This window comes from Osmerus eperlanus, chromosome 8 (assembly GCF_963692335.1).
Source record: "Osmerus eperlanus chromosome 8, fOsmEpe2.1, whole genome shotgun sequence".
NCBI lineage: Eukaryota > Metazoa > Chordata > Actinopteri > Osmeriformes > Osmeridae > Osmerus > Osmerus eperlanus.
The window spans coordinates 9,774,394-9,827,235 of NC_085025.1; the positions used below are offsets into that span (position 1 = coordinate 9,774,394).

Sequence of the window (52,842 nt, forward strand, 5' to 3'; positions counted from 1 at the left end):
TGCCCACAGTCAGACATACACACACACACACACACACCTGCCTTAGATGCAGGACGTGAGGAAGGGGGATTGGTGTGTGTGTGTGAGTGCGTGTGCGGCGAGGAGGTGTGTATGTCGGCTCGCTGTCTGCTCTTTCCCTCAGTAACCCTGTGATGAAATATTGATGGAAGCAGTGGAGAGAGGTGATGTGGTTCTGTCAGTCCGTCTGTGTTTGTGTGTGTGTGTATGTGTGTAGCTTTTTGTGTCAATAGGGGCTTATCTGCCCCATCCCCTGTGGTGAATATCTACTAATTAATTCGCTTGGCTAACTTATTAATGAGTTAAAGCGGTTAATTAACATGCAAATGTAGGCCCAGCGCTGGGAGCTGCGGTCTGGGCAGGTAGACAGGTGTGTGGGCTTGGGCTCGTTAACAAATTGGAAGCACTCCTGACATTTGGCCAGCTCGGTTGAAGCGCGCACACGACACACACACACTCTCTCTCTCACACACGTACACTCATTAAGAGCTTAAGTCCTTCCAAAAAAAGACACTTAATTAATCTTAGAAGAAAAACTCCTGTCAGCGTCTCGCTCGCCTTCTAAATGGAGAAGTCTGTTCCCTCACCGCCCAGTCATGCTTGTCACACAGAGCACGAGCCAGGCTCCTCAGCGCTGCTCACAGTCAGAGAGAGTGGAGGGTTAGAGGTTAACAGTTGTCCCTCAAGCTTAAATACATGTACTAGCCCTGAACATCAATTAATTGAGTAATATATATTGAAGACAAATATTTCCTCTTTTATTTATATGGATCAAATTCCTATTGTCTGTGAGGTTACTAGTCAGATAACTGCTTGACATTTTTATAAATATTCTTTCCCTTTCTTTATCTTGTTCTTTCGTTCTCTCTCTCTCGTTCTTCCTTTGTCTCTCCCTGGCCCTAATGAGAGCAGTCATGTTGTGGTTGTTTCCTGGAGGGGAGGGGAGAGTCGTTATTCCAGGGGCCAGCCCGGCAGCTCCGTGGGCATGGCAGGCACCAGGAGGCAGAGGGTCAGCCTCGCTGGCAGCCCCTCGGAGATGAAACTGACCCCTGACCTCACGAGGGAGGGAGGGAGGGAGAGCAGGAGAGAGAGACGGCAACCGTCTCTCTCTCCGCGACAGCCGTCTATTTCCACGACAGCCACGTTCTGTCAAGCCTGGGATTGGAGCACAGAGCACCAGAGAAGCCTGTGACTTTTCCTGCTGTATTCCGTCTGTTGTTTCTGTTTGGCAGTCTGACGGGGCGTCTGATCTGGGCTGTCTGTGATCAAAGGCAGCTTCAGACTAACGTCACACACACACACACACACACACACACACACTGTCACGTACACCCACACACATGCACGCAAGTACACTCAGAGAGAAAAAAACACACACCTGTCATTCCCTGTCTGGGTTGATTCAGTTAAGAGGTCTGTGTGTGCATGCACGCATGTGCGTGTGTTCTTAGAGCGAGTCTGTTTCCGACTTACACGGTGAGAGAAAACGCTGCTTTGATCTTGGAAATGAAGCACTCATGATCCAGTCTTCTCCCACCCGTACATAATACAGTGTGAGAGATATCTGCCAGGTTCCCTATCCCACTGTCTGCCAGGGGAGGGGGGGGATAGAGAGAGAGAGAGAGAGAGAGAGAGAGAGAGAGAGAGAGAGAGAGGGAGAGAGGGAGAGAGGGAGAGAGGGAGAGAGGGAGAGAGAGAGAGAGAGAGAGAGAGAGAGAGAGAGAGAGAGAGAGAGAGAGAGAGAGAGAGAGAGAGAGAGAGAGAGAGAGAGAGAGAGAGAGAGAGAGAGAGAGAGAGAGAGAGAGAGAGAGAGAGAGAGGGAGAGAGGGAGAGAGGGGAGAGAGAGAAAGATGTGTATATATATATCATCCCTTGCCCATACAGCCACTTGGCCTTGCCAAACCCACTGGGCCACTCTCACACACACACACACACAGTCATGCCTAATACGGGGTATTAATGAGTCCAATTCAAATGCTGACATTTCGGCAGTATAGGGCAGGAGAGGGGGGGGTGGCTGGTGATGGAGGGATGGAACAGAGGGGTAGAGGGAGGGGGGAAGATAGGGATGGATTTTGTGACTTCATTTGGGCTGATCTGTCACAGCGGTGAGGGCATCTAAATGTCAGCACTGTCTGAACGCTGCATTAGCTCAGGACAGAGATGCCATGGATCTTGTCCCTGCTAGGATAATGGAGTTAGCTCCTCCTCTTGTTTATGACCTGTCTTGTCGTGGATTTTAAGGACAGGCTACTTGGGGCAATTTTGGTCGATTTTGTGTGTGTGTGTGTGTCTGTGTGGAGGAGCAGGCATTCATGTTGTGTCTGTGTGTGGTTTTCCATTGTAATGCATCCTCCCCACAGAAGCGGTCTGTGCCCACAGAAGCGGTCTGTGATATTACAATCCCCATAATGATTATCACTCTGCTAAACCCCATGACAGCCTCAGTATTAGTGTTAAAGCCCACACCAGCCGCTGTGCAGGAAACACACACTTACACACACACAGAGAAATGTATTGGGGTTAGTGTGGTCATTACAGCAAGGTCCTCAGCATCTCTGCTCTCCAGAGGCTGGTCTGGAGATGATCCCACAAGCTTGCAGCATTATGGTCTTCATTAGGAAAACAGATGTTGGTGTCAGGGTGTGTGTGGTGTGTGTGTGTGTGTGTGTGCATGCGTGTGTGTCTTTGCTGTAATCACTCGATGATTATGTAGCATACCATCATAAACAGTACCTGCTGATGCAGCAAGGTGGTGATGTCCAGGCAGTGTGAAGGATGTCTCCCTGCCTCCCCTCCACCCTTCTAGCCTCCCTCCCTCTCTCCTTCCTAAGCTGTCTCCCTCCCTCTCTCCGTCCTAGCCTGTCTCCCTCCCTCTCTCCATCCTAGCCTGTCTCCCTCCCTCTCTCCTTCCTAGTCTGTCTCCCTCCCTCTCTCCATCCTAGCCTCCTCCTAGCCTGTCTCCTCCCTCTCTCCTTCCTAGCCTCCTTCCTAGCCTGTCTCCCTCCCTCTCTCCTTCCTAGCCTCCTTCCTAGCCTGTCTCCCTCCCTCTCTCCTTCCTAGCCTCCTTCCTAGCCTGTCTCCCTCCCTCTCTCCTTCCTAGCCTGTCTCCCTCCCTCTCTCCTTCCTAGCTCTTCCTAGCCTGTCTCCCTCCCTCTCTCCTTCCTAGCCTGTCTCCTCCCTCTCTCCTTCCTAGCCTGTCTCCCTCCCTCTCTCCTTCCTAGCCTGTCTCCCTCCCTCTCTCCTTCCTAGCCTGTCTCCCTCCCTCTCTCCTTCCTAGCCTGTCTCCCTCCCTCTCTCCTTCCTAGCCTGTCCTCCCTCCCTCTCTCCTTCTAGCCTGTCTCCCTCCCTCTCTCCTTCCTAGCCTCCTTCCTAGCCTGTCCTCCCTCCCTCCCTCCCTTCTACCCTCCCTCCTCATCCCTCCCGTTTCCGTGAACGCGTGGGCTTCCATGGTGTTATGAGGACGGATGTTTCAGGGTCGGCAGTGGCTCTGTGTGTCGACAGTACGGAGAGTACGGTGTCCCCTCCCCTTGGTGGCGTTCTCTCTGGCGTTACGGCGGATCTGCTGGATGTGTGTGAGGGGCCTGCCTATGAATCCTGGGTAATCTCAGCAGTGTGGATTAGCATACTTCAAACGACTGCCTCAATATTTAATTACACCCCAGGTAGAGGGCTGCTCGCCCACAAATCAATGTGTTATACATCGCACGACGTTGGAGGGTGCGTTATGTAGCCGTGCGTACACACACACACACACACACACATGCACAAACACACACGGAGACAGAGCCACAAATGAACTTGCTACAGCACATGAAGAGGGAGGAGGGTGCCCGCAAAGTCCTGTGTTCAACTCAGCATGTTGGACTTTTTCATACACATGCTCTCCACAAACACGTTTATTTACACACTTATGGAGTCTCAACATGTCTACTCGCTGATTGGCACTCATTCATTCTCCCTTATTCAAGGAGAACATATTTACAATCCCCTTTTACTCAAAGATGGGAGTGTGTGTGTACATGTGCATATATAGTGTGTGTGCGTGTGTGCTGGATATTGTTCCAATCCCCCTTCCGTCCCCCTGTGTCATTGGTGTCTCTCTGCTTCTGTAATTTCTAGTTAACTGGTGCATAGCTAATGAGGGTCAACACTCTCCATGTCTTCACTGAGAAGAGAGAGAGAGAAGAGAGAGAGAGAGAGAGAGAGAGAGAGAGAGAGAGAGAGAGAGAGAGAGAGAGAGAGAGAGAGAGAGAGAGAGAGAGAGAGAGGGAGGGAGGGAGACAAGATGATGCTGGTCAACACTCTCCATGTCTTCACTGAGAATAAGAGAGAGAGAGGGAGGGAGACAAGAGGATGCTGGAGAGACTATTAGAGAGAGAGAGAGAGAGAGAGAGAGAGAGAGAGAGAGAGAGAGAGAGAGAATGTCCCGAGAGAGTGAAAGAACATAAAAGGGAAGAGTAGTAGAGCAGAGAGAATTACCAAATAGGGCATGTGATGTATATTTTGCTCATTGACTTGTGTTTCTAAGCCCAATGCAAAAAAAATTCTGCTGATCATTAAACATGGTTGGTTTTGTAGGGCTAGGAAAATAAAGACAATCAATATTGATAGAGGGTGTGTGTTATTATCATGGGGAACCATGCATCCCTGTCTCTCACTCACTCACACACACAATGTGAAGAGTGATGTGGTCTGATTTTGCAGATGGTTTTCCTGGCAGCGGTAGAGAGACAGACAGCATCCCTGTAGACTCATGAGTTTTCACTGTGGTAACACTCATTCCAAGCTACATCAGACACCACACACACGCACACCACTATCTTTACTCCCTACTCTGTTTTCGCAACCTGCCTCGGAACTATTTTAAAGTTGATCGCAATATTTTACCAGCACTTGCTATCGACCCAAGCAGTACTCCTTGAAGTGAGTGAACTGAAAGCTTTTTAAAGGGTAAGGAGACAGAGTGGGGGGTAGGCGGGGGGGGGGGGGGGCCAGAGATACAGAATTTTAGAGAGAAAGAATATTGCAGATAGCCTCAAAGAAAGAGGTAGCAAATATACAGAGGACTTGGAGAAGAGAGAGAGAGAGAGAGAGAGAGACAGAGAGGCAGGTGACAGCAAGAGGTCAATGAAGCCGGCAGAGAGAGAAGGAGGAGGAAGTGAGCGAGGGAGAGAGGGGAGATGGAGAGGAAGAAAGGAATTCATTGTGAGTGAACGGATGTCTCCAAGACTAAGAATACACAATGTTTGATGTCCACCCAAGTCTTTGTGGACGAGAGTTGCATTGAAACAGTCGATAAAAGCTTTCGTTGGTTCAAGGTGAGAGTTTTTCATTATACGAATGTTTATGTGTGTGTGCTTGTGTGTATGTACGTGTGTGTGCTTGTGTGTATGTACGTGTGTGTGTGTGTATGTGTGTGTGTGTGGGGGGGGGGTGCATTTATGTAGGTGAGTAGCGCGCTGTGGAAGTTAGCCCACGTGTCTGCTCACCTCTCCTCTCGCCTCCCTCTCCCCGCCCCCTCATGTCTCACCTCCTGAATATTCATCACACTCTTCTGCATGCATAAATAATGAGCAGCATTGGGAGAGGTTCCAGTCTCGACACAAATGGGCTAAGTATTAAAATAGTACCCATGGTTATGAGTGTCTCGTTAATATTCATACCACCAGCCGATGTTGTAGGCCTGTGTCGAGCAGGTGCGTGTTTTCAGCTTGTTTCAGGCTGTTTGAAGATACAAGCTCGCCCCCTCCCAAAAGGACCCTCGATGTATCGTTCTCCTCACCATTTCTCTTTCTCTCTTCCTCTACTCCCTCCCCTCTTCCTCTCTCTCGTCCTCTCTTCCTGTCTCTCTCATTCTCATGTCCTCTGTCACCCCCCCCCCCACCCCCACGTGATATAATTGACATATCCAGGTCCAAGTTGCCTGCTGGAAATGAATTTGGAAATGAGTTTGTGTGTGTACGACTTTTTATGTGTACTACAAGTGTGTCCTACGTGTGTGTGTGTGTGCGGGGTGGGGGGGGGGGGTGCTTGTAGGGCTTATTCAGGAGCTGACAACTCCTCTGACCTCACAGAGTCCTCGGCCTGCCCCTTTTGCTAGTCACATCACTCTCTCCTTCCTCTTAAACTTTCTCTCTCTTTTCATCCATCCCTCGCTCGTGCTCTCCCCCTCTGTGAGCTGCGCGACCTCTGCAACTTCATTCTGCCGGTCGCCGAGGACGACGCGCTGAGCCAGTCAATGAATATTAATGAGCTAATTCGGAGCGCGCTCAGAAAGGCCAGACACGATAGATCCCTGGATCCCAGGGCTCAGATCTCTCTTTCTCTCTCTCTCTCTCTCTCTCTCTCTCTCTCTCTCTCTCTCTCTCTCTCTCTCTCTCTCTCTCTCCCTCTCTCGTTCCCTCACTCTCAGACAGCATGTGAAGCTAGGACATGGGCTTTAGCTGGGATTTGTGTGTGTTCAGAGTCACGCTGTTACAGCACATTGGTGACTGGCGACCTGAAGGAATGCCATGGCACAGCACGCCACTGCGGTTTCCAGTGCCTGAACCGCCCTTTTAAATCCCTGAGTCCAGTTATTGACATGTCTGTCTGACCATAGGGGGTGCAGTCGTGTTCCTGTGCACTCATACAGTATGAGGATGGCTGCACCTTAAGGGTCCCTATTCTCACATTTACATTTGACATGGATTCATTTAGCAGGCACTTTTATCCAAAGCGACTTACAAGAAGGAGCTTTACAAAAAGTGCTTCGGTCAGTGATCATCAACAACGAGATAGCTCCAAAAACATTGCGGGGAGCCAAAACATGAAGCATACATTGTGAAAAGCAAATAAGTGCCAATGGGTAGAACCCAGAAGAGCATGTAGTTAAACAAATTACAATTAAACAATTAAACTTGATCCTCGAAAGTGCTATAGTGTACCTGGAGGGAAGCAAGCAACAATAATATAACTCACAGCGAGTACAAGTAGTTAAATCAGTTACAACTAACCAACAAGTGCAACAAGTCCCTCAATAAGTGTCTTTGTGTTCCTGGAGGAAATAAACTAACTCTTAAGTACCGTTGTACTCCCGGAACAAGTGCGTCTTTAGCTTTTTCTTAAAGGTGGAGAGATAGACAGTATCCCTGCACACGCTTAATATTTCATCCGCTTGTCTTGAAATCAGAGGGATAAACCAAGCCCTTAATTATAGAGTTTTAGCTCCTGGTTTTCCTCCACCCTTCACCCCAGCCCCTTCCTTTGCACCCATTACCCCTGCTTCCTTCATCTCTCCCTCCATCCCCCATCCCCCTAATCCAGCCATGTGCGATCAAGAGGTACCCTCCTACATGATTCATTACCTGCTTATCTCTTATTTAATCCCTCCTTCATCACACGCAAACAGATCCACGACCGACCACAGGATGTCGCATCAACCTGACATCAAACGGAATCGATTGTGTGCGTCTATGTGCTTGTGCGTGCGTGCGTGTGTGTGTGTGTGTATGTAATCTCCACCTGTCTCCCCCTAAGCTGTCTAAATGGTGAGAGCAGACGCTAGCCAGTGCTTCTGAGGAGGAGTGGAGCGATTGCACTCCCCTCCATTTAGCCCCCTGCCTACTTCCATTGCTTCCTGAAAGTTACTGCTTCATCTGGCTGTCTCCCACAGCCTTTTACCTCCCCACACACACACACAAACACACACACACACTTCTGGCTAAGTGATGGTTCAATGTAGACAGGAACACATAAGTGTGTCCTAACCCGAAGGTGTATGGTTTGTCGTGACTCGTGTGCCAGGTTTTCCAGAAACCCCCTATAAAGTGCCGGCTTCTCTGCTCTGCCAATCGATTTACCCCAAAGCACCCAAGACTCACTCTCTCTCTCTCTCTCTCTCTCTCTCTCCACATCTCTATCCATCGCCAGACATCTGGGATAGACTGCATTGCAGTGTTAATCAGTGTCGGAGAAACCTCGTCTGACCGTGCATGCAGGTCAGGCCAAACGGGATTAGCTGCTCACTCCATTGAAGTGTGTGTGTTTGTCCTTGATGCAGCGGCAAAAGTTCTGCTTTGTCCTCCTCCTGTGCATGCTGCTGCTTTCCAGCAGCCAATAGCAGAACAGGACTTGACTCGTTATGTTTTCTGTTCTGAAAGAACCCACCGCACACACATGCACGCACACTCTTAGACGTAACGACCTTTAGTTTCTCTCGAAAGAACATCTAGAGAGAGCCCATAGAAGTGTCTTGAGAGCGTCCGTGTGTACAGTAGAGCCTTACAGAGCGGGGTCACCGGGCTGTTGGTTCTGTTACTGTTCCCCCCTACACTCTCTTATCCTCGCTAAAAGCCTAGCCGAGTCCTCTTAACTATTATGTGTAGCATGTGGCTAAAACTGTTCGGGAAAAACAACATTACTGGAAAGTAGCCACTTAGAAGCAACATGTTTACGTGTACGAGTGTGTGTGTGACAGAGGTGGTAGCGTTGCGGGGTTTGTGAGTAGAGCTCCAGTCTGCCTGCACTCTAATGGCCAGTGATGGTCTCATATGAAGACTGTGACAGGTGTGAGGCCGTGGGCTAAGTGTAGCGCCATTAAAGCCCTGTTGTTCCAGCCAGTCTGCCAGGCTTCCACATGGGCCTGTCGGGGAAAAACAGTGACTGGAGGCCACGATGGAGGGATTGGAGGAAAGGATAAAAGGGTAGTGATGGGGGGAGGGGAGGGGGGGTTAGATGGAGAGAGAAGAAATTGGACAGAAAAAGAAGAGGAGAGAGAGAGAGAGAGAGAGAGAGAGAGAGAGAGAGAGAGAGAGAGAGAGAGAGAGAGAGAGAGAGAGAGAGAGAGAGAGAGAGAGAGAGAGAAAGAGAGAGAAAGAGAGAGAAAGAGAGAGAGAGAGATTAACTCTAATCGGTCTTGTTTAATTTGTCAGAACCTTCCCCGGTATATGTTATGGCATTTCCTTTCTCCGTGACAGCGCCCCTCCCCCTTTTCGCCTCCTCCTCCCTCTCCATCTTGTACAACACGGCTTGTAAGTGTTGATTGGAATCACGGTCATAATTAATTACCATCCCTCTTCGTTAAGGAGAGACACTGGGAACTGCTATATGTTGAACCCAAACTGTGGGTGAAAATAATTGTCTTTTTATCATAAATTCCATCTGTCAACCACGTTTCAAAATTAACACTTCTCATGTCTTTGTTTCTCACCCCAAAAAAAATCGCGACTGCTTTCCATCTCCGCACCTGTGTTTTCACACAGTGGCCTGTCCTGTTCTGGGGTTGTGTGTGACTGTGGGGCGCTGTGAGGGCAAGGGACATGCTATGTGCCGATGTGTTGCCCGTGTACAGCAAAGTCAACTCTGTGTGTTTTTGTGTTCTGGGTTTGAGGGGTTCCGCTTGACTCAATGTGAGTGAGGGTATTAACTGTGTATGTGTGTGTGGTAGAGAAAGAAAATGTGTGCACGAGAGAGAGTGTGTGTGTGTGTGTGTGTGTGTGTGAGAGAGAGACTGAGTGTGTGATACTACCCTGTACTACCCTGCCTCAGCCACGGTTTGGCAGTTTTTAGTTTTCCCTTCAGAAATCAGCCGCTCTCTGAACTGTTAAATCACACTCGATCCAACATCTGAGAAGAAAATTAATTACTTTCTCTATTTCCTTCCTTCCCTCGCTCTCTCTCTCCCCCCTCTCTCTCTCTCTCTCTCTCTCTCTCTTGCTTTCTCTGCCCTACTCCCCCCTCCTCTACTCTCCAGATACTTTTCTCACCCCATCCATCTCTCTGTTCCCATCTCCTCTCAGTGTGACTCTGTGTCTTTAATTATGGCGTGGAGGGTGGGGGTCTACAGTGAAGGGGGGGGGGTGTCCTTAACCCTGGCCCCTCTCTCCACACCACTTCTCCAGACCAACACTTAACACATGGACGTGTTGGTGTGTAAGGTTGTCCATAGTGTTTGGTTGAAGGTGTGTATGGTTTGGTGCATGTTCATGAAACTGAAGTTCATTGATCTCTCTCTCCCTTTCTCTCTCTCTCCCTCTCTCTCTCTCTCTCTTTCTCTCTCTCCCTCTCTCCCAGGTGGAGATGGAGGACATTGAGGAAGAGGAGAAGAGGTACACCCTTTTCCTGGAGCTGCTGGAGGCTGCCAGGAAGTGGGAGGAGTTTCAGCTCCTCATGCTCCTCCTACAGGCGTGGCCACCGATGACAAAAGAGGAAGTGTAAGATTCTTTCCTGTTTGCCACACACACACACGATCATACAGTAAGATCTGCCCTTCGGTGTAAACCATCCGACGCACTGACGCCCCACAATGCAACACGGCGGCTCTCAGTGTCAGCTTTGTGCGTTTCTCCTCCCTCCTCCTCCCTACTCGGCTTTCACCAATCCAGGGAACTTCCTCCTGCTCTGGACTGTCAGGGTCTTGAGCAGCGCGTTATGTAAAACCGATGTTTAATGCATGATCTGATGCCAGTGCTGTCCCGTCCTGTTCGGAGGCCAATTGTAAATATGTCTTGTTAGGTCTGAAATGGATCCAATCAAATCACAAGGTTTCAATAAGCAAATCAAGGCTCGGCTGTCCTTCACCCGAACATGCCTCAGTTAAGGGTGGCAAGCAGAATGATTGGCTATTGTGTGTGTGTGGGGGGGGGTGTGTGTGAGTGAATGGCGGGAGGGAGGAGCTGACGGGGGAGGGAGATAGTGGGTGTGTTTCCGTGTCGCCTTCAAGTGTCTTGGTGTGAGCTATTGATTGTGGTTGTTTATCAAACATGTGGGACTGATTGCCGCTTGTTTAATAGACAGAAAGACTGAAGGAAGGAGGAGGGGAGAGAGAGTGAGCGAGAGACACCGAGTACAATCGGAAGTGGAACACAAGGTTAAGACCGATCGATTTGAGATGATGGGAAGTGAATACGAAATTTAGAACAAAAGATTGTGGGGGAGGAGAGCGGGGTGGGGGTGAGCATAGCGGAAGATGAGTAAGGATATACAGCTGAGGGTTCGAGAATAATAGAACAATAGAGGGACCGAGAGGAAGACATATCGGTTTATCACAGTGTGTGTGTGAGAGAGTGTGTGAATCTGTGAGTGTGTGTGAGAGCTGGTAGAGTTGTCTTGGGGCTGTAAGCCCCTCATATCCCTGGCACTGAGCAGGCTGACAGGAACAATAGGAGTGGAGCGGATTACTCTGCTAGGATGAGGACCAAGAGTTCACCCCCGGATCTAACACACCGCGCCCCCTTTCACACACGGCCCTGTGAGGACACACCACTGCTTACCTGTGTGTGTGGGTGGGGGGGGCAGTTTCATGTTGTGTGTGCAAGGGTTTGAGATGTCCGGTGTGTTTCTCTGTGTGTGTGTGTGTGTGTGTGTACGCGCCGTTGTGCCTGGCTCCGAGCAATCTGAGTCATGATTCAAACAGCCACTGCAGAAGAGGCCAGGCCACGATGACTCACATCAGCACAAAGCCACATGACTCACAAACACACAATACGCACCACGTGTGTGTGTGTGTGTGGGTTAGTGTTCTTGGGCCCCAGCTCTGCCCCACTCGAGCTAAGCCAGCCAGAGGGAGGGCTGAGGAGGCAGTTGCAGATGCCAGCAGTGGAAGTGTTGTGCGGAGCAGTCAGCCCCGCCGTGTCACCCAGCGCCAGCCTCGCCAAAGCCAGCCGCTTAGCTAGCGTGCTCGTGCTGTTAGCCTCACATGCCCGTCCGAGGTATTTAAAGTACACACTCACAAACACACGCCAACTCGGACGCCCCTGGCACAAGCCTTTCTGAGGAACGCTTCCGTGGGGAAAAAATCCCTAAAAGAAAAGGTTTCAATATCGTGTTTCCCCCGGATTCAACAATAGCGTTCGACCTTTTTCTACTGGTGGAAATCAGGACTCAAGAAAATGCCAAATATTCAGGGATGCCATCCTCGTCCTCCAGTGATCCTCCTCTTCTCCCTCAGCTCAGGTACTTGTCATGTAAATGACATTGTTACCCCGTGCCGGTGCTTTTGGAAGCAGCATCCCGTCGTGAAGGCGCATCGCATGTACTCCTCCCACCTCACAATAACACTTAAGCTCTCCCGCATCGCCACAGTAACACATGGGAGGGTGTCAGCCCTGTGATGGTTTCGTTCGAGCTTTAAGATCGTGTTCCTTCACTCCCACATGAATACGAAGAGCAATGCTAGCTTGTTTTAGTACCTGACAGAGTGCTGTGATCCCTTCTGAGGAGATTAAATGGGACTTGTTATTGTATGCATTAGCATTGGCAACCATAACACACAGAGGAGCCATATAGCTGTGGGCTAATAACCACTAGCAATAACTGTTAGCGACACAGTGGAGCCTCCATCACAATGTTATTTTAGGCTAATGATGTTTGCATAGATGCAGACTTGCTGTCTGTGTTGTGTGAAGACAGGCCAAGGATAGTTCTGCTTACACTTTCATACAAGACAGGGGGGATTTGAACCTGAAACCTGTTGGTATACATTCAAATGCTTCGCCACTGAGCTACACCCATTCCAAAATAAATAACTCAACAGTTCAATGAACAGTTCTTGAAGTTCAAAGTTGTGCAAAGACATCTTTAGTAACTAGCTCAGCCCTGGCCTATAGAAAAACCTTCCTGTCTCGTTGTCGGTTATGACGATGTGGTTGTGTTGTGTAGCGTTAGCCAGGCCGCAATGGCTCCACGGGGCTGCGTTTGCGGCCTGATGCTAGTCACTGCTGGCAGCTGTCTCGTCCTATTCCGAGCGCGTGTGTGAGCGAGTTAGCGAGCGCTAATTTAGAGAGTGTAGCGCCGCACTCATGGGTCTTTAATATTAACAGTGTGTGGGTATTGTAGTGTTGTGCCTCTCTTCTTCCCCAACATGTCAGCTCCTGTTTGGGTTCGTTCGTTTGTAGTTCTACTGTTGTGTTCTCGCGTCGGCGCAGTCATGTTCTACAGTGCTCCCTCAGGTCGCTCTAATGTGAACTTATTATGAATCTCAAATGCGGTGCTCAAGTTGCATCTTCACAAACTGTCTAACTCTCTCCCACTCGCTCTCACGCGCGTCCACTCTCGCGTGTCTCGTCTCTCCCCAGGGCGGAGACGGAGCGCAACCCTTGGGTGGTCTGGACCTCAGCGCTGCTCTCCCACTGCCAAGGTTCGGAGGTCCAACTGGACCTGGGTGTAGAGGTCACGGCCATGTGCCGCTCCCTGTACCCCACCAAACACAAGCTGCCTGCCCAGGTAAGGAAAACAGTCGTCTGTGTGCCCGTGTTCCTTTGAGTCTCCTTGTGGCACTTCATTTCACTTACACGCACATCGGGGGCGTAAGTTCCTTTTCAAAAAGTGGCTGGGACAGGCCGTCCTTAATAAATAAAATAAAAAGTGGGAGGGGCACCGATTTGCCGTTCTCAAAATGTGGTGGGGACATGTCTGTCATGTATAATGCAACCCACGCCCCTATCAGCAGGCTGGAAATGCTCTCATCCACAACACACAGGAAGTCTGTTTTAAATAGGACATTAGTAGGACATTTTCCGCCTACACTGCTTCCCTCATGGTAAAGCCACTCATTCGTAAACATTCCGCCGAATGTGTAGCTGAATGTGTAGCCTTCAAGCCACGTTGTATGTCCTTTAGCACTTCTAGTATATCGAATGCCCTTCTATGGCAGCGAGACTGCCTTTGATATTAGCATGGCCTAATGCTTTTCATGCTGTAGAGCGCTAGGGAAGTGTAGCGCTTTATGTTATTCAGTGTGTGTGTGTGTAGCGTCAGCTGACTGGTATTAGTTTAGCGCTAATGCTATTCTGTGTGGATAGCGCCTGGCTGTCTAATGTGAGCAGGGGAGGAGGAGGCTTTTACTCCTCTGAACAGCTTTCATTTAAATCTGCTGGAATGAAACCGCTGGTGCATGGGCGAGTCAGATTGCATTGTGATATCCATAAATTACCCCCGCCACCTCCAGTCGCTACTGTCTATGAGCGCCTGTGCGCATGTGTGTGTGTACTGTATCTATAGGTCTGCCTTGAAAGCACCCATGTGTGTTCCTCTTTTACTCTGCACATCATTTAATCCTTCTCTCCATCTCTCCTTCCTTTCTACCCGGCTTTCTCTCTCCTCCTCTTTCTCTCTCCTCCTCCCTCTTTCTCATCCCCCTTTTTTCCCTCTCTTCCTCTCTCACCACCGTCCCTCCCTCCCCCTTTCTCCTCCATTCCCTCATCTTCCCTCCTTCAATGCCTCCCTCCCCTCCTCTCCCCCTCTCCCTGCCCTCCAGTGCATCAGACACATCGCCCGGCTGCTCCTAGACCAGCCTGGACTGCAGCTCTCCTCCCTCAAGCTCATGACGGAAAGTGGAGATGAGCAGCTGCTGCAGCTGACCCTGGATCAGATCCACAGCATCTCAGAGGTAGGCACGCAGTGACTGACTGTAGCTCCTGGCTGATTCTAGGTCCGATCATAACGCCGCTACACAAGAATCGCTTCGTTGACCTCTACACCATCAGGTCAATGACACGTGACCAACTTCCCTCGCCAAAGCTGTTCTCAGATGGAGTGTGGCTGTTAGGTTCCGTACACCCCAGTAGACCATTTAGACTGGTCTCCGATCGGTATCAGTGTTGAAGCAGTCTACTCTACACCCAGTAGCCTTGCTGCTGTTCCCAGATCAGATAAGCAGAGTCTCCGTTAAGCGAGTGCTCTAGTTAATGAGGCCTAAGACCTCTTATCTCGCCATACGATCCTTTTATCGCTGAGAAAAAGAAAGAAAGTGTGGTGTGTGTGTGTGTGCGTGCGTGTGTGTGTGGCTGTATGAAGGAAGCGATACCGGTACGGCAGACCACACAGGCAGCGGAGAAGAGGAAGCGAAAGGGTTAACATTGTCCGAATGAATCTTGCGTTGTTTTGCCATGAGTGTGTAAGTAGCGCTTGACCATAGCTGTGTTTAAATGCCTGCGATAGGCCTGACGTGTGTCCGTGTGAGTCGAGCACTCCAGACCCGGGCTTGTGTGACGGTTGAACGTGTCCCAGTGTTACCGAGAGCCTGGCTCAGACCGCGTTAACATATGTCAATGATTCACCTGTAGCGGATGCGTGCCGTCTCTCGACGCCCAGGCCTGCCTTTCGGGATCCCCCTCAGCAGCTCCGGGGTGAGGGCGTGCTCGTCCGCTAGGACGGCACGGTCATCCCCTCCGAATATCACCCGACGGGGAACGTTCAGCCATTCACCCTGTTCTGTGAAAGTTCTGTGAAATGTGCTGGCCACGCAGGGTTAGGGTTTTGGTGGCCGGTAGAGTCTTCTGTTATTAGCTCGTGCTTTTAGCAGCCTGTTATGCTGTCTCAGGGACAGGGGTGTTTTGGGATATTCTAACCCTTTTTGTGTCCAGCTTTTCTGGGCAGAAGGATGCTCAGTCTGTAGGACTGTGTAGATGGGCATGGATCTGAGGGAAGCTGTGAGGTGATGGAGCCGGCTCCCCGTCTGGCTAAAAGTAGACTGCACCATAATGCTTCCACCAGTCCTGTAGAACGCCCCTGCAAAGACCCGGAGATAACTTCAGCCAACTCCTACACGGTTTGCAGTGCGTACTGTTACGTGCGAATCCTCTTTGAAATGTTTTTTTTTTTCCCCCAAGCCTCAGTGTCAGCGACAGTACCCTACCCCCCCCCCCCCCCCCGGCGCCAACATCCTTCCTGTGTGTCTGATATCACACTTGTGCGCTGGTTGTTTTTCCACACCTCCCTCCAACACCATAGATAACATGCTATTACCTCCCCATTGGCAGTGAAGATTAGGCTTCAATTAAAACTGCCGATAGGAAACAGTTCATAATAGAAAAGGCAGCAACGAGGAAAAAGGTCATGTGTTTGATTGCATTATAATGGCTTTGTGTGCTGGTGGAGCTTCCCCCATTCATTGTGATTGGGAAGATTATTTTGCGTGCGGTTCCTTATTGCTTGAGAAGGAGGGAGGGATTGTTTTTTTTTTGGTCCTCTCTTCTTTCATTTTCTCCATTTTGAATTTCCTTGACTCAACCCCCCACCCCACCCTACTCTCTTAAAATCTCTCTCTTTCTCTCAACACACGTCCACACAACGCGCACGCTCCCTCGGTGAAGATGTATGGGCCTGCATGAGGATGTGGAGAGCGCTGGAGCAGGGGCCGAGGGGTTAACATCAGCATGACTAATAGCATGCTGAGATAAGGTGGAGATAAGAGCTTCTCCGGCAGAATGAATGGGCTGTCGGGCCCTGGCACGACAGGCACACACACACACACACAGGCACTCTCACATACGACACACGCTCTCCTATATGGTACCCACACACACAATCGCATCTGTTTTCCCCAATGCGACGATGCACCCTCACACACACAAACACGCACACACTTGCTAAAGGAAACACCTGGAGCGTGTTAGAGATCCTCCTAATCCATGCATATTGATAAGGGGTGAGGGAGGTGGTGAGGGGGGGGGGAGGGAGGATCTGTTTTCATACCTTCTCTCCCTCTTTGTTTCCGTCTCTCTCTCTCTCTCTCATCCATTTTCATTGAGATCATGCCATGACCTAAGATCATGCCATGACCTATCAGTACACCTCTCCTACCTTTTTTAAATACAATGTACATTGTAAATGCCTTATTCCTGTCAGTCTTTCTCCCTATCTCTCTTTCTCTTTAAGGTTATTTCTATTTCGCTCTCTCTTCCTTGCAATCTCTCTCTCTCTTCCCTTTTCATATTTCCTTCTGTCTACTCCCTATTCCTTTCGCACTGTTTTGATTTCCCTCGTTTTTGCCTTTCCTCGCTCTCTTTCATTGCTAATCACGAACCAAGCATGTATACTGTACAACATGTGTGTTTATGGGGCTGTGTGTGTGGGGTGAGTGTGCATGTGTGTGTGTGTTTACGGGCCTGTGTGTTTCCCAGGCTTCATTGTTCCATCTCCTCCGGGCCTGTCACTTCTAATAGTGCTGCCGTGCGTCCTGCCTGCTAGGGACTGTGCTGCTGTGTCAACACCAAAGCCCACAGAGTCCAGGGGAGGAAAGATGCTGAAGAAGGAGGGAGGGCTTAGTGAGTGTTGTCTGGAATTCCAAAGAAGCGGTACGATTTCAACGATAGAGGAACGCTTGAGCATGCATAATGCATCAGTTGACGGCACGCGTGCGGTAATTCCAATTAGGCGTGCGGCAGGGTTTAAGAAAGAGGGGAGGAGAGAGAGAGAGAGAGAGAGAGAGAGAGAGAGAGAGAGAGAGAGAGAGAGAGAGAGAGAGAGAGAGAGAGAGAGAGAGAGAGAGAGAGAGAGAGAGAGAGAGAGAGAGAGAGAGAGAGAGAGAGAGAGAGAGAGAGAGAGAGAGAGAGAGAGAGAGAGAGAGAGAGAGAGAGAGAGAGAGAGAGAGAGAGAGAGAGAGAGGGATAAGGGGAGTGTTAGAGTGTAAGGTTGTGAATAGCTAATTATGGGCTATTTACCACCCTGATCAGGCAATGTTTAGGAGTGCTAAGTAGACCCTGTAAAACTGCAAGGACCCCTTCAAGCTGTTGGGAAGGAGTGGTGAGGAAAGAAGGAAGGGGAGGAGGGGAGGGGAGGAGGCAGTACAGAGGGGAGTGAGGGGGAGACAGTTGACTGCACTGTTGTCATGTAGTGATGAGGGTTCATTAACTCAGAGTGGGCGTGTGTATGTGTGTGTATGTGTGTGTATTTGTAAACACAGCAAACAGACGAGACATCTCCTGTCTTCGCCTGGCTGGGCGAGGCAGATATTGTTTGATCATTCAAAGAGGACTTTGGAGGGATTTGGACCAGCTGAAACATGCACGCACGCGCACACACACACAACAATAGACACCCACACACGTTTGGTTTGCCTCTTAACACAGTACCCTTGGGACAGGAGAGGACATGGATCTGTAGTCAGGCTGTGTTTTCTGGGGAAAGGGGGGGGGGGGGTGAGAGATGGATGGATGGAGGAAAGGAAAGAGATGAGGCCGAGAATGAGGTTTACCTAAGAATCCCAAACACACACAGGCAGAGAAGTGCGAGGTGAGCATGAGAGTTGGTGTGATTAGATCGTGCTGACTGGTGTGTGAGACCTGATATTGAGATGGAAGCCCTCTCCAGACAGACATGGTCGTCTGGTACACAGCCACAGGCCTGAGGAAGGACTGTATTGAGGATTCATCTGTACATCTCCAGCCAAACGATACAACTCACCTTCCTGGTAAAGAAACAAAAAAAAAACGGAGAAAAGCCTATTTCCTATCCCCTCTCCATCTCGGTGTTATCAGTATTCTTCTCCGTACTTTCATCCCTCCCTCCCTCTCTACCTCTGTCTTATTTTGACATCTGTTTTCAGCTGGCTGTCACTCTGTCTGACTCTAAGACTGAAATCTACAGCCTCCACTGACACGGTCAAGCAGGAATTCTCATAGCAACCAGTCAGCCTTCAAGCTTTGTGTGTGTGTGTGTACACGCTTATTCGTCTAAACTGATTGCTTGCATCTATCTAACTGGATGAATGGTGTGTGTGTGTGTGTGTGGGGGGGGGGGGGGGGTGAGTGAGTGTGTAAGGCTGGTCAGAGTTTTCTCCATCTCTCTAAGACAGTGGCATGTGAGCTGGGATCAGGTGACAGAATTGCATAACCTGCCATTCCATCTGCATATCCACAATTCCAGTGACGCGTCTATCTCTCTCGCTCTCTCTCTTTCTCTTGTTCCCTCTCGTTCTCTTGTCTTGCTCTCGCTCGCTTTCTGTTTCTTTCCGCCTCTGTCTCCCTCTCTTTCTCTCACCTTACCCTTCCCACTTCCCCTCTTCTAAATGTCGTTCTCTCTATAAATACATCTTCCTCTCCCCACCTCATTCTCTCTTTTTTCATCTCTTTCTCTACACCTGCACAGCCACCCCCCTTTCATCTCTCCTCAGTTTTCTCTTTTCACCTATCCTCACTTCTTTTCACCTCTCTCCATCTCATCTCTTGCCCTCCCGCTCTCTCTCTCTGTGTGTCTCGGTGTCCCTCTCTCCCTGTACCTTCCTGGTTTCTGCATGGCACATACAGCACAAAATCTCATTACTACTCAAGCATGACACGCCTGTTTCACCACTTGCTCATGTCTCACCTCTCTGGTGCACGCGCACGCTCTTCAGTGTACACATATAGCACGTGCACGTGCACCGACTCCCCTCCTACCTCCAGAGGATGTTTTAATGCTCATTACTCCAGTTCCCCGGAACAGAGGAACAGAGATCTTGTAGCTGTGCAGGAACGGAGAGAGACTGAGGAATCTAGAAAGAGAAGAACCCTTGACTCCAGCTCGACTCCAAACACAACCAGACTCCCTCTGCCCCACATGCACTGCAGCCCGACACAAACTCAACATTTATAATTGATATCTCTCTCCCATGAAAATATCCCGGGAGGGAGAGTGAAGTGGTGGGAGAGAGGGAGAGAAAGGCTGAAAAGGAGGGAATAATTGTGTGAGATCGAGAGAGGTGAAGTGGCTTAGAAGAACGAGGGAGAAAGAGAGAATGAAGCAGCCCGAGAGGAGCCTGTGCGTGTGTGCGCGCACGCGTGTACGAGTGTGGAACAGTGGGTCCTGAGGGGAAATCTGAGGACACCAAGGTCACAGAACAGGATGTGACCTCACGCTGGCCCCATCAGGGACCCATCAACCCTGTCACCCTCGGACTGCAGACGCTCCCGAGCGCACCACACACACCGCAGAAACTCGACACAACACGACGAGCACACGCGCACGCACACTACAAACACGCCGCAGACAAACACACCACCCGCACACCCAACCGTGCGCGTGTAACCAGGTCGCCTCCTCTCCCCCTCAGGTGAACGCCTCGTGCTGTGACTCGGAGCTTCTCTCCCTCCTGCTGGACGGAGGGCTCCTGGTGGGCTGCGTGTCCTCAGCCCTCTACCCCGCCCTCAGCACCCACCTGCTCTCCAACCACCAGGAGGGGGGCTGGGACGTCGAGCAAGCCGCCGCCAAGCTCCTCCAGGCTGGCCACAAGGCTCAGGCCGGCTCCCTGCTCCTGGCGCACCGTGGGACTCACCAGGGCCAGTTCACCTTCAACACTGCCCTGGCGGTCCTGCACAAGTGGTTCTGAGGGCACCTGGGACTGGACTCTGGCTCTGACGTGCACCTACTGGATGCTACAGTGGGAGCAGTCTGAAGATTTCTTGGTTTGGTGCGGAAGTTACATAATTCTCCCGGCCGTATCTGTGTTTGCCAGTACACACACACACACACTCTCTCTCTCACACACAAAAGCACGGTTCAGCAGCTGCTGCTGTCTTTAACTAATCAGTAATTATGTGTGTGTTGTTCTGTGACTAGCTCCCTTATTAGGACATTGTCATTTAACGCTGCCTCTCTTCCTTTGGTTTTCTCTAAATGATCAGTTCATTATTTTCTTATAAACAAATTGGCCCTAAAGCAACCACATGCTGGGCGCCCAATTTGCATGAATCCAAGCGTGTGCACTAACTCCAGTGACGTAGTTGCACCCTAATGAAGTGTGTGTAGTGTGTGTGTGATTGGTGGTAGTTAACAACAGTTTTAGCTTCTTTAGAGCTGGGCTCCTCCCCATGTTCTAAGACCAATGAAGATTCTATGTATGTCCTCAGTCAATCAAATAAAAACCAATTCATTAAACTGAACAACTGGTGGTTGGTGTGTTTGGCGTTTCTTCATTCCCAGACAGGAAACCCACCAGGGGACTGACTTCCATTCTTTTATGTCTACCTCTGTTGGTGTTCTGTTGAAATTGATGGTTTTTTGCTTCTTCAATGATTGTGTGAAAGTTTTCAACGTGGGCTTAAGGCAAGGGATTCGGATGTGGACTTTTCTGAAGCTATTTTTACTTAAATGGTTTGTGTAAAAACGATTGTGACTTCATTTTAATTTGCCGTTATTTGGAGCCTGGCTCTTTGTGGCAGTAGAGTGCCCATTGTTATCCAAGCTTCAATTCTTTCCAGAAAGAATGCTTTTACAAGTGTTTCTTTAGAAATGTTAAAAGTTCACAAGAGCAATTAAAGCAGCCAAGTGATGGAATTAAGTTTGAGCCCAAAATTCTCTAAAGGCCTTTCTGTCTTGTTATTAATGTGTGTCTGTCGATGGGAGCAGGGAACCATTAGGAGCAACTTGGTATTGGAGGTGTGTGCGTGTGTGTGTGTGTGTGTGTGTGTGTGTGTGTGTGTGTGTGTGTGCGTGCGTGCGCGCGTGCGTGCGCGCGTGCGCGCGCGTGTGCGTGTTCAATAAACAAACTCGGTGGCCTCAGGAGTGTGTGGGTCAACTCCACTAATCAAGACAGGTCACCCCAACGCGCCAGAGAGAATGAACCGCTAATCCACTGTGTCTCTGTTTCTCCCCTCCTTTCTCTCTCTCCCCCTTCCCTCACATGTGGTTCTCTCTCTCTCTTTTCAACCCAAGCCAAAGGTCTGCTTTGATTGCAGACTCATTTCAGAAGTGGCAAACACACACATGCACGCACACCTACACACATGGTGTAATTACTTCCAGTCATCAATTCATCAAGCACCGTGGGTGAATATTAACATTGTGGTGAGTGGGGCTTGCCGTGACCTTACATGTATTGCATCAGTTTGTTGTGATGCAAGTATTCAGGCTAGAGCCTTACAGGAGAACCAGTATTAACAGGCTGAAGACGAGAGAGTAGGAAATGTGATTTTTCTCAAAGGTTGACCAAAGTATGGACTTTGTTGTTGTTCCAGCCATGGTCTTAAACATGAGGAACATCAGGTTCGCGGAAAGTACTTTTCCGTCTTTAAACTCTGTGCTGTAGAGACAGACGTAATTAACTCCCTGTCCCACAACAAACTCTCTTGTCTCCCTCCCTCTCTCGTTGACAGGGAGAACAGAGTTTAATGCTGACAGACGTTGGTTTAATTTCCCAGCCTGCCAGGTCTGGTGTACAGTATGAGGTGGAGGTCCTTCTCAACACTCAGGGTTTGCAAGTCATCTAGTGTACCTCTGGGTAAATTACAACAAAATTATCCCTTTCAATTAACTGATATGTTTCCAAAGGAAATAAACTGATAAAAGTCGTATTTAAGTCTCAAACATGATTAACTGTCATTTGTATTTATATTTTCAGTACATGGAACGACCTGTTTATGTAGCAAACATTTCAACACATTCAGTGTTTTATGTTTTGCCCTTCTTGTGGAATGGCTTGGATTGTATTTGATCTTACTCACTGTCGTCAGGTCGTATGTAGGCAAACAGCACTCTGTGTGACCCTTCTGACCTCGACAGTGGAAGTCTTGTGGATGTCAATCAAAGTGATCTTAACCCCCACGGCCCCCTGTGCTCTTCCTCTGTGTGTTTGTTATCTCGTCTAGATAATAAAGATGGGCCAATAAAATGATGAGCTGTGTTGTGAAGACCAGCACCCACAGGGTCAGGGTCAGAGTCAGAGCCCAGGGCCTCTCTCAATACTCTGTACAGACTCCTTATTTCCTCTTTGGGCCCTCTGGTTTTAGTTAAAGTTCCGCTTTTCTAGAAGCAAAGCCATCATTAGGATTAGTGTTAGTTGACTGTTTGACAATGCTTTCTGGGGATGGCTGTGTGTTTATTAGGCAATGTTATTTTTAAGAAATGACTACCTTTAGAAAAGACTGCCAAAGGGAAAGATGTCACAGGGAGTGTGGATCAGGAAGACACCCTTGATGGTATGGCATGTCCCTAAGTTGAGCGTCTGCAACTGTAACTAAATATGCACCCTGGCCAGCTTTGTCTTCTGTGAAACATGATGTCACGTCCTGTTGAGCATCAACATCCCATGAATCCGTCAGACAGCTGTTGGTGGAGGCAGTGCGAGCACTCTGTCTAGAAAGGGAGAGACAGGGAAGGGGGAGGGTGGCGGGGGGGGGTGGGTGGTTTGAGAAGGTGGAGGAAAATAAAGCATGCCCCTAAGGGGAAGAGAAGGAGGCATGATCTTACAGTTGCACTCCTCTATCAGAGAAAGGTTATCTCTTTGAAGCAAGGCATTTAACTCGCGTCTACAAGTCCTGTGAGGGGTGTGCATGGGGGGGTTGTCGAAGAGAAAACAGGAAAAGAGAGAGGGGGAGAACGAGTGCAATCCAGGGAATCCCTCTGCCCCGGCCTTGTAAAGAGGTGGGATCGAGGGAAATCATCTCCACCCCCCTCCATCTCACTCTGTCCCCCCACCCCCCTATCTGTCTCTCTCTACCACGCTCTCTGTCTTTCTCTGCCAGACCGCCCATCCCTCAATCCCCCCCCCCGCCCCCCCGCCCGCCGCCCCCAAACCAACCCTCCTCCCCCCCCCTGTCTGTGTCCATGTCTCTCTCATTCTTTGTTTCTGTCTTTTCCAAAGCTGGGCGGCCCGGCATTTGTGTGGCGGCATCTGAACACACACACACACACAGCAGGTTACACAGAGAGGGGGCAGGTGGAGAGCGCTAGGTGGAGGTGGACGGAAAGGGTACATCAGAGTATGAGAGACGAGAAAGGATAAGGAAAGGTCAGCAAAAGAAATAGTGGTTAGAGAGGGGAGGAGGGGCGAGAGTAAATGTGTGTGAGAGGGAGGGAGAGGGGGACGGAAGAGGAAAGCTTTCGACATCACAGGGAACGGAAGATTCGAAGACTCCAGGCCCCGAGACTCGGCCACAGCTGGTGGAGAGACCTCAGGAAGAACTAGGACAGAGGAAAGATGGAGGGAGGTAGGAGGTCAGAGGGAGGGAGACGTGAGCGGAGGCAGGGATGGAGGAGAAGGAAAGTAGGGATTTCAACATCATGGCTCAAGAAGGTTAGGGGCATGTTGGAAATGCCTTACTCAAGTCAATTAAAGTCAGTCAGATAAAAAAAAGAAGATAGGTTGACATGAGTGTGAATGCTGACATGTATTTAGGAAGGTCGGCCATGATGGGTCCAAAATGGATGCTCCAGACACACAGCCGAAACACTCTCGATTCTCTTGCTTTTCTACGGTTATGGGCCAAATTATGACATGGAAGCCACCACAGGTGACAGTGCTGTCACGACTGCTAATAGGAACAGTACGCACCGATGCTGCTCTAGTCTCATCCTGAGTTTGAGGTGATCCTGGGTCTGTCCCATATTCTGTTCTATTAAAGGGAGATTTATTCTGCTCTGCTCGGATTTTCTACACCAGTCCAAGATTTCTCATCAGTTGTGAAACTTACGCATTAGTATTCGAGAGATTTCCTCTCCTAAATTGATGGAATTGAGAAAGAACTGAACCCAAATGCTGGCACCCATATGCCACAGCAAAATGATTCACCAGCCAGACAGCACTTTTTCACTGCCTCCCCCCCTCCCTTTCGGCTTTCACCATCTGAAGGTGCCAGCCAAGCTGTTCCAAACTACCTTATGGTGCCACTGCTAGGAATCTTTTCTTCTCACTAGGATGCCTGTCTAAAAAAAGGTGGGGGGAGAGGCAAAGACAGAGAGAGAGAAAAAGAAAGACGCAGGAAATTAAAAGAGATGAGTGTGAGAGGAGCAAACCAAGATATTTGGAATAAATAAGGGAGGGAGGGAAGGAGAACAAGGCAAGGAGAAGGAGAGGGAGAGAGGGAGCAGGGGTGAATCACCAAATCGATACTAGCAGCCCAGAAGAAAAAAAAAACAAGCTCAGTGTGCAACAAAAATTATTTAGCTGTCTCTCTTTAAAGATGAAACACATCGACCAGAGGGAGGGAGGAATGAAGGAATGGAGGGAGCAAGGGAGGGAGGGAGGGGAGACAGGAGGGGGGTTCAAAGTTTGGGATCAACAGCAGACTTCACAAGCGGGTGACAGCTTTGGTTAAGTGAAGTTAATCTATCAACAGAAGTTTAAAGTGTGGGTCTGCATGTGTGTGCGTACGCGCACCCACACATGCACCCCCCCCCCCCCCCCCCCCTCGCTAAGTTTCCCCTGTGGAATCAGAATGAGACGCTTTGGGACAACTCCCTGCAATTACCTGGCGTGTTATCATCGGGGCCTTCATGTTTTACCCTGATGAACTGTTCTCCACCTCAGCCCACACAGTCTCTGCTGTCTTCCACTGCTCCCTCTTTCTCTGTCTCTCCTTCTCCCTCCCTCTCCCTCCCCTTGTCTCTCTCAAGACTCAGAGACCCTGCTGGGAAACCTTGCCCCTCCTCTCAGAAGCCCCTCAAGTCAAGGCTGTGCTCTGAGACCCCCCCCCCCCTCCTCTACTCTCTCTTCCTCCAACACTGCCTGCCAATTCACATTGAAGAAAAAACGTTCGCAGGCGACACCGTGGTTGCGGGGCCGATTTGCAAACGACGAAAGATGGGAATGAGACCCCGCGCCTCTCACGGTGGCGTGCGGTCTCTCCTGGACGTCAAACACTGGAGCGCTCCCCAGAGAAGAAGACCCAGCCAGGCCTGTGTCTCCTGAGGAGGCTGGGGAGAGGAGCGGGCGCTCATCACCCAACCTCACGGCCGTGACAACCACCTGCCGTTCGCATCGCTTCACCTGGGGACATGTGGAACTGCTCTATTGGTGGCCTTCTCCCCCTTTCTTTCTCCCTCTCTTTCTCTTCGTCTCCTGTCTCTCTCGTTACTTCAGGTCTATTACAGCAATTAACGACAACAGGTGGCGGATTTCAGAGGAAGGCTGGGAAGAAAGTAAAATCAACAACCATGGCAGTAGGACAACAAGTAGCGGTGTTTACTTTTAGTGTGATGGAGGTTTCATTATCAACTCAGACTTCACCGGGGCTACAGGTGGGAGCGGCTTACAGCCGTCAAACTGGAGGTGGAGCCCAAATACATTGTATCTCTCTTTCTGTCTTTCTCAATGCCTTTCTCTCTCTCACTCTCACTCCCTCTAATTTGTTCTTGTCTGACATGGCCTACTTCCGTCCAATATCCTTCCTCTCCACCTCTCTCTCTCCATGTGCCCTCGCCGACCTGGTCATGGTTGCCAAGGTGACGGTTCTGTCGGGAGGAAATGGCGAGTCCTGGGAGCCTCCCACCATGCCAAATGGTGTCGGAGAGGGTCCCTCTGGGTTGCTGTGGCAGCGATAGAGGATATCACCGTTGTCACAGTGACAGGTTGTATTTATTGGCCAAGAGTTGAATGAAAGATTGTGTCTCACTGAGAGGGGAGTCCAGGGTTAGTCAGGCTCACAAGCAGACGGACGGATGGACACAGGCACACACACACAGACACACAGGGGGGCAGGTAGACCAGCCTCTCTGTGTCTCTCTATCTGCATGCAGACAGGCACACAGGCTTAGGGACAGGCACACAGGCACACAGGCTTAGGGACAGGCACACAGGCACACAGGCTTAGGGACAGACAGACATGCACACAGGCTTAGGGACAGGCACACAGGCTTAGGGGCAGACAGACAGGCACACAGGCTTAGGGGCAGACAGACAGGCACACAGGCTTAGGGGCAGACAGACAGGCACACAGGCTTAGGGGCAGACAGACAGGCACACAGGCTTAGGGGCAGACAGACAGGCACACAGGCTTAGGGGCAGACAGACAGGCACACGGGCTTAGGGGCAGGCAGACAAAGATTCACAGAAAGCCAGGAGCTCACTGAATTGGATTCAAGAAAAGATTGAAGCGTGGAGAATCGTCTCAAATAGAGAAAGGAAGGAAAAGAGAACTGAGGTGAGAATGTGAGATTAAGCTTCCTGTTAAGAGAGAGAGAGAGAGATGGGGAGAGATGGACAGACAATACAGAACCAGAGAGATGAGGGAAATCACATCCAATGATCATTGAGCTGAAATGTTAACTAACACAGCTGGCACCATGCTGAGAATGAGAGGAGGGACAAGCTTTTCCATAGTGAGGAGGAGGAGTGTGTATGTGCATGTACAGCATGTGTGTTGGCGTACTCCAGCTTTGTGTGCTCGTGTTTGCACATACGTGTCTGGGCGTGTGTGAAATAGAGAGAGAGAGTGAGAAAGATCAGGTGTTCTCTCATCGGTGTGTAAGTGATTGTACAAGCATATAAGTGTTTCCACTAATTAGTCTGACAGGGTTTTAGGGAGAGGATGGGGATGAGGGACCCTCCCCATGGACCCTCCCCATAGACCCTCCCCATGGACCCTCCCCATGGACCCTCCCCATGGACCCTCCCCATGGACCCTCCCCATGGATCCTCCCCATGGACCCTCCCCATGGATCCTCCCCATGGACCCTCCCCATGGACCCTCCCCATGGATCCTCCCCATGGACCCTCCCCATGGACCCTCCCCATGGATCCTCCCCATGGACCCTCCCCATGGATCCTCCCCATGGATCCTCCCCATGGACCCTCCCCATGGACCCTCCCCATGGACCCTCCCCATGGACCCACCCCATGGACCCTCCCCATGGATCCTCCCCATGGACCCTCCCCATGGACCCTCTCCATGGATCCTCCCCATGGACCAACACCATGGACCCTCCCCATGGACCCTCTCCATGGATCCTCCCCATGGACCCACACCATGGACCCTCCCCATAGACCCTCCCCATGGACCCTCCCCATGGATCCTCCCCATGGACCAACACCATGGACCCTCCCCATGGATCCTCCCCATGGACCAACACCATGGACCCTCCCCATGGATCCTCCCCATAGACCCTCCCCATGGACCCTCTCCATGGACCCTCCCCATGGATCCTCCCCATGGACCCTCCCCATAGACCCTCCCCATGGACCCTCCCCATGGATCCTCCCATGGACCAACACCATAGACCCTCCCCATGGACCCTCTCCATGGACCCTCCCCATGGACCCACACCATGGACCAACACCATGGATCCTCCCCATGGACCAACACCATGGATCCTCCCCATGGACCCTCTCCATGGATCCTCCCCATGGACCCACACCATGGACCCTCCCCATAGACCCTCCCCATGGACCCTCCCCATGGATCCTCCCCATGGACCCACACCTTGGACCCTCCCCATGGATCCTCCCCATGGACCAACACCATGGACCCTCCCCATGGACCCTCTCCATGGATCCTCCCCATGGACCCACACCATGGACCCTCCCCATAGACCCTCCCCATGGACCCTCCCCATGGATCCTCCCCATGGACCAACACCATGGACCCTCCCCATGGACCCTCCCCATGGACCCTCCCCATGGATCCTCCCCATGGACCCTCCCCATGGACCCTCCCCATGGATCCTCCCCATGGACCAACACCATGGACCCTCCCCATGGACCAACACCATGGATCCTCCCCATGGACCCTCTCCATGGATCCTCCCCATGGACCCACACCATGGACCCTCCCCATAGACCCTCCCCATGGACCCTCCCCATGGATCCTCCCCATGGACCCACACCATGGACCCTCCCCATGGATCCTCCCCATGGACCAACACCATGGACCCTCCCCATGGACCCTCTCCATGGATCCTCCCCATGGACCCACACCATGGACCCTCCCCATAGACCCTCCCCATGGACCCTCCCCATGGATCCTCCCCATGGACCCACACCATGGACCCTCCCCATGGATCCTCCCCATGGACCAACACCATGGACCCTCCCCATGGACCCTCTCCATGGATCCTCCCCATGGACCCACACCATGGACCCTCCCCATAGACCCTCCCCATGGACCCTCCCCATGGATCCTCCCCATGGACCAACACCATGGACCCTCCCCATGGACCCTCCCCATGGACCCTCCCCATGGATCCTCCCCATGGACCCTCCCCATGGACCCTCCCCATGGATCCTCCCCATGGACCAACACCATGGACCCTCCCCATGGATCCTCCCCATAGACCCTCCCCATGGACCCTCTCCATGGACCCTCCCCATGGACCCACACCATGGACCAACACCATGGACCCACACCATGGAACCTTTTCATGGAACCAATTATCTTTTCACAAATACAAGTACATTCCACAGTCTTACTCTCAGAGAAATGTCAATCAGCTGCCTCCACCAGAGTGGCTCCTTGTGATTGGTAGCTGCAATGACCAGGGTTCACAAGGGGGCGCAATCATCAGGGGGAGTTATCTGCTACTGATTGGCTTGTAAAAGGAGGTGCAAAAAAATGCACCCATCTCCGCAACTCAAATTCATAAATATTTAACTAGAAAAATGAGCTTTTCTTTACATGGATTCAGATGTGAATAAATAAATTGTGTTGTAATTGAACCCGCATTAATTTCCCTCTTTCACATAATAACCGTTTAATTGATATCTATGGTTTTCTTCCAAACATTACATTACATTTACATGTATTCATTTAGCAGACGCTTTTATCCAAAGCGACTTACAAAAAAGAACTTTACAAAAGGTGCATAGGTCAATGATCATAAACAGGTAGCCAAAACATGAAGCATACATTGTGAATAGCAAATAAGTGCCAAAGGGTAGAACCAGAAGAGCGTGTAGTTAACCCTTGTGTTATCTTCGGGTCATTCTGACCTATCAGTCATTGTGACCCACCGTCGTATTGTGACAACTTTACCGCATACAAAAACAAAGTGAAGCATTTTCTTTTAACCGTTGGGCTGTCTCAGACCCCCCACATTGCGAAGGTTAAAAGACAATTATTTGTATTTGTTTTTGTATTGGGTAAAATTGGGTAAACACAACGATGGTTCGTTATGAACCTTTGGGTCATGTGACCCATAGGCAGCACAAGGGTTAAACAAATTACAATTAAACGACGTGATCCTGGAAAGTGCGAGAATGAAAGCAAGCAACAGCAAACAAGCAAACAAGCAACAGCAAACACCACTCATATCTCTAAAAGCTGGACACACTCGATGCGATTAGATAAAACGTTCACTATTGTGATGTACAAACACATTATATCAGGCAAAAGCAATAGGCTGCTACTTCCTAGTTAGAAAATACCCAGAAATGTTGTTGGTTTGTGTGTTGGCTAATAGTCAATTTAGTCCCTAATTCCACCCTGCCGTCCTTTCTGTGTGTGATTGGCACAGAGATAAACACCCTAATATAAAAGCTTTCTTTCAATTTGCCAGCGGATGCCATGGCAATAGCCAGCCACAATACCCACAAATGGTGTGTGTAATAGCTCCCGGCTTATAGAATGTATGTAAGTACTCGGTTTGTAGCACACATGGGAAGCTGAAAATGTAGTAAATATGTAAAATGTTTGTGTTTATGCATATTGTTGAAGGACAGTATTTTACCCCAAGGGGGTAACGTTGGCCTGCCTCTGTCTGGCCCTAGAGGCGGGTGCTCGATATATCTCGGAGCCTAATGATCTATGCTTGTGTTTGACAAACAAATAATGTCTGTACCTTCTCCATCCGTGCACTTATCTGTCATTAACATGTGATTTGCATAAGAGCGTCTTGCGGTGATGAGCCTGGGAAGAGGCTAAGTGCAGGTCTTTAGAAAGATCACTGTTGACATGAAGTGACAACAGAACGAAGAGCGCGGCGACATTTCCTGCTGCTTTCTATAGGTGAGAGGGCTCTTTGCAGTGTGGGGGCGCGTGAGTGCGCGTGAGTGCGCGTGTGCACGCGTGTCACGTGTGAAGTCTATCCGGCGAGGGTATGCGTCGATATGAAGAGCGCGTGTCCCGCAAAGTGTGTTCTCAAAGTTGAGGGAACAGCATGACTAATCACGTCGGCTGTCATCAGCCGAAGACCACACGCTTGTCGCAAGAATGGCTGACATTTCCCCATGAGCGTTGCTGAAGGAAGGCCTACGCAATGTCTGGCCGGCACGGTGACGTCGATGCAGTCGACTCCGCCCGTCTGGGGGCAGTCTGGTTCGTCTGTGTGGCGACGGTTTCAATCCTTGAGGGTTTAGGTTGGTTGAGGGGCAGTTCTATGGGCGTATGTGAAGCCCTCTGTGACATGCTTGCGTGTAAAAAGGGCTATACAAATACATTTGATTTTATTTGATTTGACGGTTTCAATGCAGAGCTCAGTGGGTCGAGTTGAGGAGAAGTAAAACATTAACATACAGTTCTTAACCAAACTAGATCAGAACCTTTCTGGTGTTGGAAGCAACATGTGTTAACTCTGGAGGAAAGAGCAGACAGCATAGCGAGAAAGAAGAGGGGCCATTGACAGGTATAAGGCAGAAGCGTGTGGGGTGAGAAGATGAGATGAGAGGAGAGGGGGGAGGAGAGGAGAGGGGGGAGGCGAGGAGAGGGGAAGTGAGGGGAGGCGAAGACGAGGAGGAGGGAGGAGAGGGAAGGAGGGAGGGTGGGTGGGTGGGAGAGGTGTCTAGGTAGGTCAGCATGCTTCCTCTCTTCCATTAAACTGGTGACTGAAGTAGAGCAGGACAACCCCTCAAAATACCCCTCAAAAAACACACGCACACACGCACACTCACACACACATGCTAGCCCTAGTAACTGGAGTCAGGTGGCTGAGCGGTTAGGGAGTCGGGCTAGTAATCTGAAGGTTACCGGTTCGATTCCCGGCTCTGCCAAATGACGTTGTGTCCTTGGGCAAGGCACTTCACCCTACTTGCCTCGGGGGGAATGTCCCTGTACATATTGTAAGTTGCTCTGGATAACAGCGTCTGCTAAATGACTAAATGTAAATGTAGTAACTGCTTGTTCCTTCCTCTCTCTTTAGACAGGCCCACCCCCAACCCCCCTTTTTCCAGCCGTACTCCTGGCAAAAGGGATGTGCTCAGAATCGATGGCTGATTAAAACGGGAGACAAACACCATTTCTAATGGCTTCGCTGTGTGTTAATGTGAATCATTAAGTGGGGTTTACTGTTGTAACATGTGGGCCACAGCATGTTTTCCCTACTGGTCTCTCCCTGTTGGTACGTAATCACTCGCTCCAACCAACCTGATTGGTCTCGGTCTCTTCTCAACTTTTGGAACCCCAAAGCTCTGCAATCACCCCTCAGAACCCCCCGATCCACAGCTCTGCCATCACCCCTCAGAACCCCGTCATCACCGCCTCGACGCCATGGAGCAGCGAGCAGAGGGAGGAATGGTTTGACATTTTGTCAGGAACGCGGAAGAGATTGGCTACCTTGCCATTTACCAATCACTCCCTCTCCCACCGCCTGACCACATGTAATTATACTCATCCTACTCAGAGGAAACACTTTGAAGTTAGAGTGTTGAGGAAGAGAGACAGAGAGAGGGGGTGGATGAAAACGAAGGGACTGTACTTAAAGTGAGATGTTTACTTCGGATGCCAAACAGAGAGGGGGTGGTTAAAAAGAAGCTACTGTGCTTACACTAATGTTTCCTTCGGAAGCCATCTAACAATTAGCATATTTTTCTCATCTTCATAGTTAGGCACAGCTTTGTTCAAACCCCTTGTTAAGGTCACAGGTAGGAAGGCTAATGAAATGTTCCATCTCAATGCATATTTTCACAGCAACACATTGGGGGAAAACAGAACCTCAGCGCTCACCGCACAACACCGATGCACACTGCCCTCGTGTGATAACAGACTCTATCCAAAACGGCATGGAGGCACAAATGAGTCCACTTTCACGCAGATCTTTTCTGTCCCTTTCGGTCCCCCTTCCCCCCTCTAGACCCCTCTCCACCCCACCCCCCCCCCACCCCACCCCCCCCCACCCCACCCCCTCCCTCTCCTGTCGGGATGTGGCCGTGAAGTCCTGTCTGTATGATTTATGGCTGTGTGCAGCTCCACGCAGGCCTCCAGCCTCTTGCGGCGTTCTTATCCAGCAAGGTTACTGCTGCTGCGACGCGCCACTGAACCCGAGTGCTCCCTATGACCAAGCTAAACCTACACCCTTTGAAACAATGTAACCTTTATCCCAGGGCACAAATAGTGATCCTGCTAGGTAGCTGTCTGACAGAGTGTGCAAATGCGATATATTTGTGTGTGTGTGCATGTGTGTGTGTGTTCCTCTGTGCCAGTACATCTAGTCTATTGGTCTGCATCCCTGGAACCAGACCCGATGTGGTCCACATAGCCGTACGTGGGTGTCTTTGCATGTTAAAGTATGTGTGCGTGCACATTTGTTTGTACATTCTTTATGTGCATTTCTGTGAGTCGTTGTCTGTGGATGTGCATACCATGCCTCTTGGGTGTGTGTGTGTGTGTGTGTGTGTGTGTGCACTTCCGGTTTGACCGAACACATTGTTTTGATAATCCTCACATACGATACTATCAGCACCGTTGTCCTCTGTGTTACTGTTGTGTTGAGGAGAGAACAGAGGGATGTGAAAGGATGTGAGAGAGAGAGAGAGGTGGGGAGAGAGAGCAAGAAAGAGAGAGAGAGAGAGAATGAGAGAAAGGGATAATGAGATTGAGCATTAATCCATAACACATCTCCGGAGTCATGCTGTGTATATATGAGGAAGAGCAGAGGTGTGTGTGAGCATGCCTGTATGTGTGTGTCTCTTCGACGTCCTCTTTAGGACTTTGTGGATGACTTGTTGCTGTCGACAGAAGCTGCTTCTCCCAGTGTGATGTCCTCCCGCTCACCCCTTCCACAGTGCACATGGTGAACATGCTGTAGGGCAGGCTGAAACCCCTCATCCCCTCTCATCCCCTCACTGGCTCTCCCCAAGACAAGCTCCAGGAGAGGTCAACACCAGGATGGGTGTGACAGACATGGAGTATTCCTGGTACTTCGTCACAGTGAAGTCGCTCCATTCTGTGCTCCCAGCCTCCCCTTTATACCTGCCTCTCTCTCCCTCCTCTCTCTCTCTCGTTTTCTCTCTTTCTCTCTTCCTCCCCCTCTCTCTCCTTTTCTCTCTCCCTCTCTCTCTTTCTCTCTCTTTCCCTCCCTCTCTATCTCTCACACGCACACACACATTCTCCAAGCAATGTAAGGGAACCATAATGGACGGCAACTGGTTGCTGTGGAAACCAGTCTTTGAATCCCTGGAGGAAAACTGAATAGGCAAATGTTATTTCACCAATCTGTGCGGATGCATATGTGTGTGTGTGTGCACATTTCTACAGACCAAAAATATTTTGCCCTTCTGTGTGTGCATGAGTGCGTATGTGTGTGTGTTTGTATTCGTTCCAACAGGCATTTCATGTGTGCATTCATATGATTTACCAGCCAAAACAAGGGGTTGTCTAGACGTTGCTGTAATGTTGAGGTGGCGTTGCTTAAGCATGGCGGCAGCGCCCCAGCCTGTGGTACAGCAGAGGCCTGGTCAGGAGTTAATCATGCTGTTAATTGCTCTCTCCAGACAGGTTGATGTTTTTGTTTTTCTCCCTTCATCGGCTTCATCCCTCCTTCCTCCAAGACAGATAATAGCCAGACCCAATCAGTCACTCAACCAAGCAATCAACTCTCTTGTTAGGTACTGTGTGACTGATGTGTGTGTGTGTGTGTGTGTGTGTGTGTGTGTGTGTGTGTGTGTGTGTGTGTGTGTGTGTGTGTGTGAGGGGGGGGGGGTTACATACATGTGTGGACACCAGTGTGTAAACATGTGTGTGTGTGTATGTCTGCCCACAATAAAACAACCACTTTTGGCCAAGCCCATGGGTTTGGAGCAAGGCTTTATCTGTGGCACACATACTCTCTGCTGAGTGGTTCCTGTCAGTACAGACCAGAAGCCTGCACAATGGAAACCTACCGAGACCTCGACAGAACGGACACATGAATTAACTGACAAATAGAATAGACCACCGTGGGCATTCTTTTTTTTTAAAGAAAGCAAAAAAATATATAGAGAATTCGTCATTCCAAAAATACAAAAAACAAAATCATTGTTGATCTGATTGTATTTTCCCTCTAGTGATGATGTTCGACCCTAAAGGTGGTGGTTAATTAAGAAATCTGCTTGTTACAACAGCGAGAGAGAGGATACAAAGAGAGGGAGGGAGGCAACACGGGAGGGAGAGATGGTTAGAGAGAGAGGGTGTGACTGGTGCAAAGAGAGTGGGAATAAGAAAATGAGAGAGATCTGCGTGTGACGGCCGCCTGATCTTCTCGGAGCACGGCCTGCTGTTAGATGACTAGATGGGAAAAGACGAAAGAACGGCATTGTCAGGCTGTGTTTGTGTGTGTGCGTACGTGCATGCGTGCGTGTGCGTGCATGCTTGTGCAGCATGTGTATGTAGTCCAGAGTGAGGATAGCCTCACTCTGGACTATGTGTTTGCAGATGTACTGTACATACGCGCTTGTGTTGTCGGGCTCTGACAGGCCTGTTGTTCATGATTCAGACCGTTTCAGACCGTTGGTGTGCGTAGTTGTCTCCTGACCCTCATCAAGCATGCAGGCCAGCCCTATTTCTGTGCGCCTCAGTGCTCATCAATATTTCACCTTCTCTCTCCTATCTTTCCTCTTCCCTTGCTTCCTGCCATCCCTCCCTCTCTGACAGGAGGACGGGGCTCAAGCTGTGCTCCACAATGCTCCCCTGGAGGACATTCCCCTCTGTCCAAAGCTGGGGAGGGCTCTCCGACGAACATCCGGACAGAGTAGAGGTTTGTGGCGATGAGGTCTTTGGACGTTTCCAATCTGAACCCGGCCGTCTGGTCCACAGCAACGGTTAGACCCAACAAAAGCATGACAAACAGCTCCAACACCTTTGAGACGATGGTCTTTTTAAACATCTGTATGTGGGTGTGTGTCTTTTGTCTCGGGCCGACCAGGGCGTATGGGTGTGTGTGCGTGTGCACGTTTGTGCGTGTGTGTGTGTGGTGTGATTGCATAGAACATCAGTCCCCTGGTCTACCTTTATTAGCCTCCACATGATGGCCTTCATCTCATCATTCTTGAAGCTCTCCCTGGGAAACTCTTCCCTTTGTCATTTTCTGCACTGCTTCATGTCCAATTACTGGCATATTACTCTCTGTCTCTGGTACACCCCCCCCCCCCACCCCACCCACACACACACACCAAAGAATGCTCACACACACTTTTGTTGCACTTCATGTTCTATAAACACACACATGGGAATGCATACACCTATGTGAGCTGAACACATCTCTTCTCTTAACACAAACCTAAGAAACCTCAAGTTGTCTGGAATTCTGAATTAGGTTTGCTTACCACACCTCTTCAAAATTGCCCTGTTTACCGCCACTTGTATCTGTCATGTGTGTTTGTATGTGTGTATTTGTGCATTTTAACGACATACATCTTAACCACCACCACCTGGCTTAGAGACTGTGTGGTGTGTGTGTGTGGTGTCTGCATTAGTGAGAGAACATTAAAGGGAAGGAAGGAAGAGAGAGAGAGAGAGAGGGGGGGGAGCGAGGGAGCAAGAGAGACAGAGAGAAAGGGAGGGAGGGAGGGAGGGAGGGAGGGAGGGAGCGAGCGAGCGAGCGAGCGAGCGAGCGAGAGAGAGAGAGAGAGAGAGAGAGAGAGAGAGAGAGAGAGAGAGAGAGAGAGAGAGAGAGAGAGAGAGAGAGAGAGATAGTTATTTCTTGTCCCCTGCTGACTGCTGGGCTGGTGTGAGAATAGAAACTCTGCAGGGGTCACCCAGGGGTCAGCCTCTGACTGGCATGGAGATAGGGGGGGGAGGTGAGAGATGGAGGGAGGAGGGGGTGAGAAATAGAGTGGGGGGATGGGAGAAGGACAGAAGGAGGGAGGGAGAGAGAGGGGAGATAGAAAGGAGAGGGGGAAAAAAAATCATCCTAGTGCTGCTTTTAGAAGGTGTCTGAGTAACCATTGGAAAGCATTAAGGTGTGTGTGTGTGGGGGGGGGGTGCATGTATGTGTGTGTATTTTTCTTAAAGTGTGGAACCAAGGTGAATATTAGTGTCTGAAACCCAGTGTGCATGTGAGCTGTGTGTGTACGTGTGTGTGTGTGTGGATGTCTTAAAGCCTTGAACGTGTTTTTCTTTTAACCCTTGTGTTATCTTCGGGGCATTCTGACCCATCCGTCATTGTGACCCACCGTCGTATTGCGACAACTTTACCGCATACAAAAACAAAGTGAAGCATTTTCTTTTAACCGTTGGGCTGTCTCAGACCCCCCACATTGCGAAGGTTAAAAGAAAATTATTTTTATTTATTTTTGTATTGGGTAAAATTGGGTAAACACAACAATGGTTCGTTATGAACCTTTGGGTCATGTGACCCAAAGGCAACACAAGGGTTAACACTCATTAAGTTGGTTGGCTGGTAGAGAGACTGTGAGAAACTGTGTGTGCGCACTTGTGTGTGTGTGTGTGTGTGTGTTAGAGAGAGAGAGAGACAGAGTGAGAGAGAGAGCTTGTGCATGGCCTTGGGTCTTCTGTAGTTAATGATGAGGGCTCAGTGACAGCAGCACTCAGCGCTGAAGCCTCACCTCCATGTTGTATCTCTCCTCTCCAGAACAGACACATGCAGAGATAAGAGAATCTGTCATACATACACACAGTGTAACACTCATGGTATAAAGTATCCATTATTATGTCCATTATATGCATGTTTTCTAATTTACGGCAGTTTCCTGACTTATGGTTTTCTACATGCCACAAAAATGTCACAGTTTGGGTCTCAGCACGAAGCGTGTGTGTCCATTTCTCAAGGTAAGGTAACAATGCGGGTTAACGCTGTGAAGGAACCAAAGCATGACCAACCTTTAGGATCAGGTGAACACACCTTCTAGCTGACCTGTCTTCTTACTCCTGAGACCACTTTGTGGATCATGAGATCAAGCATCCAATACACTTTGAACGTAGGACGATGGATGTCAACAAACTCCTCAACCACCTCCCAAACAATCCTCCCTTTCCCCCTCTTCTCCTCCTCTCCCCCCTCCCCTTCCCCCTCTTCTCCTCCTCTCCCCCCTCCCCTTCCCCCTCTTCTCCTCCTCCCCCCCTCCCCTTCCCCCTCTTCTCCTCCTCTCCTCTCCCTCCTCCCCTTCCCTCTCTCCTCTCCTGTCCCCCCTCCCCTTCCCCCTCTCCTCTCCTCTGCCCCCTCCCCTTCCCCCTCTTCTATTCCTCTCCCCCCTCCCCTTCCCCCTCTCCTCTCCTCTCCTCTCCTCTCCCCCCTCCCCTTCCCCCTCTCCTCTCCTCTCCTCTCCCCCTCCCCTTCCCCCTCTTCTCTTCCTCTCCTCTCCCCCCTCCCCTTCCCCCTCTCATCTCCCCCCTCCCCTTCCCCCTCTTCTCCTCCCCCCTCTCCCTCCTCTCCCCCCTCCCGTCCCCCCTCTTCCTCTCCCCGCCCCTCCCCGCCCCGCCCCTCCCCTCCCTTCTCCTCCATCCTTTCCCCCCTCCCCTTCCCCACACACGAGGGGTGCCTGTTTCTCGAAACTCCTCCAAAGCAGTTCCTCTACTCCTCCTCCCTGCTCCTCCTCCCTGCTCCAGCCCTCTTCCAGCCAGACCAAAGCCTCTAGCAGGCGTCAGGTTGTCAAGAGGAAGGGTGAAGCTGTTTTGCTGCAGTCTTAAGTTCTCAGTGAGATTGGGAGAAAGCAGGCATTACTTCTGCCCTGGCATGAGCTACTGCAGGAGAGAGAGAACAATAAACCTCAAATCCACCCACTGGAAAATCAGTGTGTACCAGAGCAGTATTTAAGGATGTGCTGTGTACAACAATGTTTGTAAGGGGAGGAATGTTTGGGTGAGTAAAGGCTGTTTGACAGTCTGTGGAACCTACGTACAAAGGAGACATGCTGTGTAGAAGAGATAGGTTTAATAAAGAGGAACAGTTGTCAGTTCTACGTAGAAGCTGATGTCTTCTGATCTTTCAGTTCAGTGGCGTTTCTAGAAAATTGTACATGGGGTGGCAGAAGGATGAACAGAATTCCAGTTCCTGTGAGTCTTAACACACCTGCTTCACATCCACCTTGTAAACACACACACACACACACGTCAGTCTGCTCTCCCCATAAACCCCCCCTCTCCTTGCCCCCATTAGTAGGTTGTGACGGTTAATGGTGGATTTGAATTGCCGTTTTGACGGTTGGCTGTGTTTGCATAGTGTTCCCTCTGCACCTGGTTCACCTGAAGCCGGAGGCGGGGGGGGGAGTGGGGGGTGGAAGGTCGCCTCCAGCAGGTCTGCTGTACATCTGGATCCTCCTGTATTGTCTTGGGAGTGAGCGTTTGGGCTCCGTTCAGTTCTACAGTTGGCCAGTAACTTGAGGAGCTCCTGCAGCACATCCGTCATAAAAAATGTCTATGGAATTAATTACCATGGCAACACGTAATAGATCAGTTATGAATACAATTTGAAGCAGAAGCCTGAAAGACAAAAACAGTGTCCACAGTATGTTTCTATAATGTCAACCACTTACTCAAAAGGTAACGGATTCATAAGTGCTACAGTCCTCACAGAGGTAAACAAGTCATGTCATAATGATAATGGATTCATTTAGCTGACACGTATATCCAAAGCAGTACACAGAGAAATTTGAATCTGGGACCTCTTGACCCGCAGTCCAATCCTGCACTTCAGCTATACCCATCCCATCCGTAGAAACAGTGTTAGTGCTAGTGTAGTAATAGTTCTCCAGCATAAAGAAGTGCCCTAAAACAGTCAAGAAACTAGCCTATAGGAAATAAGGATGAGAGGCTTGTAACTACCAAAGAATATTAGTACCCAGCCCATCATGTCTAGACAGGACTTTCAGCAGGAGGACAGGAGATGGTGAAGGGAAGGAGCGAAGCCTATTGGGACCCAGCCCATCATGTCTCTATTAGTCGTATCCTCTTAAAGGCAGACAGAATGTTTGATGCTGTTCTCTCCTCCCCAGTACATTTCCACTGAGACAGCCCGGCTTATTCAGCTGGCAGCAGTCTAGCTATGATCCTCTGTGTCCAGCCTCATGCTCTCCCTGCACTGTGGCAACCCCCTAGGTGACTACATCAGCTTTGTAGCACAAAGGAATAAGAACACTCACGGTCCCCAGCCGTACGCATGTGTGTGTGTGATTGTACGTGTGTGTGCGTGTGGGAGAGTGCATGTTTGTTTGTGTGTGTGTGTGTTCATGCTGGCCACTATAGGTAGCCATTGCTCACATGCTTGTCTTACATGGATAGTTATTCAGCCTGCCAGACAGCTTTAAGCAGCCCGTACACACACGCTCACACACACACACACACACACACACAGGCAGGAGACATGACACTGGCTCGGGTTTCCTTAGTAACCGTATTCATTACTTACACATGCTCACTAACAGAATCAAAGGCAGAGACGTCCACATGTTCCACCCAGCGTGGTGCGCGCTCTGATGTCCACAGGCTCAGTCAAGGAAGTTCTCTCTGACGCATCTCATTACAACCTGCCCTCGCAATAAGCATGCACACATCTGCATTCAGAAATGAGCACCCCCCCCCCCCCCCCCCCCCCCCGACACACAAACACCGACACACATACAGGGTCATATCACAGACTCACAGACCCTCCTCGGGCAAACAATGTTCCGTACATCATCTGACGGAATCACTTCCATTTCACACGGTCACCTCCCCTAGGCCTTTCAGTCACTCTGCACACGCACAAGAGTCCCACAACACGCTAACGTCACGACGCGGGGCACACGCACGTACACTCGTCCCCCTCCTCCCATATAGAGCACGGGCTGCCCCTACTACCCTGAATTCACATCCCCGTGAGAGACATGCTCACACACCTACCGTGTGTCAGAGGGAAAACAATTGACCAACAGATTCAGACGCGCATCGTTTCCGAGGGTCTGAAGATGGATGAGGGAGGAGGGAGAGAGACTGGAGGAGGAGGGGAAGGACAAAGAGCGCAGCGTCTCCTTCAGCAGTCGGGGGTAGAGGGATGGAGACATCGGGGAAAGGGAGAATGGAAAGGGGGAGTAGTAAAACGGATCGGAAGAGGAGGACAAGGGAAGGGGAGGAAGGTGATAGGAATGAGAGTTATTCACCACAATACTGTCAAACGGGCAAGCAGGTGAAGGAAGGAGAGGAAGAAGAGTGGAGGGAACACATAAGGATATGCTAGGTTTATAACACACTGACTTCACACATCATTGTAAGATTGTAGAATCTCTACGTGGAACTTTCCATACACATACACACCTCAAACAGGCATACTGAATTATTTTTTTACTCTAACACACAAAAATAAACAAAGAATGAGGACAACTATACGAACTCCCTGTTATTAAATGTTAAACTAACTTCAGGGCTGCCACAAAATGTCAAGCCTTGTCTGTCATCGATTTAAAAAAATACTGTTCTTAACCTCTCCAAGCAATCTAGAAGATACCTTTGTATCTGCTTTGTACTTTACTATTCATCCGTACACACACACACACACACACACACACGCAGTCTGAACATATTCATGTCACACACTCACTGTGGTGCAGCACACCACACCCATACACACTCCTGTCTGGCCCCTTGTCTGTCACCTGTGTACAGATTCACACTGACTTTCACACAGCTTCCCAACACACACACACCCCTTTCACAACCCTAAATCCTGTCTCAACACGCTCGACTGTACTTGTCCCTCAACAAAACCCACCTACCAGCACACACAAACACTGACCCAGCCATCCCTTTCTCTGACTTCCCCTTGTCTTATCCTCTTCTACACATACACACACGCTCACACACACACATGACAGTTGGTCTGTCAAGGCTTTTGGCAAAACCAACTTGCTCTACCAGTTTCCAGTTTTCCCCATTATTATAGAAACAGCATGACTAACTAGATAGACTAACCTGTTGATATCCGTGATGGATGGATGGACTGAAACACATCAACGTGGGTGGTTTTGACGACATGATAAGAGTTCTTGGAATATTTAGACTTCTATATGTTTCGTACCTCACAAGAAGGGTCGAGTCATTGCTAGGTTCAGAGAAGATGTAAGTTGACTTGAGGGTTTTGTCTGAATGTGCAAAATGTAAACCTATCAAATCATATATTGTTATCTTTAGATGCATCAATAACAATACTCGATCCGCTAGCGCATCTGGAGGCTAAACCACGCTGATGCGCATGGTAAAACCATAACACTGCTGGTCAACCATCGTTCGAATTGTCGAATGTGTTGCCGTGTACAATAATTAAATAATAGACAGGTTATATTTACAATACGCCTAAGGTGTGTATAAGCGCGCGCTTGCGTGCGTGATTGTGCTGTGATGTCCGCAAGCGCAACACAAGCAAAACCTTTCACAACACATGCTTTTCATATCGCAACCTCTGTTTATTTTCAACCGGAAAACAAAGTCACTAACTCAAATACAAAAATATGGGGACTCAAATCCAAAGCAATGTATGAATACACCTTTGAGAAACACACACGTGTGGGAAAATGACAATATTTTCCAAAGACAAGGGTTCAAACAGCCAATGTTTTGTTTAGGCAACTGCGTACATAGCTGTAAGGACTGCCTGTTAGGCTACTGCTATGGCAGAACGATTGGGTTTGTCGATTCGCCCCGGCATTCTTAAGTTATGTTAAAGCTAAGAGTAAAAAAATATAACGGAGTGTCTCCGGTGCTATCAAACAACCCCCCTCTCTCTCACCTATAGTCTGCCGCAGCACGCTCCCAATGCAGAGGGGCGAATTCCACTATCCTCGAAAAACAAGCGTTGTCGGTGTGCTATGTGGGTAGAGGTACAAGGTCAATGTTGGGCCAACGGAGTAGACAGAACGCGTGTCCCCACCCCTTAAAATAAAGGATGGACATAATTGTGTTTACATGGACGTTTTCACCAGTTATAGTCATTTTTTTTCTCTGTGTCCGATATGTTCACAGCAAATCCAACTGTGTGTAAGCTTTTTAGACGCAGCCCTCGAAGCCTCGGTCTTCGAAATGCACGCAGCGTTCAAACCCAACAGGTCTGTGTGTGCGCGCATCTCTAGCGATTTGGGGAGAGAAGAGAAGAGGGAAGGGGAGCCATCAAACAGAATTCCAAATCACTCCTTTCCCCCGTTGACCAAAGACAACTCTTTCAGAATTCCGCTGGCGTCCACTCGCCTCCTCTCCCGTATCATCTCCTCCAGGCTCCGAAAGACAAGTGTGTGCACCCCGCTTCCGGACAAGTGGACCTTGAGAAAATACCGCTGCTCCGCGGAATGCGCCTCGCCTCCTGCTTTGAACTCCCGCTTCCCAAAACGACACCAAGCGGCGAAACTTTCCGAATTAGTCCAGCATATCTCCCCGCTGCTCAAACCAAGGTGTCCGGCTGCGTTTTGCATCACCAGGTCAGCGGGCAGCGGCCGGTAACGATAACGGTTGTTGACCACCCTCCCGTGCCGCCCGTTGCTAATCTCAAGCAGGCTGTCCTTGCGAATCTCGCCCTTGTGGAGGTGGATAACCTGGTCGTTCCGCTCGTAAATAGCCCAGTGCGGTGCCTGTGCGGTTGCCACTAGTTCCAGCAGGTCTCCCGGCTTGCACATAGTGAGCAAAGTTTTGGCTGAGTACACATTCAGGTCCTCGTTCTCTCGGAGTTTGGAAAAGATGCATTCCTGTGAGCAAAAGGCGGAGTACTCCACCTCGCTGACCTCCACGGGCCCGTCCTTGGTGGGGCTCAGGTCCTTGGTGAAGCCGTCTGATGGAGAGCGGTCGTCCACCTCCTCCTCCTCGTCGGAGAAGAAATAGGCCACGCCGACCCGAAGCTCGTCCTTCTCCACCCCGGACGGATCCCCCGTGGGCAGCTCGCTGTAGTTTAGGTGGGTGATCCGATCCAGTTGATTTCCCATCAATGACGAGGCAGAGGAAAGGCATGGAATGCGGTGTCTGGGAGCAAGAGAGCATGAGACGTAAGAGGTGAGAAAGCACTGTCGTGTCAACTGCACAAAACACACAGTAAGCTTGATTTGAACGAAAACATGTCATTTAAACATGTAAGTTTCAAAAGCAAATGCCCAATTCACCTTCATACTCGCAATAAATGCGTTGATTGAGTCGATATAACAACGCATTAAAATTCAATTTTTGTCGTTACTCAGTAGCATTGAGTAAAAAAACTGTTCCTGCAGTCACGTTATGTACCCTAAGCGTCATTTCCCCGCTTATTGAGCCGACTGCTTTGAAAGAGTAGACTAACACAATCAATGATTCAGTCCCTTTGCTCTACTCATACCCATTAGTCAATCATTAATTCGCGTGGACGGACACACGAAGGATAGGATGACAGGGAGAGAAACAAGAGAGGGAGAAAGAGAGGTAGAGGGAGAAAGAAAGCGAGCTGTGGTCTCTCATTTGAGCAAAAAGAGGTTGTACACCCTTTCCAAATCCAGTAATGTACAGATTACTGAAATATGGCCGTGGGACCATGATGGACAATTTTGGACCAATTTTACGCATCAAGGCATAATGGGGAAAAAACATTAAATACCTGTGCGCTACCCACGCGATTGGTTAAATATCCGTTCGTCCCATCAGTGCCATACGGTCTGCACGGTCCTCCGCTCTCTTTCTCTTCCTTCTTCTTTGACTGTTCTCTCTGCTCCAGCCCAGAACTCACGCAGCTAATGTACGCTTTACTTTTGAGCTTTCAGGCACCAGCTCAGTTTAAGTACCACGGATAGCTCCGCCTCGACGAGAAACACCTGCCCTCTGCGGAGCTCATTGGACAAGTATCACTTTTCTAATCTCACTGAACCAATCCACAAGACTCAATCTAACGCCAGTCAACGCAACCTCCAATAACGCGGCGGCAGAACAGCTTGGGGTAATAAGCGTTAGTTACCGTGGCGTGGTTTTGTTGTTAGAAGGATGGTGTATTCTCAGCACACATTACAAAGCAACACATTACAAAGAAGATATTAAGGAACTCACAATTTGTAGTACTAGCTACCTTGAATATGAGTGAAATTGACAATTTGACGGTAGTGCCTAGGGTAATATGATAAAGAATATAGTTAGTAGGCTAATAATTTATCCCACTTTTTATCTGCTAATTAAAAGTCTCGGAGTTGTCCAAACGTGTATCTGTCTGCATGCTTGTGTACATTAGAGTGTGAATTCTAGTATTTGCACTGATGTGTGTGAGAGTGTGTGCGCGCGAGGGTGAGTGAGTGTGTGCGTGCGTGCATATTAATGACCATGCGTGTCTCTTCCACGTCCTAACAGGCAGCGGTGTGAACGCAGATACGCATCTTCATGAGCTAAGACGTCCTTGTTCCCCGTCTGTTATCATTGTTCCTGTGCACGTCAGGTGTGATAATCTACGGACCGCTCTGCTCGTGCTCTCTGATGTCACGGGGGAGCGGAGTGGCGTTATCGTCCGGCGAAAGACGACCCTGCACACGCACACACGTGTGCACGCTTACTGCTCACACTCAAGCATGCACAGCGATTGGAGGGATGATTAATCACATACAGAGATGAGGAGATAGGGCACTGTATGGGAGGCTATTCCTGATGTGGAACTATCCGTACAGTGTATCGTTTGTGTGATGCTGTAGGTGCGTTTCTATGTGGACAGTACTTGTGTGCTTACCATGAAAGACATTCATGTACAGATGACATACGAGGAGAGGGTGGGAGAGAAATGGATAATGAGTTTCGAATGGAATTCTTCACATGGGCAATGACACACACACACACACACGCACACACACACGCACACACACACACCCACACGCACACTCACACACACACACACACTCACACACACAGTATAATGGGACTTTCAGTTGTGGCTTTAGCTGTAGCTCTTGGGGGTATGTGGTCCTGCCTCGTATAATCTACAGCGTGCTGAAATGAGATTCCAGGGTAGTGCCCCCCCCTCCACACACACACACACACACACACACATACACACACACAGTCAACACACTGTACATGCACAGAAGAATGATGCAGCACAGTTTACTGATACAAACAAGCAGACCCCCCCGCCCCCCCACCCCACACACACACACACACACACACACACAACACACACACACACACACAGCCATTGCGCTAGTTATCATACATGTATGCAGCCCTTGCAGTCATAATCAAGGATCAGACTGCACATGGATAACTAGTCACACACTGCTATGCCACCCCAATAATTAGAGACAGCTCTGTTCCTTAATTACTAACTACATCACACTGCCTGCAACAGCACGGATGTGTTGGCGGTGACGCGTGTCCTAAGATGGGCCCGTTGTAGTGTGTATGCAAATGACCATGGGAAGTCTATTGTGGAGGGTTTGTTGCCAGTGCTGGGGATAAGACTGGCAAATTCTGCTGTGTGCCGGTGTCCCTGGCACAGATTTAGCCCCACATATGTCAGTGGAGCTTCTCCACGGATAGAGCTTGGTTGTCCTACGGTAGGTGATTGTTTTTACGGGGTCCCCTTCCACTCACAACTCCTCTCTGTCCGGTCAGTCTGCTCCTTTTCTTTTCGTCTGACCTCGTTCAGTTTTGTCTGGCTACCTTAGGTCTGGTGTCTACGTGCAGCCGTGCGTCTCTGTGAGTTGTGTTGTGTCTGTTCTGCAATGTGACACACCAAGGAGCTTTGGGATCCACAGCCAACTGTTCTTTCTCTGTCTTTTTGAATTTGTGTCCTTTTTTTATCCTTTGGCATGTCTGTGTATTGGTGCTGGTACCGCCAGATCTGATGGGCAGCTTCCTGTGCGCTATCAGTTGGCGTCAGGTAGCAGGGGGACTGAAGAGCACATCTGTATGGCTGCGAAGGGAACGTTGTGTTCCCCAGGACCCTCGTTTCTGTAACCTTTACTTTCAGGCTGGTCTCGGGGAATGTTTAAATGCTACGCAACATTTAGACATGCCCAAAAAAAGAATTCTGCAGCACTTGTTATGGTAGGAATCTTTCCTTATACACCCTCCTTCCCTCTCTCTCTCCCTTCCTGCGCATCCTCCCTTCTTCTCATTATTTCCTTCCTCCTCCCTCTCTCCTTCCTCCTCCTCTGTCTCTCCCTCCTGCTCCTGCTCATCCTCCCAGTCTCCCTCCTCCTCCTCCCTCTCTCTCTCTCTCTCTCTCTCTCTCTCTCTCTCTCTCTCTCTCTCTCTCTCTCTCTCTCTCTCTCTCTCTCTCTCTCTTTCTCACTCCATCCCTCTCTCTGTCTTGTAGATTGGTATGCTTGGTGCCTCTGGTGTTTGCAGAAGCTGGATAGAAAGGTAATCAGTGCCAGTGAAGCAGCTCTAGTCCCGGGGCGCAAATGTGCAAACATCAGCAATGTTGTGGCTACTGTGTGCGCGTGTGTGTGTTCATGCGTATTCGTGTGTGAGGAGTGTGTTTTCGAGACGTGTTTGCACACCAAAGGGTAAAGCAGAGGTCAGTGTCTCTGACATGTGAAGGAACTCTTGTGTCCATACGGTTCCCATAACAATCATTAGCTTTACCATTCAGAGAGCAACTACCTCAGCATGGAGGGAATGTAAAGCAGCCATGCCACTATGCTGTTTACATCCAGAAGACATGGTGCCTGCCTGCCTGCCTGCCTGCCTGCCTGTCTTCCTGCCTGCCAGCCTGCCAGCCTGCCTGCCTGCCTGCCTGCCTGCCTGCCTGTCTTCCTGCCTGCCAGCCTGCTGACTGCCTGCCTGCCTGCCTGCCTGCCTGTCTTCCTGCCTGCCAGCCTGCCTGCCTGACTGCCTGCCTGCCTGCCTGCCTTCCTTCCTTTGATTAATTCCTTCAGGCTGTCCTTATTTCATTCCTTCATCAATTCCTTCCTTCCGTCCTTCCTCCTCCTCTTACACAGAATTCATGAACAGGCCCCACAACACATCAACATCCTGGTCAGTTAAGTTGTCTGGTTGGAACTGTTGACCATCCAGCTGAGGGGACCCCAGAGTGTGTCCCCTGAGGCCACTGGGAGTGGGTAAGATGGAGCCTTGCAGATCTGCTGGTAGTTAAGGCCAGATGGATGAATTTTGACATTCAGTGGATGCTTACTGCTGTGGGCTAGTTTTGTCCTTTACCTCCTCATAGTCAAGACAGAGCTCACAAACCCAAAGCTATAGTCACCTTCACTATGTTCATATCAGAAGTTTAAAACTGGGGGTGTGTTTGTGTTCTTGTCTGAGTGAGTTCAAACCCTACACCACAAGCATATATACTATGTGAACGAGCGCGTGTAAATACTGAATGTATCAGACACGATTGTGTGTCAGTGTGCAAAAGCAGGTGTGCCAATCTCTGTGTGTGTCTTAGCATGTAACTGCAGCATGTGTGGTCTGTCCTCCAGCCAGGCCAAGCCAGCCTAATCTGCTCCATCAAACAGCCCCAGTCCTTTACCTTCTACACTGGCTGCATGGCTGTGATTAGGAGCAGGCTGGTGTGTGGTGGTGTGTGTGTGTGTGTGTGTGTGTGTGTGGTGTGTGTGTGGGTGGCAAGGGGGGGGCATATACATGATGTACAGGGTTCAGATCAGGGACAGAGTAGAGAAAGAGTGTTATGGGTTGAATGGGGTTATAGTTCACACACACACACACACACACACACACATACACACACACACACATACTCACACACACACACACACAAACAGAATGATAAGGGTGCCCTGTTTGTCATGACCCACATATTTCAGTGGTAAACAAACACATTTCACCCATTCCAAAGACTGGAAGGGGGAAGAGAGAGAGGGGGAGACAGAGAAAGTGAAGAAGGGAAGGAGAGAGAAAGAGAGACAGAGTGAGGGAATGAGAGAGAGAGAGAGAGAGAGAGAGAGAGAGAGAGAGAGAGAGAGAGAGAGAGAGAGAGAGAGAGAGAGAGAGAGAGAGAGAGAGAGAGAGAGAGAGAGAGAGAGAGAGGGAAAACAAAAGAGGGAGAGATTGAGGGAGGGAGAACAAGAGAGAGAAACAGCGTGAGCCAATAATGATAATAGAAGCACGCAGAATGGAGCCTCGCTCCTTCATCAACTTCAGTCTCTGAGTACGTTCAAGAACACAATCCCAATCAGTCGCGATCACAGCGCATTGTGAGTCAACAGGAATAGGAATGAGTTGCACTCCTCAAAAAACCCAGAGGATTCAAAGTGACTCCAACCCTCGCCAGCAATCTTCCCGCCTGTCTGGAATTTAGAGCACGACTGCTCAGACCCGGCCTATTCCTTTAATGAGGCTGGAAATGGAGACTCTGTCAGTTGGAGGTCAGACGTAGTTTGTCCAGCCGGGTTTGTTCACCCAGAACTCTGGTTTGTGGCACACTGGTTGAAAGGACTGCGCCCCGTCCTCCAGGCTAAACTGCTTCTGCTAAATGCCAAAGGCCACCGAGAGTCACTCGCACACGCACAGGCGGGCACACAAACACACACACGCATTCACACATCAAGGCCTTCGCCGAAGACCTACAATGGTGCTCCGAGCCATCTATAATTCACCCACACAGCCACGCCGTTCGACCAAGACGTCCTCGACACTTACAGGTGTCTGTGTGTGAGTGTGTGCCCACTCCGGGATCTTATTTTCTCCCCGAGTGATTGGAGTGAATCTCGTCTCCCTCTGTGTCCTGGGCCCTCCTCTTTCCCAACCTTCTCAGCTGCCTATGCCAGCCCGTTACATATCTGTCTCTCTCTCACACTCCATCTCTCGCTCTGTCTTCCCCCTCTCTCTGTCCTTCTTTCTCTCTCTCTCTATCTCTCTCTCTCTCTCTCTCTCTCTCTCTCTCTCTCTGCACTCTACCCTTTTTGTGTATCTCTCAGCTCACCCTCTCCTGTCTCTTTCCTTCCTCTACCCTCCCTCAGTGCTTCGCTTTCTCCCTGGTTCCTACTAAGTGCTCCCTCTCCCTCTCCTCCCCCTTCACTTTCTCTTCCTTCTCGGCCCCCTTCTCTCCCCTCTGACATTTGCAGTCAATAATCTCCAGGTAATGCCTGTGCTTTGAATCTCCAAATTCCTCCAATGTTCTGTTACTTTCCTCCCCACCATCCCGCCCTCTTTCTCTCACTCTTGTCCTCTCTCATGTGCACACTCTTTGTCTTGCTCTCAAAAGCTTTTTGGAAATCTGCATATGAAGGTGAACATTTGTTGATCAATAGTTCTTTGGAGCGTGTTCACATGTCTGATGTATGGACATGTAGGTAGATAATTGGACATGTTCTCAGTAGGTTCTGTCCACTTTGGAAGTGAGGAAGAAGCCTCTGCTGTCTGATACTGTGGAGAAGTGTATCCAGTCCTCTGTTGAGACAATCCCATACCGGATTCTTCATATTTAGATTGTTAGCTTGTTATTGCTTTTCTCTCTCATTTGTTTTCTTCACCTTCAACTCCCTTTGTGCTGGTCTGTCATGTCACTTCTTTCATAGTGCTTTAATGAGCCTCATATTCACTCTCTCCTTCATTTCCAACATTCTCATCTTTCACACTCAGTCCGACCGCTCACCAGATTTTTCAGTCACTCCAAACAAGCACCATCAAATCTGAAATTGATGGCTGGCTCTCTTGGAAGACTATATTTCATAGTAAGGATGTTAAGGTCTATTACAATCATGTTAGGGCTGTAGTCTTGACATGGGTCCTATTTCTAGACAAATATTAAGCAAATGTAGATTTTTCCTTTCTGTTGGATGATTCACTGTAGGGTTCGGATGATGAGCAGCTATGAACATCAAGGTTTACATGAATATGTGAAGGGTATTACAAAATATGACAAATTTAATTTGGGCTGTGCCATCTCAAAATCATTCAAAGTTCTTTCCGAGAGCTGACATGAGAAGTGTGTGTGCATGTGTGTGTGTGAGAGAGAAAAATAGAAATAGTTGATCTCCATTCTCTAGTTTGAGAGGTTATCATGAGTTTTCAACTATTGTTTGCTGTCTGTAGTGTATTTGTCATACCGAGCTACGATAAGTGTCTGTTTGAATTACCGAGATGAGACATTCTCATTGAGACCCACACCAATAGAAGCTAGATGACAGCTAGTGACACGAGCAAACACACGCACACATATAATGGGGTGAGACTGGGAAGTGTATGTGTGTGTGTGTGTGTGTGCTTACGTGTGTGTGAACATGAGGAGGAAGGGCTATAGTATGTGTGCTGTGAGGTGACGGTTAGAATTGAATGTTGTCCTTGGGGGGACAGCCCTTCATGGGCAACATCCAAGGCTGACAGTGAGAGGAGAGAGAGAGTGATCTAGCCTGTACACACACAAGGAGAACATACTAATAGACGGAATACCTCAAGGACAACAGTGAGTGAAAACGTATGTCTCTATACTAGGATGGATACAGTCAACAGGATGCTTTCCTTGGAGAGGTGAGTGTGAGGACAGATCTCTAACTACTGTCTGAAAGCTTTTGGCTGTGTGTGTGTTCATAAGTGTGTGTCTGAAGTGTGTCCTTGCGTCAAATAGATGAGGAAGCCACGTTTCTTTTCCATTTCCTTTCCTTTCTGTGTGTGTGTGTGCTGGTCTGTTCAGCGCATACACTGCATCCTCACTAAATGATTTGTCCATGTTAATTTGACCTCGTGGAAGGTGGTCCGGTTCTTAAGACAAAACAACAACAATTGTCTTCAATTACAAGTATCTGTTTCGCATCTTGAATTCTGGGATTGCCCATGCATACAGAATCCAACTGGTCCCAAACCAGCCTGCCATTGACACAAGGGCAATTACTGATGACCCAGCCAAGCAGAACTCTCACTCTCACTTTCTCTCTTGTTACTCTTTATAATTCTCTTCCTCCGACTTTATCTTGCTTTCTCTGTCACCACTTTCTCCCTCCCTCTCTCTCTCTCTCTCTCTCTCTCTCTCTCTCTCTCTCTCTCTCTCTCTCTCTCTCTCTCTCTCTCTCTCTCTCTCTCTCTCTCTCTCTCTCTCTCTCTCTCTCTCTCTCTCTCTCTCTCTCTCTCTCTCTATGTCCACTGTGTGGACATAGAGAGAGAGAGAGAGAAAACCACATGCCTGAACTCAGCCATGTGGTTTTCATGCATCAATGGACACATCGTGCCTTTCCCATTTTAAACACATCAAATCTTTGCTCTTTTGCCCGGCAACAAAGACGCAAATAATACTAATATCCTGTTTAGGGGGTCCATTATGAAATCAGTTATGTGCTTTGAATGTGTGTCTGTGAATCTGTGTGAAGGGGAGTAGGGATGCTGTGTGCTTACGAGCACGGATAAGTGTGTGTGCAGGTGTGGGTATTTGCACGTGAGCATGGATATGTGTGTGTGTGCAGGTGTGTGTGTGTGCATGTGTACGATATGTGCCTATGTTTACAGTAACACCTCCATTCTTTCATGGTCATTCTGGGCCTTGATATTGGTTCTCTGTCAGCAGGTGAGAGGTGTAGACTCAGCAGAGGGGACTTCAGCTCCCCCACACCAACAGCATACTGAGCAGCTAAACCTGCTGGCTCCCGGTTCCTACTGCCCGCTCTGTACATCAGCAGGAATCTGCTCAATATAAATATTTTTCATTATATCAAATAATTGAGAGGAAAGTGGCGAAGCTCTCCTCTCCTGTCACTGCCATCACCAGGGGATTTCAGTTGTTTCTTTCTGATTACTAGTGTGTGTGTGTGTGTGTGTGTGTGTGTGTGTGTGTTCCTGAGTGTGTGTGTATGCATGTGTGTTTGTGTGTGTGACTGCATCAGTGTAGTGGGGAGGAGCTAAGTGTGTGTGTGTGTGTCTGTGTCTGCCTGTGTAGACAATAAGCAAAAGATAGGCAATCTTTCTATTTCCCCATGTAAATAGAATCCGTTGGTTTCAGTTATCGGGATTTATGAAGTGTAAAGGATAAAGAGCTGATATCCCTTCCAAACAGACACACACACACACACACACACACACATTCAGACACACACGCTACACTGCTGTCTGAACCTCCCCATTCCTTCCCTACTGTGCACTTTGAATTCTGAAGAAAACAAGTTTATGTGTATTTTTTACAAATCATGGTATTTATCATCTGTTGTGGCTCCCTGAAAGTAGTCCTCCCCTCTAGAAAAATAATAATGTCATCATCTCCACCACTCCTCAACTGATGTGACCCTCCCTGCTATACACCTAACACACACAAACACATCTACACACAAACACACACTATACACTAGCATGGAGAGTTTTGGGCCCCTGTGCCACCATTGTGGCACCCAGTCAATATCTCTGCAAACTCCAATAACCTGACTTAATCTGCTTGTGC

General features: G+C 49.6%; 2 protein-coding genes across 2 annotated transcripts; one reads left to right on the forward strand and one right to left on the reverse strand.

Annotated features, from left to right (window-relative positions):
* The first annotated feature begins 10,077 nt into the window (after positions 1-10,077).
* LOC134025328 (NBAS subunit of NRZ tethering complex-like) lies at positions 10,078-20,861 on the forward strand. Its single transcript, XM_062468298.1, has 4 exons — positions 10,078-10,214; positions 13,077-13,224; positions 14,258-14,389; positions 19,814-20,861. Exons 1-4 carry the CDS (start codon positions 10,081-10,083, stop codon positions 20,087-20,089), a joined length of 690 nt encoding a protein of 229 aa, XP_062324282.1. The 5' UTR covers positions 10,078-10,080; the 3' UTR covers positions 20,090-20,861.
* A 21,107-nt stretch (positions 20,862-41,968) lies between these two features.
* Positions 41,969-44,275, reverse strand: lratd1 (LRAT domain containing 1). Its single transcript, XM_062468481.1, has 2 exons — positions 44,134-44,275; positions 41,969-43,532 (listed from the first exon to the last, which is right to left on the reverse strand). Exon 2 carries the CDS (start codon positions 43,493-43,495, stop codon positions 42,710-42,712), a length of 786 nt encoding a protein of 261 aa, XP_062324465.1. The 5' UTR covers positions 43,496-43,532; positions 44,134-44,275; the 3' UTR covers positions 41,969-42,709.
* Positions 44,276-52,842: the final 8,567 nt, after the last annotated feature.

What these genes read in the sequence shown, in the direction of transcription:
- LOC134025328 (XM_062468298.1), top strand. Translation starts at nt 10,081, where the DNA reads ATGGAGGACATTGAGGAAGAGGAGAAGAGGTACACCCTTTTCCTGGAG. An exon ending in AACACAAGCTGCCTGCCCAG is followed by an intron (nt 13,225 to 14,257) that starts GTAAGGAAAACA and finishes CCTGCCCTCCAG; the next exon opens with TGCATCAGACACATCGCCCG. An exon ending in AGATCCACAGCATCTCAGAG is followed by an intron (nt 14,390 to 19,813) that starts GTAGGCACGCAG and finishes TCTCCCCCTCAG; the next exon opens with GTGAACGCCTCGTGCTGTGA.
- lratd1 (XM_062468481.1), bottom strand. Translation starts at nt 43,495, where the DNA reads ATGGGAAATCAACTGGATCGGATCACCCACCTAAACTACAGCGAGCTG.